Below are 72,089 nucleotides of genomic sequence, written 5' to 3'. Positions count from 1 at the left end.
CTTTATGTCAATGGCCAATAGCCGAGCCAGCTTTGTCTAAGGGATAGAAGAGGGACAAGGTAAAGAGCATTAGCATTTGTCCAGAAAGGACTCTGCATGTGTGATTTCACACCATCCTTATACAAGTCTCATGAGTTATGTACAACTATGATTGAGTCACCTAAATTTATTGCTCTGTAGGTCAAAAGCTGTATAATACTGGCATTTTCATGTGATTCAAACTAAAAGTATTCTTGCCTTAACAATAAGGAAACTGAGGCTCATAGAGGTTAAATTATTTACTCAAGACCAAACAACTGGCATAATGTACGAAGTCAAACTGGTTCCTTTCCTCTACCAATCACTTCCTTAGGAAAGTAAGATTCTCAAAATCAGACTTACAGAAAATTTGGAGTTTCAAAAGTCTCAAAACCCATTGCTAGATTGTATTTTTATTTTATGCTTAGGAGTAGCCCAATCAGGTTTCTCAAGGGCACAGAGAAGATAAAAGTTAAATCTCTCAAAGCCTAAAGCTGGGACAATTTGAGCAAGTAAATAAACAAAGCAGCACTGGACTGCAAACCACAGTATCAAATTTATACCCAACAGTCCACGTTGATATAAACAAATGGTGGAATAGATAGATGATGGAAGAGACATATCTCCCCTGTGATGTTCCAAATACTGTATATGGGTCCACTCACATCAAAGAAGTGGAGCTAGGTCCCTAGGCCTTTAGGAAGAACCATACATAGAGACTTTCCTTCAAAGTGGACAGTGTGGGAAGAGAAAAAAGAAAGCAACTTTACAGCTGAGAAGCCTGACAAACACTAATGATCAAGGTTAACATCAGTGGTGATAAGTCACTCTGATAATATATACCCTTGATATGATGTGATGAGAAGGGCACTTTATCTCTGGGATCTTTCTCACAAAAGCTTATAACCCCAGTCTAATCATGAGAAATAATCAGACAAATCCCAACTGAAGGACATTCTACAGAATACTGACTAGTAATCTTCAAAACTGTGAAGGTCATCAAAAACAAGGCAAGTCTGAGAAACTGTCAGAGCCAAGCAGAGCCTCAAAGGAAATGACAACAAAAAGCAATGTGGTGTCCAGGATGGGATCCTGGAATAGAAAAAGAGATAGTTCATAAAAACTAAGAAATTTGGAATGAAGTATGGATTATAGTTAATTACAGATGGTGCTAATGCTCAGTCATGCTCAACTCTTTGTGACCCCATGGTCTGTAACCCTCCAGGCTTCTCTGTCCATGGGATTTTCCAGGCAAGAATTCTGGAGTGGGTTGCCATTTCTTCCTCCAGGGAATCTTCCCAACCCAGGGATCGAACTTGCATCTTCTGCATTGGCAGGCAGATTCTTTACCACTGAGCCACCTGGGAAGCCCAATGTATCAATAGCAGACAATGATTGCAAATATACCATTCTAATAGCAGGAAGTGGGTATGGGTAGACTGAGGATTATGTCCTTTTAATACTAATAGAAAAAAGTTGTAAGAACTAAAACCAAATGGGAAAAGGTTATTTGGAACAAAATATGATTTCAAGCATCTCACACATATTGTTAGTTTATATATTTGCTATAAAACTTAGATTTTATAATCAAAGTGATGTGAGTTTGTTAAAAAGAAATTAACTGGTGAAAGCTATAGATACAAGGAGGTGTTTCCAAAAAACAATAAAGGTTGACTAAGCCATTAGCAAGGCTTCCCAGGTGGCTCAGTGGTAAAGAATCCCCCTGCCAATGCAGGGGATGTGGGTTCGATCCCTGGGTTGGGAAGATCCCCTGGGGAAGGAAATGTCAACCCACCCCAGTATTCTTGCCTGGGAAATCCCAAGAACTGAGGAGCCCAGCAGGCTGCAGTTTATGGGGTCACAAGAGTCGGACATGACTTAGGGACCAAACCAGACTAAACCATTAGCAGTATACAAGTGCTTTATCACATCATAAAGTCCTGAGAAAAAGTAAAAATATGTTCATGACATGAATTCCTCAGTGAGTTTTTCCTAGTTCTCTGCTGGGTCTACTGGCAAATCCATAGGCTACTCAGAGAACTCAATACCCAACACTGGGAGAAAAGGAAGTTCACTGAGAAGTGACTTTCAAGTGTTGTTTTAGTGCAATTAGCTTAAAACATGGCTTGTTACTTAAAGAACTGGAATATCTTCTAATAAAAATCAATGTAATACATGCACCTCACTGTTGCATTACTAATAGCCAGGACATGGAACCAACCTAAATGTTCATTGGCAGACGAGTGGATAAAGAAGTGGTACAGCTTTACAATGGAATATTACTCAGCCATAAAAAAATGAATGAAATCATGCCATTTGCTGCAACATGGATGGATTTAGAGATTACCATACTAAGTGACATAAGCCAGAAAGAGAAAGACAAATATATCACTTGCATGTGACATTAAAAAAAAAAAAAAAAAACCACTACAAATGATCTTATTTACAAAATAGAAATAGACCCACAGGCACAGAAAATAAACATATGGTTACCAAAGAGAAAAAGGATGGGAGGGATCAATTGGGAGTCTGGGATTAACATAAATACACTAGTGTATGTAAAACAGATAACCAACCAGGACCAATAATGTAGCATAGGGAATTATACTCAATAGTTCATCATAACCTATAAGGGAAAAGAATCTGAAAAATAATATACAAATATATATGTACCTGAGTTATATATATATAACTGAGTCATTTTGCTTTATATCTGAAACATTATAAATCTACTATACTTAAAAGAATTTTAGACATCTAAGAATTGATTATTTTTTTAAAAAATCAAACATTTCAGTATATTTGTAGATTTAAAGTGTATGGATTGTACGATTTCAGTTCAAAAAAAGAGCAACAGTCCCTTTCAGTCTGGTTCCTACTAAAATCTGAGGGAAGTTTCCAGAACTCCAGGAGGGGCAAGGGCAGGGCTAAGACTCAAGTCTGACTTTGGGCCTCCGTCCCTCTCATCATCATCATGGCTCCGGCTGGCTGATTGCCTAGAGATCTAAGTGCATAGGGTGGGCTGTACTTGCATCTTACGTCTACACAGCCACCCTTGCAGAGACTATATTCAGTCATGAAAGGCACACTGCTTAATCTGGCAACACACAAAATCCCCACTAAATTCCATGTTAGGAAAAACAATCTCTAGACCTGTTATCTGCAAGGTCATCTAACTCAAGTCCCTTTTATACAGATGAAGAGACAAAGGTATTGATAATAAAGCTACTTGTCCAAAGCCACAGACCTCAGGCAGCCTCCCTGTGGGATCCAGGCTTCCTATCAGGGAACCCACACTTTGCCCGGTGATTTTAACGCTCCTCAGTTGGCATTATCACCACCTTCTCCAGTGGATCTGGCTATGCACCGTACTTCGAGCATGCATCCTTCCTTCTGCTCAGACCCTGTTTAAGGTACTGAATTAGCTACCCAACCCTCCAATCAATTGGGTCAGGATGCAAGAATCTTGAGCAGCCCCTGAGGTCCACAGGCTCAGGTAAGACTATGATAAACATAGTAGGACATACCGCTGAATTAAACACTTCTTATGTGAGTCCTCTGTTGAACCCTGGACATGCATTTTCATTTATCTAGGAAGACCCTCTAGGGATAAAGCTAGTCAAGGTCATGCAAACCCAGCTTGGAACCTAGACCCTATGTTCTGTCTATGTCACTGCTTGTTAATAATGGCCTGTCCACTGGGTCAGGTCTGTGGAGCCGTCTTCTCCTTTGGGGCCTATAGCCCTATCCTGGGTGTAGGCAGTCTGAGGCTCCGACACTCTATGTGTATCTTATTGGCCCCTCTCTGCAGTGGTTGGACTTGACCTGTGGACTTAGTCACTGGCCACAGCCCTGCCCCGTCAGGGACGGTTTCTGGCAGCAAGACCACTCCTCACTGGTCACTGTCCAGAGCAGCACTGCTGGCCCACCCACCTCAGACGCTCCGGGGTGGAGGCAACACCCAGCCTGAAGCACCTGCAGCTCCTTCTCGATCATAAATGCTGACGAGAGTTGTTCGGAGTCACCTCCTGTCAGCCAGCAGTGCACCGAGCACCTCAAATTTATTCTTGAACTTAAGTGGTTCTCATCCAACCTGCACCCTCAGGTTGCCTGTCATCCAAGCCCACATCAGATCACAGCCAAAAGCATGAGGAAATTCTCCTCTGGTGTGTTAACACAGTGGAAAAGGCCTCGTGCAAGAGATATTCCAAGAAACAACCAATGTGAGATGTCCACAGAGAGACTCTGGGTCTTATTGATTCGTGGACTGTTGGTCAGAGTTCACTCTGTCAGCGGGAAGCTCATCCAACGGTTTTGTAAAATTAAAATAGTGGCGATAAAGGAGTAGGGGCAATAAAGATCCATGAGATGAGAAGTCACGATTAGTCTCAGCTGGGGGCAGTTCCTCCTAGGGGAGCTACATCGCACATCAGTTCTCTACAACGTGCATGAGAATCAGCTGGACTCACGTTACAATGTGGATTCTAATTCCATCCATCTGAGGTGGGGCCTGAGGTTCTGCATTTCTAACCAGCGCCCCTAACATGCTGAAAGCCCCAGGTTTTCAGGCAGCACTTTGCAAAGCCAGCCCACAGACCTACTAACACAGGTTTAAACAGGAAAATATATAGTTGACATACTTGGATCTAAGTCATACATGTAGGCGGCATTAGAATCTTCCAGCCAAGGGGTGATCTTGGAAGCTTGGTAAATAAAATATTTATAGAGGAAAAACACCAAGCCAGAACCGACTGTCACAGCACAAGGGAGATGCAACTGGGGTTGATCAGGTCTGAAGACATGTTTAGAAAGTGAGAGAGGGAAAGAATGGGCAGCGGTCATAAAAAATGAAAAAATGCTGTTCAGCTGAATAAGTAACTCGTGTTTGAAAAGCAGAGAAGAAGGCAACCTGAGGTATTTGAAGCCAGACCTGAGATGCTAGACTCACTGGCATGGAAAAGGCAAACTACAAAGTCTTAACCACAAGCAACGGAAAGAAATCAGTGCAGGCAAACCGAAAATACCAGAATGTTTGTGACAGGGTCACAAATGTCCAGAAGGCAACCAGGCAGATTCCCAGATGTGGGAAGTGAACTTACCTGTTTGTGTTCAGCCTCCGGAAAGCATTGAGCAAGGGAATCCAAGTGTCCTAGTCCCAGAGAAATAAGCGTGTCCCAGGAAAGGATGCGGAGAAGGCAATGGCACCCCACTCCAGTACTCTTGCCTGGAAGATCCCATGGATGGAGGAGCCTGGTAGGCTGCGGTCCATGGGGTCGCTAAGAGTGGGACACGACTGAGCAACTTCACTTTCACTTTTCACTTTCATGCACTGGAGAAGGAAATGGCAACCCACTCCAGTGTTCTTGCCTGGAGATTCCCAGGGACGGGGGAGCCTGGTGGGCTGCCGTCTATGGGGTGACACAGAGTCGGACACGACTGAAGTGACCTAGCAGCAGCAGGAAAGGATGAAGTATAGAAGCTGGAAAACACAGCAAAGGCTCAGCTCTGCAACCCTTGTAAAACCTGTCGTAAAGTTACGTCACTCTGAACCAATGCAAAAGCTCTATCCCTTTCTACCTGCATGGGGGCAGGACCTACCTGCGTGAGTTAATGTCTCTAGCTGAGAAAACTGAGCAACAGGATGAGGAGGCCTGAGGCACGCAGGCAAAGGCCCCAGTCTCAAAGTGAGGTCACAGATCAGCAGTATCAGCATCACCTGGGAGCCTGTTAAGAGATGTAAATTTCTCAGCTGCTCCAAACCTACCAATGAGAATCTGTGGGGGTGGGGCCTGCAGTCTGTGGTCCTAGGATCTCTCCCTGTGATTCTGATGAGTGCCCAGAGGAGCCTATTGAAAGCAGGGTGGGGAGACAAGGCCAATTGGGGTACAGCACAGTCATCATAAGTGGCCTTGATCATGGTGATTTTACTATAAACCCGTTAGAGGAAAACATCAGCAGAAAACTCTTTGACATCAGTCACAGCAAGATTTTTTAGATCCACACTCTACATTAATGAAAATAAAAACAAAATTAAATAATTAAACTTAAGAGCTTTTGCACAGCAAACCATAAATAAAAAGACAGCTCTCAGAATGGGAACACGTATTTGCAAATGAAGCAACCAAAAAGGGATTAATCTACAAAATATACAAACAACTCATGCAGTTCTATATAAAAAACAAAAAAGTAACCCAATGGAAAAAAACATGGGCAGAAGAGCTAAATAGCCCAATGAAAAAAAATGGGCAGACAATCTAAACAGACACTTATAAATAGACATTTAAGAAGACATACAGATGGCTAAAAAGTACATGAAAAAAATGCTCAACAGTGCTAATTATTAGAGAAATGCAAATCAATACTACAATGAGGTATCACCTTAACTGGTCAGAATAGCCATCATCAAAAAATCCATTATACAAACAGTAAATGATGGAGAGAGTTTGGAGAAAAGGGAACCCTCCTACCCTGTTGGTGGGAATGTAAATTGGTACAACCCTTATGGAGAAGAGCATGGATATTCCTTAATAAACTAAAAATAGAGCTACCATATGATCCAGCAATCCTACTCCCTGGCATATATCTAGAGAAAACTATAATTTGAAAAAGATACATGCACCCCAGTGTTCATTGCAGCACTATTTACAATAGCCAGGACATGGAAGCAACCTAAATGTCCATCAACAGAGGAATAAAGAAGAAAGAAGATGGATTATTACTCAGCCATAGAAAAGAAGAAAAGAATGTCATTTGCAGCAGTACAGATGGACTTTGAGACTGTCATGCTGAGTGAAGTAACTCAGAAAGAGAAAGACAAATGTAAAGGATACCACGTATACGTGGTTTCTGAAAAAGGTACAAATGAACTTATTGCAAAACAGAAATAGAGCTAGAGATGTAGAACACAAACTTCGGGTTAGGAGAAATTGAGGGGAATAGATAAATAGGAGGATTGAGACTGACATATACACTACTATTATATATATAAAACAGATAACTAGTAAGGACCTACTGTATAGCGCAGGGAACTCTATTCAATACTCTGTAATGGCCAAATGGGAAACAATCTAAAAAAGAGTGGATATATATACGTGTATAACTGATTCACTTTGTTGTGTAGCAAAAACTAATAACACTGTATGTCAACTGTACTCCAATATAAATTAATTTTTTTAAATTAATCACTTCAGATATGGAAATAACTCAGTGGTATTCTTGCCACAACCATTTGCAAAGACCATAGCTCTTGGGGTTTATGTTAATATTTTCAAAGCCAAGGTTTATACTTTTTCCTTGGTGACCATACTGATACCCTCCCAGTCCAGAGCATAAATCAAAGCATCTCTCATCCCATGCTTATTTTATCAGGGTTCCCGTTTCATACACTGTATCTGAAATATTTTTCAGACTGGTTAATCAATTCAGACTTAGTAAAGAACTTGAATACTTTCAACAGCTATACAGGGCACACTTGAGAACATGAGACATCTTCAAAAGATTCCAAAACAATTAGAGTGCCCCAGAAGACTTCCTGAAAACTCAGATGAAACTTGATTATATATAGAGCCCTTTAATACACAAATGCTTAAGATTTATCAAATGATATCGCTGAAGTATGCCATGTATTACATTGCTAATAGCCTTTTGGTTTAAAAAAAAAAAAAAAAAAACCCAGGAGGAACTTATCTCAAATGTAACACATTCTCTTTTATATAACATCTTCAGAATGTAGTCATTTCATATCATCTATCACCTCTGTCACAATTTTCTTAAGATTTCTAACCCCTCAAACTTACTTCTCTTATTACGGACCACATGATTTATGAGTACTGATAGCTCTAGAGACAGCAGTGAGATTAGCAACGTAACTCAGTGCAGATCAACTCAGAAACAGTTTCTTCTGAGTATACTGTCACATGGAAATGGAATTACAACACATTTTGGGGCAATTCTGACATGTACTTTTAAACCTACTTGCTCATTGTAGAGGAAAAAAGAGGGAGGGGGATAAAAATGGGAAAAAAAATGGACTACATTTATTCCCTTTTACTTCCTGTAAAAATCCTTTATAGACAATCAAAAGTTTACCATAATGAGATATAGTTTCGTTGATCTGACATCTTACATATTTTCTATCAGTATGTACATAAATGAGTACACAAGTCATTAAGAAATCTTCAAATGAGAGGACTGATTTTAATATTGGGAACATACTGAAATCTATCCTTTTGTGAATTATTTTGTGCCACAAGAATGTTTTAAGCTCCAAGGAAAGGAAAATTTCAAGTATAACAGTATTCTCTGATTTGACATTTGTGTTAAGGACCTGAGGAGAAAAATGTGAGAATGTGTTGCTTAAAAAAATATAAAGGCTGATATTTTGAGACTAGAAATGTAATGGATTTATGGCAACTTCTTACCAGATTTTTCTCTTTTACCTCCATGTTCATGACAACCAACATCAACTAAAGATGTCCAAATTTCATACTGTTATTAGACTTTTCCACTGGAAACCCAAAATAAAATGACTAGCTCCATCAGGAATGGAATATCATCTATCACCTCTAGAAGAGACAGATGATGGAGTGCAAGTGAGAAGTTCTTTACTGAAAATGAAGAGGAGCTCAACTCAGTAGTTTTCCCCAACAAATGTTGGCTACCCTCTAAGCTGTAACCTGTATCTTTGCTACTCAAAACACGGTCCACAGGGAAGCAAGCAGCTTTAGCATCACTTGGGAGCACGTTAAAAAAAAATCTCAGGCATCATCCCAGATAGATTCCCAAGTACTTGACATTCACATGGAAATCTGAGAAGGACTAACTAGTACTAATCGTGGTTATTATCCTTGCCTGCTATTAGGATTAACTGGGGGCATTTAAAAAATATTGGTGCCTAGGCTTTATCCCCGGAGAAGGCAATGGAAACCCATTCCAGTACTCTTGCCTGGGAAATCCCATGGACAGAGCAGCCTGGTGGGCTGCAGTCCATGGGGTCACTAAGAGTCAGACACGACTGAGCCACTTCACTTTCACTTTTCACTTTCATGCATTGGAGAAGGAAATGGCAATCCACTCCAGTGTTCTTGCCTGGAGAATCCCAGGGATGGGGGAGCCTGGTGGGCTGCCATCTATGGGGTCGTTCAGAGTTGGACACGACTGAAGCAACTTAGCAGCAGCAGCAGCAGCAGTCTTTATCCTAGACCAATTAAATCAGCATCCCTTGGTGTGCAGCTGGCCATAGATATTTCATAAAGGGTGGTTATTAGTTAAAGTTGTCCGAGGACAAGGATCAGGTTGATTTTATCTACCCATTCCTGTAACATCTTTAATACTTTCTTCCTAAGGAAGTCCTCAAAAAGCATTTTTAAAAAATACATGTGTACTTAATCTTATTCCTTGTATTATTTATTTCAGTTGCAGGACTTGTGGGATTTTATTTCCCCAGTCAGGAATGGAGCCGGGACCCCTGAAGTGGAAGCATAGAGTCCTAACCACTGGATTATCAGGGAATTCTCAAAAAGCATTAAAAAAAAAATTACACAATGCTCTGAATTTGTTTTACTCAAATCAAACTTCAGAATTTATTCTCTCCTTCCTCTTTCCCTACCTAGCTTTCCAATTTCCATCGCAAGTTCCTTCTGGTTTATATGTGTGTGTGTGTGTGTGTGTGTGTGTGTGTGTGTGTGTGTTAATCGCTCAGTCGTGTCCAACTCTTTGCAATCCCGTGGACTGTAGCCCAACAGGCTCCTCCGTTCATGGATTTCTCCAGGCAAGAATGCTGGAGTGGGTTCCCATTTCCTCCTCCAGGGGATCTTCCCAACCCAGGGATCACACCCACGTCTCCTGCATTGCAGGCAGATTCTTTACCATCTGAGCCAAGAGGGAAGTTCATATATATGTATATATACATATATATATATGTTATACACAGACACATAAGCATCCTTTCCCTCTTTGAATTTTTAGATGAAAGAATTTGGGGCCAATATCCTGAACTCACCAGACACCCTCCATCTCTGACCCTAGTGATTTTGTTTTTCTTCACGGCCAATTCAAAATCATGTAGCTTTATGCTCATTCATTTGATCTGGTGATGGTAATGGGGATGGTTGATTGGTTCTTATATCTGGCAGTAGGGTTCCTCTGCCTGGAACCCTGAGTGCCCCTACCAAGGGTAGCGACAGAGCAGACTCTCAGGTCCTACAGTGGACATTTGCATTAAATATACCACATTCATCCATATTGTTTACTCTTTCCAGCACTTCCACGTCTGGGAGAATTCACATCAATTGCAGTGTATCATGTCTTGAGTGACAATAGGGGGAGATCAGCTATGTTACCTCATCAGCTATTGACTGTCCTGAGCCCAAACCTTCTTCACTGCCACCCACCCTCCCCAAGAGTGAATCTATTCAGAAGAAAAACCCAAGTTGGCAGGACTGAGGATCAGACACTGCTTCCTCTTTCTCGTCATTTGGGTCTGAACCAGCTAGTGTCCTTTTGATATCATTGTAATCCATCTTTCTTAAGGTGGAGCATTTGATTTCTTCACCAGCAGGTCTCCCTTCCACTTTCAGAAATAATCCTCTTTCAATCTCCTACTCATTCAAATAAAAATACCATCTCATATTAATAACATCTTTCCCAAAGAAGCTCAAACTATTTTTTCAAATATTTCTTTAATCCTCACAGCATTCCTATGAGGTAGGTAACGTCCATACAACAACTCTTCTCAACCAAGTCAGAATGATTATGCAAGGGTATTAGGTGCCCATAGGTATTACTGGACTGACTTTCATTTCCTCCAGAAATATATTTACTGGGGATTGAAGCAGTGCATTTATTTGAAATATATATATATGTGGGTTTAAGGATAAAAATGTGACTTGGAATAATGACTGTGTTGTCCGTAGTATTTTGACACTGATATAGACACATAGCTTCTGGCAAGATGCAATATAGCTCATCAGGATACTGTGAGTATAAATTTCTAAGTTGGCAGGTATTATTTATCAGGTTGAAAATATTAAAGGTACAGTTTATGGATGACATAAAAATATTTTGGGTATAATAATTACATGTTTTTAAAAAAATCATTTTTTTTCAAACGTGATTATTATAAGGGAAAACAAAAATTTTAAAGTTTATTTAGAGAAAATATTGCCATGTGCTGGCCTAACAATTTGATCTTTGAGCATAAAGCATGTATTTACAAAGACTAAAGAAAAAGTTGTGATTTAACATTACATTACAAAAGATTTGAATTGGCTAAAGAAAAGTTAGTTATTAAGAACATTTAAAGTATGTTGAAATACATTGTTAAGTTCAACCCGAAAGTTAAACTAAAGACAGCTTTTCTCCACTCATCGAGGATAAAGAAAATGACAGGCTACACGTACAATGCTGACCTTGGATTACTGTGGTTCTTAGCACATTAGCTCATCTCTTTGCCCAAGTAATAATTATCATCCTCGTTTCCTGATTAGAAAACCCAAGGCTCAGTTCCCATGACATCAATCATCTAAGGTAGTAAATAAGGATTTGAAATCATGCTCCCTAGCCAGCAGATTCTCATTCCACAGATACATATATACCTAAGTGGTCAGCACAGGTCTAAGAAGGTTTTGTGGTGGTTTTTAATTAAGAAATGTGAAGAGACTGGTATAAGGTGGGAACAATTGCTAAAGTGGATTACAGGATATTCATCCTTCTTTCCTGCTTAGGGAAGAAAGCTAGATAAATCCAGTGTACATCGCATGCATAATTCAGAGTTGGTGGCACTTTCTTCAGAAGTGGTTAGAGACAGGAAATCCACTCCCACACAGTTAATACTGCTGTACATACCCTGATACCTCCCACCCTTGACCTTGGCAGTGATACAACTGTGTTCTCTAAGGGGAAACTGGAGGTTTGGATAGGCGAAAGGACGGGGTTAAAAAACAACCTAACATACAAAAATCCAAATTGTTTCCTGTGCCATAGCCTGGCAGATGAAAATTTCCAGGAACTTCAATTTTGAATAGAAGGATTCATACTCTAAATGTCTTTTTTAAACTAATAGATCACTTCACTTAAGACTTAGGAAAAGCATAATTTATCAAATTTAATTTAAAAAAATATATATATGTGCTGACTCACTTATGATTAAAATATAATTACTTCCATGAAGTCAAAATAATAGAAGTAGCTAACACTTTTTTTTTTTTTTTAAAGTATTAGCTATATGCTAGTTTTTTAGTATTAGCTATATGGGCTTCCTGGTGGCTTAGACAGTAAAGCATCTGCCTGCAATGCGGAAGACCCAGGTTCCATCCCTGGGTCGGGAAGATCCCCTGGAGAAGGCAATGGCAACCCACTCTAGTACTCTTGCCTGGAAAATCCCATGGACGGAGGAGCCTGGTAGGCTACAGTCCATGAGGTCGCAGAGTCAGACATGACTGAGCAACTTCACTTTCCTTTCCTTTATATGACAGTTACTGTGTTAGGTCTTCCTTCATATACATGATTTAATTTTAAGATATTCCTATAAAGTAAGCACAGCAATTATATCCATATTTCAGGTAAGGTGACTGAGGCTGTGATAAAGGAACTAAATATATCACAGACATAGAAACAGTGTGTAATGGAGCCAGAATTCAAAATAAGTTTGCCTGATTCTCAACTTACCACAACTATATAATTAAATAAATCTTATACATTTCTGAACTTAATGAATATTCAGTGTAAAGATACTTGAAATTAGCACTTCAAAAAAATAGGTACTTATTTTCTAATCATGGCTAATATTTCCTTCATTCTGGGAATGAACTTCCCCTCCCTACTACTCCTTGATATAAAAAGACTTCAGAACTCAATTCAGGTATCACTCTTCATTGACTATCATAGTCCAATCTCTCCCATGAATATACATGTAAACATTTCAAACAAAGTATTTCTAAAACTACTATAACAATTCAAAAAATAAATCCCACCCAAGAGGGTTTTCTCTTAGAAAGTAAGAAATACAGAAATATATTAAAATAATGACATACAGACAAAATATGGTTGTATCCTACATAAATAAATTAAAGTGTGGAAAATATATTCTTAAGTTGATAAATGCAGAAAGGCATTCAATAAAATTCAATATATATTCATGACTAAATCTATTTAAAAAAAACAAAGTATAAATAGAAGAATATGTACTTAAGCTGATGAAGAATATTTACAAAAATCCTGTAGCAGTTTTATATTTAATTGCAAAACATTTAAAAGCATTCTTATTAGAGTTGGGATGGAGACAAACGCTGATAAAACGAGTATAAGTCACTGATGTCTACTGCCTTCATTACCAAAGACTGCCTTACTTGACCTGCCAGCACAAAGTATTGTCCCCATTTTAGGTCCTGGGGAGAATTTCTGGTTCACTGAAAAATTCTTTCACTTCAACTAACCAAGAGTGCTTCTCTGTTAATTAGCGCAACACAGGAAATTATCCATTCTGGATTTAAAATTTAACGCTACATAGGTTAATTTTGCTTATCTGTTGAGGACTCTAGGAAACTTGGACTTTGAACTTACTCCAGCCCAGTCTTCATAAAAAGTAGATACAACTTCCATTGCTCCATGGAGAGCTGATTTCAACCACTAGTTAGGAAAATAAAAATGCTAATCACAGTCAGCAAAATTATGTTTTAAATTCTGTCCTTTATTCTTGGGGAAAAAAATGCAGGGATCACTTTGGTGGTAAAGTAAAGTAGCATTTCCTCTGTACTTGAAACTGAATACATAAAAATTTGTGTCATTATAGAGTGTACACTGAATTCCAGAATTCAATATTAATACTCTAGAGCTTATTTTTCAGAAGAAAACTTATGTAATTTAAGAAAAAATTAAGTAAAATATTTTAACATTTTTTAATAGCATAAGCCAGATAGGTATATCATCTAACAATGTAAGCAATTCTTAGACATAATATTGAGGGTTATAAATATTCATGTAATTATCCATGGTAAAAAAAACATGTTGCTATATTATTACTATTTCAACATATCAGCTCACAAGTAAAATCCATTTTTTAACAATTTATAATATTCATCTTCAAACTAATAAAAAATACCAGTCATACTAAGTAAAAAATCGAGTTGAAAATGCACGGGAAAACACCAGATAATTGAAACTGTGCTATTCTACCACCTTTTTCTCTCAATCACATGAAGGGATAGCATCTTAAATAACAGATGCCCAGGCTGCTGGTGTGTTTAAATAATACCAACCTAACATATTTGTCATAATAAACAAGGGAAGGTAAAGGACTTCAAACCAGCCCTGCTTGCTTTATAGGCATGCAGAGGAGGCACTAGAGGGCTCATTTGCAAATATTTAGTCTATCAGAAGTGTAGTTATGTTACCCTCCCGGCAGCATGCAGAGGAAACTAACTAATGCGCACCCAGACTGCAGGTGTTGATTAGACATTTGTGCTCAAAATGAGAATCACCAAACACGGCTACAGTTAAATTGGCCCTTTTTTAGTCTAGATATAGATTTAATGAATTCTGTAGGGACTGAGAGACTCACAAAATTCAAATTGGAGTGAAAACACACACACACACACACACACACACACACACACACATACACACTTGCAAGTAAGGGGAAAAAAAGTGAAATAATTAAAATAACTAAAAAATACTGAAAAATCAGGGACCAGATATACATTCACTGTTAGGCAAGCTATCATTAGCTGTATAGTGAAGTTAAAATATTAAATAAAAAAAAAATTAAAACTCTCCATTCTTGCTGGTGATGGTGTTGTTATAAATTAGTACACCATAATAATGTTTTTATCTTCTTTATGTTCTATGGGATGTGAATCTGCTCTTAAAGAACCATGAGGTATAACAGATCTCCATTGCGGAATATCTGTGAAACATATGCTCAAAATTGCTTTGTTTTTCTATAACCATTCTCACTGCTCAAAGGTCTTAGCATCCTCATTTTGATAGGGAGAGTAGATCATATTTTAATTAACACATATGCTTGCCTGTGAGAAATAATGTAGGCAATGACATAGTGGTTAGGGGGTGTGGTTAAGCCTACATGTCAAACATTCACAAGGGTAAAGAGGCTGAGATGAGAAGAGCAGGTCCTTCTTTTGCATCTCCCACTCTGAATGTTCTAGATCTGTCCCAGGCTGAAAAGAATGGAAAACATTATCATAGACTGGTTACCAAAAATGGGATAAATGGGAAATATTCAATGATAGCATCCTTCTTTATTGCTTCCTTATTTGCCTCCACATCACCTCCAGCTTCCTCTCCAGGTAGCGTCTCTGTGTCAAGACCAAACACACAGACTCATGTGTATCAATGACAGAGGACTTCTCACAGGGAATAGATTCTCCCAATGTAACTGAAATAAATGAAGAATATTTAACTTCCCTTTTTTAGAGTATTTCAAATGCTTCCCTCCTCTTCTGCCTAAACCTGACTCTTCTCCACTTAGATCCATCCCTCTCTGCATGACTTTAGCGTCTCCACGAGCCTATGTTAAAGGCAGATCTTCCAAAACATGAGGAAAAAACTATTAGGTTTAGAATGGATAGACAATAAGGTCCTACTGTACAGCACAGGGAACTATGGTCAATATCCTGTGATAAGTCAAAATGGAAAACAATATTTTAAAAAAGAATGTCTATGTGTGTATAACAGTCATGTTGCTATATAGCAGAGACTGAAACAACATTGTAAAACAACTATACTTCAATTAAAAAAAATAAAGACGAAACAAAAAAAATTAAAATAAAATAAATAAATACAAAAATAAAGACAAAACAAAACTTGAGGAACAAATACAATTTTGTTGAGGATTCATATCCTTTGATCTTTGGTGGAGCGTCTTGAACCCACCAGAAAGGCATTTCCACAACTCTTACAGTGGCATTACTATTTGCTTATCTGCAGTGTAACAGTTCCCTCCACTTTCATAGATTCTTTTCTCATCCCCTTTCACCTGAATGAAGAGCAATGGCAGGTGAAGTTTGGCAGCTCCCAACATAATGCACACAGAGTGACTGAATGTGTTTAAAACAAATGAAAGCAACATAACAAAGATGGAGGTAGAGATCGGACTATATATCAATAAGAAACAAATGCAAAGAGATGTTAGCACTGATTCTTCTGGGCACAAAGAAACACAGTGGGTTTCAATTTTCTTCTGAATGCCTTGTGTATTTTCTATGCAATGAATCTCTTTCTTCTATAGGCAGGTGTAAATGTATGTTACAGTTTACACATGGGAGTAAAGGCTGAGGGGTACAGATGTTGTGGATATTCCAGAGAAGTGATTTCTAGATGAAAAAATAAATATATATATGTATTTCTATAGACAGGCACAGAACCAAGAGTCAAATAAGAAATTAAGTTAAAAGGCAATCTCATTTTTGGACTCCTGCTCTTTCCATTTAGTTTGTTTTGGAAATCTGCTCAAGAGTAAGAAGCATTTTTACACTGAGAGTTCTAAGATCCAGGTCTGATTTCAATGTAGTATGTGCATGCAGTGCCTGTGAGTAATAATATACATACCCTAACCTCATGGGCATGGAAAGAAAATCAGTTGTATGCGTTTGTGCAGTATTTCAGTGCTTGTAGAAAGGTGTAGGTAAACAAGGCATTACCGTTATAATTATGTGCTGTAATCGCCGAGGCAGCCTACCACAATGAAGAATGAAGAGTTTGGGCCTTTGATAAAATTAGGTTCAAATACACACTTTTCTGCTTAGTGTCTGGGTGTTTTGGGGGACAATTTGTGATTCTGTTTAATGTGATTTTTTTGGTTTGTTTTTTCAAATCTGAAATGGGACTAGATATAGGATTAAGTAGGAGATATGTATATGAAGTATCTGCTTTACAAACCCTCAAAATGGGCCTAATGTTCATTACAGTCATTAGTTATTCTAGATATGAAATATCAGTGAATAATTAAGATCTTTTTTTCTTCTATCAAGATGACATTTTTGTAGAATAATTGGTGGGTAGCAGACTCTGTGTACAGTACAAAGTAGTATAGTCAGAAGTCACACTGGCAGCGCGGATGTCTGGAGACATAATTTTTCCTACTTTTGTCTGTTTGACATTTTACCATTCTTCAGGGAGGAAACGCTTCACAAGGGATTCCATTGTTCCTGAGAATGCAATTGCTAGTGGTATTTTTAGTAACTCAAAGATTGGGCATGTGTACAAAACCCACCATCAATAACAAAGCTGGTACCACACACAAAGTCCTTAACACTAAGATTTACAGTCTTCAGCGCCAGCAGTGTTCTAATCATGTGGCTCAATTTATACTTCACGATTTGACTTCTCTTAATAAGCATGAAAAAGTAAAAGCATAGAACAAAGTTAGGTATTTTCCACTTGTGATTAAACCAAAATCTCTTCTGGAGCAAGCCAAAATTTCTGGGCAAGGAATAACCTAACTTAACTTGTGCGCGCAGAAGCTTCCAGGCAGCTCCTGGAGCAGAAGGATTGAAAGTTCACGGGGCTATGAACCTTAGGTGATATGGGTGGTATACCTATACTTTTAGGAGTATTTGCATACCATGAAAACAAGTTCCCCTACTTCATCATATGTAAAGGTCTGATCTACCATGTGAGAATAACAGGAATGCCATCACAGAAAATTAAGGTGTATTATATACGTATTATACTTAGCATATGTCTAACAACAAGTAGGTGTTCATTTTTACTCCTTTTCTCATTTCTCAATCACTGCAATATTGGGTATCCAATTATTCAGGTTCAGAGAATTTCAAGAGTTCTCATGCTGGGTAATATGTTTCTCATCAAGGACAAATTGTGATCTTTTAAAGGAGAATCCAATTTTCTTTTGAACCTCTAATCATCTTTCACCTTTTGTCTTACTGTAATATATTGATAATGATTATTTTAATACTCTTGCTTGTTAACTCCAGTATCTGGGTAATCTGTGGGTCTGCTTTTTTTTTTTTAATATTGATTATTGATACAGATGATGTTATTTTATTCCAGAGGAGGGTAAGTTTTCTCTAGACATATAGAACATGGACACATCAAATACCCAGGACTATCTGGTTCATGCTGAGTTGAAGATTTAGTTTCATTCAGTCCATAACTGTTTCATTCCCATCCCTTAGATGTGGCCCCCTGGGCTTTTAGATTGAGATTCTGGCATAACTTTGTCCACTGACCCCTGAAAGGCTATAGGAGATAAAGTTATGCCCTTCAGGGGTTTGATTTTATCAATTTAGCTTCCTACCTAACATACCTTGGAATTTTGGCGACATCTTGGCAGGGAACCTGGTGTATGTTGGTGGCAGGTCACCTCCAGTGGGATTTTATTTTCTAATCACTGCAAAACTTCATGTCAGCCTCTTAACCTCCCATCCTACCTCAGAACACTGAAAATATCTCCTGGAGGAAAACTGTCTTTGTGTTTGCAGGTTCTTTAGATTCCTACTCATCAAGCCAACCCATTCAGCCACCAAACCTCTATTGTTTTGTCTTGCCCCAAGAGGATCCTGTGTGCCTAGGGCTAAGCCCTATCCTTGAATCCACACATGCCCTTAGGAGGGAAAACTGATATCAACTTCAGCTCACCAAATAAAGTCTCTGCCTTTTGGGGAGTTCATTTCCTCTAGTCTCTGTTATTTCCGCAGTTTTCCACTGTCTTTAAAATATGATTTCATTATAAGACATTCACTTATTTTTTAGTTGTTGTCATGGCTTAATATATCATACCCAGAAAAGAAAATCTCAAAGGTAAATAATTTTAAATTTTAGTTAAGGTGCCATTTTTGGAAACTATATAGCTGAAGCACATGACTACAGTATGGCTTGCTCGTCTACCAGCTCTTCATAAAAGGACAAGCTCTGAAACCTGTTGTGCTCTTCCTACAAAAACGGCAGTAGCAGATCTAGAAAATAAATAGAAGTAATTGAAGTAAATAGAATTAATTTAGCGTTAAATGTAGAGGACTGTTCTTATCAGGATGAGTGTGTTAAGAATGACCAGGAAGGACTTCAGAACCTTGAACCCATGAGATATTGAGTCAGAATTAGACCACAGCACAGCAGATTACTCAATTGATATTCACATTGAATTGGTAATGAGCTGTGGTTAGCCAACAAGCCCCTTTACATGTTAGGCTTCCCTGGTGTCTCAGAGAGTAAAGAATACGCCTGCAATGTGGGAGACCTGGGTTTGATCCCTGGGTCAGGAAGATCCCCTGGAGAAGGGAATGGCAGGCAACTCATCCCAGTATTCTTACCTGGAGAATTCCATGGATAGAGGGGCCCAGTGGGCTATGGCCCAGGGGATTGCAAAGAATCTGACACAACTGAATGGCTAACACACAACTTTAGATGTTAGATATATTCCAAGTCTCGGTCTTACTATCCATGGGCATCATATCTAAGCACTGCACTTTGAATTACATTAAGTCAAAAAGTAGACTGATTTTAGGGTGGGGGAGCTCAGAAAGATCTGGGCGTGAGAGCTCATTCTCCCAGAACCTCACTGCTGCTCGTGGATTAATTTGTGCTCTCCTGCTTTCTTATAAAACAGGAACAATAATGGTACCTGCCTCACTGAGTTGTCTTGATAACTAAATAAGGCACATTGTTATGTGTGCTTCTTGTCATGATTGTCATCAATATTATCATCATCAACAATTCGGGTGAAATAATCACCAGAATTTGACTCACCAGATTCAACAGACTTGTATGACGACCAGCACTTTTCCATTCTCTAATTTTAACAAATTCTTAAACTATATATTTTATATTCCCACCAGAGATATTCATATGATCATTTATTCTTATGTATACAATAAAATAATGGTCCCTTTCACAATGGATAATGCTATGAAGCACACTTATCTTTCAATGGGGTGATTTTTCTCTACTTACCCCAATGAAATCACTTCCTTTACAGTGATGAGGGCACTAAAACTATTGGTGGTACAAGTTATATGCATGGGACATGGCAAAAAGGCCACACAGATTTCTTTAGTATTGAAAAATATCACCACCTCTAGAGTGTGTCCCACTTTTAGGAAAACAAGCACTGTTGAAATGAAAATTTCTGTTGCTGTCTCACTGGCAATGTGGACCTAGATTACCCAATTTTCTTTTCTTTTTTTTTTTCTTTTTTTGCTATTTAAAAAAAAATTTTGTTGCTGGAGTTATATGTATGAATATTTAGTTTCAGTTTTCTTAAAGGCACATACTTTACTGAGCTGTTGAATGAGTAACTATATGTTCAATGTCCTTGAGTTCTCTAAATTCTAACAGAATATAAATATAGAACAGTGAAAAGCCTATGTCTGGTAGTGTGAATAGTTTATTCTAGTAATAGTAATGTAAATGGATAGCCAAAAACAGGGACAAGTCATCTGTTGCCTTGGCAAGCAACATAGACATCTTCCAAGGACAAGTCTATGTAATTGATCTGTAGATGGACTATGACAGATAATAGAATGTTTTTATCTTTGCTTTAATATACTGAGAGCACATCAAAGAATCGTGTAAATGAGCTAGTATATATGTTATCTGAATCGCAGGTGATTTTATTGGGCTGTTAGGAATGCAGTTGCATAGCTGAGTAAAAACTAAAATATACTGAGTGGACAACTACTCCCATTGGGGTGAAGCATTCATGCTCAACTATTCTGAATTCAACTCATTCCAAGCATAGTACCGAGAACTAAGTCATCTTCAGTTACAAGCCTCAACATCTACATTAATATGAATTTACTTCCCAGGAATAACTTGCTTTGGATGATGATAGTCTGTTTCAGGAATTTACTAAAATTAGATTGAATTCTTATGTCCACAGACTTAAGATTGTGGTAATAAAACAGAGGGGTTTCCCACGTGGTGCTAGTGGTAAAGAACCCGCCTGCCAATGCAGGAGACATAAGAGACACCGGTTCAACCCCTGGGTTGGGAAGATCCCCTGGAGGAGGACATGGCAACCCACCCCAGTATTCTTGCCTGGAGAATCCCATGGACAGAGGAACCTGGCAGACTATCATCCATGGGGTCATAAAGAGTCGGACACAACGGAAACTATTTAGCATGTCAGAAACAAAGTAGAATGGAGGGATTTAGTGCACAAAGTTTTAAAATATATAAAAAAAAGTAATCATTATAATGCAAACAAAAATAGAAGCTTACCTTCACTTTATAGCTACTTAAAAATAAGCTAAAGAAATGGATTTTAACCCTGGTCCACATGAATGAAAAGTATATATAATTAAATGACTGCAAGTGAGGAACCTGTGTCAAAACATGAGAGTTACACCTAGAATCACAACACATGTTCCCATTGTTCTCATTAAAAGTCACTTTCCTTAAGGAAATTGAAGATGTATATTTTTTCACTCCTTTCCATTAGGGGTAATGGTATCTATCTAATAATTTTAAAAGTTTCCAAAAAGTTTAGGTTATTTAAAATAGACTTTTCTTTTTTATGCAGAAGAACTTTAAAGTTATATGTCAAATAAAATTATTTCAACAAAGGTCTGAAATATAAAAGTGATGATATTTTAAAGGTAGTTAAAAATTTAACAGGGAAGCCTGATGTGCTGCAGTCCATGGGACTGCAGAGTCGGACATGACTTAGAGACTAAACAACAACAAAAATTGAAGACTCTTAGTCTGAGGGGAGTCTACACATTGAATGATCCACTCACCCAAATGCCCTACCCTCTACAAAAAGTCATGATCTCTGCTGTTTGTCCCAGTGTAGAGAGATGGTGAGCCTGTAAGTCAGCAATGGAGAATCAACAAGAAAACTTTGTCCCCCAGGAGGCCAGGAAAGTGACATGCTATTATGTAAATTCTCACACTTTTCCACATGGGGTGGTGAAAAACAAGTAAGCCATGGGGTTTTAAATAAAAAAAAACAAGGAAGCAAACAAAACAGAACAAAAAAACTAAGTGAGGGAGGAAGATATTCATAATTCCCATTTGGAATGATTCTCTGAAATAATCTAAAACTATAGGAATATATAAACATCCTTGATAATATACTTTGTCACTCATAAATTATTTCAGCTTCACTTATGACTGTCCCTTCCACAATAACAAAAAATCATTCACGTCTAAATGTGTTCATACATTTAACTCCAGCGACAAACACAGATAAATGAGACCCATAATTAACAACAAAGCTTTACGTCACACAACACAACTCTCTAACTGTTGTAAGAGATAAAACTGATTGAATTGGGCTCCCTGTGTTCTCCATAACCCTGTTCCTTTTTTCATTTGCAGGGATAAAGAAATGGCAAAAGAAGAGAGAGAGAAAGAGGGAGGGAAAGACAGAAAAAAAGAGAGAAAAAGAGAGCTCAGTCTTGACTGTTTAGAACCTCCCCCCACCATACACCAGAATAATTTTACAGGCAAAATTATAATAGGCCAAAATTAAGTACTGATGCAAAATAAACTATATGCTTAGCAGAGAAAATCCCTTAGCCCATGTGTTTTTGAGCCTCAGTAAGCCATACCAACAGATAATTAGATATAATTTTGAAAATTAATGGGTCAGAATCACATCCTTTGTAATTAGGTCACCTAAGATGAAAATCTGACTCCGTTCTTGTTCACTGTAACAGTAACCTTTCACTCTCCTGGATCCCAGAAGGCCACAAAATGATTCAACCTTACGAAAATTGCACCTCCAGTAATCCATTATATCTTAACTTACACATTAAGATTTTTAAAACCTCCATCTGGTGGACAGAACTTGACCCCTTTTGATTTATAAGCAACCTGTTTTCACAGGTAAGCACATTTCTTGTTTCTTGGACCACCTGGCTGAGGTGGGAACAGATGAGGCAAGCCTGTTCTCTAGTGGGCTAATCCTGCTCACCAACACGCCATGCAGACGCAGGGATGGGGGGCATCTAAAGTCTATGGAATCGGAGCTTAAGTTCCTTCTGGAACCTGGAGGCTTATGAGATCACCCCGTAGCCCTAATCCATGGGAACAGCTGAAACACAGGCTCCACCAGCAAATGGGGGTTCAATCCCTTTGCCTGAGTGAGAGGGATGAGGGGTGCTCTTGGTGGTTAAGCGAGGGGCAGAAGGAGAAATTCCAACTGTACCCAGGGGTTAATAGGGTTAATAGGTTAACAGGGTTGCTTCTGTGGTTCAAGGTTTCTCAGAGTGGAATCTGCTATTTGCTGGCATGAGCATCATCCAGAGCTGGGATAGAAAATACGTCTGTTGAATAATACGGTTCTGTTTTTCCTGTCGTTCTGAAAGAGTGGCTCAATTGGTAAAGAATCTGCCTGCAATGCAGGAGACCTGGGTTGGATTCCTGGGTTGGGAAGAGCTCTTGGAGAAGGAAATGGCAACCCTCTCCAGGATTCTTGCCTGAGAAATCCCATGGATAGAGGAGCCTGGCGGGCTCTAGTCCATGGGGTCGCAAGAGGTAGATATAACTTATCGAAAGTGATGTGACTTAATGTGACTTAGAGATACAGAGTATGGTCAATTAAAATTTACAGAGTAAAATGCGTAGCAAATTACAATTTGAGGAACACAATTATGGAAAAAATGGCACAGAACCTTGATAAACAAGATGCACACTTCAGATCCTATACATTTGTCACACAAATGAGTTTTCTGGCCGTCAGTGCAAGGAAGGGAACAAGATCAGCTTGTGAGACCAATTTGTCTTCTCAAGAGAAGGATAATTACTTGGGAAACTAAGTATTGAATGACAGAGAGGTTTCTTTCAAACATGTTGAGTGTGAAGCTCTGAAGCAATTTAGACAGAATATTAGTTTTAAAAAACAGAATTTTTGTTTCAATTTAATAGTTTAACAGGCTGACAACTTATAATTGCCAGGAGGATTGGATAAATGGAAGCCAGAATTCCGGTGTTATGACAAAAAGAGGAGGCTGGGAAAGGAATATATTTGAGTGCTGAGCTTATTTTTAAATTTGGTTTTACCAATTTACAGTTGAAGCAGATGATTTTTGACACTTGAAAAATATCTAAGTTTCTGATCATGTTTTTTAATTTTAGCTTCAGGAAATTGCTGAATAAACTATTTAATATGTAAATAAATAATATTAGAGAATCAGGATGTTGGATTTTTCTCTTTATTGGATCCATATTACTTTCAAAGTTTGCATAAAAGTGTAAAATGTGGATTTAATCAATTTTTTTGACAAGAAGCATATGTCGGAGGTCATTTTAGTAGGTACATTAATTATGTGAAAGCTGGAAGTTTTATGAACCTTAAATAGCATATTTTACTACAAGGCTTAAATATGTCTTTATGAGAAAAAGGAAACCTGTTGACAAATTATAGTCTAATGGAAGAACAGAGTGAAGGCAAATTATTTTAACTTTTTTGATAGATCGTTATGAAAAATCATTTTCCCATTTATAAAATCCAAAGATTTTTAAAAATTAGAATGATCTTTCTCTTAATTGCTTAAAAACTATTCAAGATAGAGGGAGGGGAAGAGTAAGAAAGAAAACTGTTCCATATTGTACCCATGCTGGGTGCCAGGCCGGGTGCGGGTGATCCCGTGGTTACTGGGACTTTAAAGGAAGAAATACAAGTTGTAAGGGTTCCACCTTGCAGATGAGAAAACACAAACTCAACTTCCATGTCTGCTTTAGGTTCAACTGCAAACAACTTTAAGAAGTGGAACTGCAGCTCACTTATCCTCATCCCAAATCATGCTCTTGGTTCTACTATGTTAGAAAAAAAAAAATCAAAATGACTTGTTTTTATTTTCATCCCCCAATAACAAGATTGAGGATTTTATAGGAAAGAAAAAAAAGTTTACCAACACGTGATAATTTAAAAATATAATCTCATCTTAAATATGACAAATGAAAAGAAAACCAAAGGAGGAGGCGAAGCTGATTATTTATTTGACAAAGTTTTATTGAGTGCTCGTCACCTTTTTCAGACAAGAAGAGGATGGAGCCATAAAGAGATGACACTATCCATGCCCTCATTTTTAAGTTTGAAATTCAAATCATCCTAGGTATAAACAAATTAAGGCAGTATGTTCTTTTCTATCATGGTTATCTACACTTAACTTATGTGTATGAAATGGATATACGGTTTTGTTTTTTTTTTTGTTTTTGTTTTTTTTTTTTACGGATATACAGTATTTTACAAACAGGTATTTCACTTTCTGTAAAATGTTTTTAACCTGAGAAGTGAGGGCTGTGCAGAGATTAAGAGCATGGACTCTGGGGCTGGCATGGTCTGAATCTGTATCTCTTTTCCACTCTTTCCTGGTTGTCTTCTTCCAGCTTTAAGAGGTTTGCCTGGAACAGAGAGGTAAGACGAGCACCTGCCTGTTAGTGTCCTTACAAGCCTCAAATGAGATGGGATGGGGCAACAGCCAGCTATGTGCCCAGCACACACCATTCATTTTCAAATAAGCTACTCTTGATAGCTTACACTGCTATCAGCAGCCGTCTGCCAAGTCCAAATGGAAAAGTTGCAACCAGCTCCTGTTTGCAATTGGAATAAACTGAGGAGTCTGGGATGCAAACTGGGTTTCTTCAATTAATATTCCCAGCCGTTCTTTACATACCCATTGCTCTCCTTCTATCTTTGCCCACATCTTCACATATTTTTATAGAACATAAAAATGAATAAATTATAAGTATATATGTAATATATAACATTTAATATATGATAAGGAAAATATATATAGAACACACACACACACACACACATGTATATATATTTGGCTGCACAGAACTTCCCCAACCAGAGCTCAAACCCTGTCCTCAGCAGTGAGCACTGTCTTAACCACTGGCCCACTAAAGAAGTCTTACATATATATTTTGAAAATTTTAATTAAAATCTCATATTGCAATTAATCTCCTAATCTACTTTGTCTCATCTTTCTGATTTTTTAAATACACTCTTCAAGGACAGGTATTGAAATCATCCTTTTTGGGGGCAAAACATTATGGTTCTACTTGGTACATCAGCTACTTGAACAATTAATTTTTTTGGCTATATGTACATTCAAGTTGATTTTATTATTAGCTTTTAAGATAGCATGTGCAGACAAAGCAGATCAATGGCAATGCTTAAACAGCAAAATTTTGAAAAGAAAATGACAGATTGCCAGAATGGCTTAAGCATCACCTTCCTCCCACTTTTCCCCTCTTTATTTTTTCTTCAACCTTCTGTCTTTTCCATTCTAAGGACCAGAACATTTCAATTGCACATGTGAAGTATTTTCAGCTTTTGAGAAAATGTTTCTTTGTTTGGACCCCACAATGGAGAAGAGATATTAAAAAAAAAAAGGCTCAGAAATTAAATGATCAATTACTCAGCTATCAAGTCGTGAAGGAGCAATTAAATCCCCTAATAACTGAAAAACAATTTCATTCTTTATGCATTACTTTCTCTAAACACTAATGATTCATGTTGAAGAGTTCTATCTGCATTTTGAAAACAATTGAGTGTCTTAGATTAAAAACGTGATTTGTCTGTGTTTTCTCCATTATTCAAAAGAAGGGTGAGTTAGGTACCAGCTTGGCTGCCCCACCCATGGCTTGTGTCACTAACTTCTGAGAGAGAGGTGTTCAAAGGCCGGATGTAAATGAGCTAGAATTCAATTAGACCAACAGAGAACAGGACAGCCCTTGAGATGATATTGCAATCGTAGCTGTAACTTCTTGAAACTCTATTTTTTCCATATGTCTTAGAACAGGCTGAAATAATTTTCCAATTCAGGGTCAAAATAAGTAAAAATGAAAAAGAAACAAGGAAAAATACAAAAATAGAAAAACAAAAGCAGGAAAAAGTCTTTTCACGCCTTCACCTTTAACCTTCTAGAACACATTTACTTAATGAACTCCTGCTAGGTTAAGTGCCAGGAACAGCTTCTAAAATCCTAGTAGAATAAATGTCATTCAAAATTAGATGCAATCCATTGTCAGTTTATGCAGAGAAACTGACCATCTAGAGGCTTTCTATCTGAAATGATTCCTTCATCAGTCTGTACACTATGGTGGAGAATAATTCAAAAATAAACATTTGATTGGGCTAACAATCTAGATTACTTACTGTTTTCTGCATGTTCATCTGAAAATGTCTCTTTTTAAAAAAAATTCTTTTTAATTGGAGGATAATTGCTTTAAAATATTGTGTTGGTTTCTTCCCTATATCAACATAAATCAGCCATAGATACATGGAAGACTGGCATGCCGCTGCCCATGGGGTCACAAAGAGTCAGACATGACTTAGCGACTGGACAACATACATATGTCCTCTCTCTGGAAACTCTCTCCTTCCTCCCAGCCCACCCCACCCCTCTAGGCCGTCATAGAATACTGTGTTGAGATCCCTGTGGCGGACAGCAAATTCCCACTGGCTATCTATTTGACATAGAGTAATATGTATGCTTCAACGCTACTCTCTCAATCCCCCCCACCCTCTCCTCCCTCCACTCTATCCACAAGTCTGTTCTCTTACCTCTGTGTCTCCATCACCGCCAAGGATATAGGTTCATTAGTACCATCTTTCTAGATTCCATACATCTGCATTAATATGAAAATGTCTTTTTAACTTTCAAACAGAATATAACCATTTTACATACAAGTTGGGAAAGGAAGAAAAGAAAGAAAAATGCCCATAATCATATCACTCTAAACTTACACAAATATGAATATGTCTATATATCACTAGTTTTGTTTTGTTTGGTAGTCAAAATCACAGTGCACATTTAAATATTTGACAGTTGAAATAAATGTATATAGCTTTAATTCCTTCCTTTTCCCCCTTGTAATAAGGACACGACTTCTTATTACTACATGGTCTTTAATAGTATCAGTGGCTGATTATAGATAGAGGACATACAATAATAAATCCAACCAGTCCATCCTAAAGGAGATCAGTCCTGAGTGTTCATTGGAAGGACTGATATTGAAGCTGAAACTCCAATACTTTGGCCACCTGATGCGAAGAGCTGACTCATTCGAAAAGACCCTGATGCTGGGAAAGGTTGAAGGCAGGAGGAGAAGGGGATGACAGAGGATGATATGGTTGGATGGCATCACCAACTCAACGGACATAGGTTTGGGTGGACTCCAGGAGTTGGTGATAGACAGGGAGGCCTGGCGTGCTGCGGTCCATGGGGTCGCAAAGAGTCGGACATGACTGAGCAACTGAACTGATCTGAATAATATATGGTTTCTCCTGCCATTGGATATGTGTTTTCAAATATCCCTACAGATACTGAGCAGCCCCATAATACATTTATCATGCCACTGTGATTATGAAAACAAAAACATTAGAAATCAACATATTTTTAAATTTTTCTTTATGAGAACAGCTTTTTATGTAAGTCCATTTTATTTCTAAATTTTAAAAAATTGAGAATGGGATGACATGTAGACACTGCTATATTTAAAACAGCCAACAAGGACCTACTGTGTAGCATAAGTAATTTTGCTCAACATTCTGTAATAACTTATATGTGCAAAAGATCTGATATATATAACTGAATCACTTTGCTGTGCATCTGAAACTAATACAACATTGTTAATCAACTATCGAAAATAAAACTTTAAAAGACAGAATTCCACATATTACTATCACATATCTGATATCTTTTTAGATTTAGCCTCAAAGCCACACAGATTGGACAGAGACTGGTGGAATAAATATCAACTCATCCTTTCCAAAGAGTTTCTTTCCGCTGATTAAGTTTGCTAATTTCCACTTAGCAGATTAAGATATCTGGGAACAACGAACCAGGTCACCCCAAGTTACCTTCATTCCATGGCACACTCCTTGAATTCCCTCCTTCTTAGAAACATTTTGTAGGTGGGGCTATTTTTCAGAGGAAAAGCAAAGTAACTCAGACATTGCAGAAGTTATCCAGTTACCTAATTGGCCTCCTACAGCTGTGTCCACAAGGAAAAACCCCAACACTAACTCTCTCCCTTAAAGTGTGATTAGGGTAAGAACTTCCTGTGGTTCCACCCAGGAATCTGAATGTGAATCTGGCATCTGAGTCTCAGGGGAGAAAGAAAATGAACAAGGAGGAGATCAGCATCCAGGTACCAAACCCTGATTGTTAGTAACGTGTACTTTTCAGATATAGGTGCTTCGAGAAGTTGTCTTTTTTTTCCTCTGTAAAAGATTATTTCTAATAGGATAAAATAAGTTTTCAACAGTTTCCCCTGTAAGGAATGACCTGGGGGGAGAAAGATTACATACATGTAGAATATAGAAATGGAATAAATACACAATTTAGCCCAGATTTGATGAGGCCTCGGGCTTCTTGGGGTGGGTAGTTCCTGAATCTGGGACAAGAAGATCGTGTCTAATGGAAATTCTATAAGGTATTCCGCCTTGCAGAGTGCAGTGCGAAGGCCGGCTTTAGGCTACATCTTTTCTTGGGTGAGTGTCGTCAGGGAGGAGACTCTATTCTGGGAAGATGTTCTCTCCCCACTCAGGCACCAGTGCCCTCCTTCTGTAATCCCCAGGTCAAAACTAAAATGTGAATGGCTGATGACAGTTTAAAGTGTTACACCTCCCATGGGGAAGGGGATGCTAACAGGCATCAGAGCTTGAAACTAAGCAGTGAGGTTCAGAGGGAGAAATCCCAAGTACCAGGAGATGCACGCTTTATCATCTGGCTGGAACAGGAGGATGGGGCAGTGCCAAGCCTTCTGAGCATCCTCATACACCCCGACACACAGTCTTCCACCCTGTTTATATTCAAGGTCTGAATCCTGTAAGTACATACGGTATGGCAACTTTTTTTTTTTTTGAGGTGGTGGGTAAGGGAGGGAGTCTTGCTGATGATTTAAAATTCATCATTGACTTGTGGAAGAATCCACTCAACTCACTTTTATTGGTTCAGTTGTTTAGGTCTCAGATCTCCGTATGGATGCTACTTACTAGTCATACTTTAGGCAAGTTGGTTCATTTTTCTAGCCTGATATATTCAGTATGGGGAGTAAAATATAAATAGTAGTCCCTACCTTCCCACATTTGTTGCATGGATTAGATGCAACATACATACATTTCTTTGCATATTGCCTGGCAAGAAGCAGGCACTCCATCAATAGTATCTCTTCTGTTTCCTTAGTTACACACTTTTAAGCTATTCATGGTTTGGGGTCAGAGGACTTTGAAAGTCATGGCCATTAATATTTTTAGCTAGTGAGTCTTAGCATCAAGCTGCATTTAATGCATCTTCTTTTCTTAGATTCCACATACAAGTATTATCATACTATATTTGTCTTTCTCTGACTTACTTCACTTAGTATGATCATTTCTAGGTCCACCCCTATTGCTGCAAAAGGTATTATTTAATTCTTTTGGATGGCTGAGTACATATACACATCACTATATATAAAAATAGATCACTGACAGGAACTTAGAGTATGGTGCAGGGAACGCAACTCAATATTCTCTAATAACCTATATGGGAAAAGAATTTGAAAAAGAATGGATATAAGTATAACTCAGTCACTTGGCTGTACACCGAAAATTAATACAACATTATAAGTCAACTACACTCCAAAAAAGATAAAAATTACATTAAAAAAGATGCATTTAATGATGACATTCTGGAAAATCAAACACAAAGACTGCTTTAAATGACTACTGCACCATTTTCTTTATTAACCCTCATCTTTGTGTCCATCCATTTGAATAATATGAGCTGTCTGTGTCCACATTAATGATGATAACCCTCCTGTGGTGCTTGAAAGAGATAACAGTCCACAGTAGCAAAAATTCATATGAAGGATAGGATCAGGATTTGTCTGAGCAGATTTTATCTTAAATATTTAAAGACAAGCAGTAACCATTAATTTTAGTGTGAATCAAGAGACTGCATTTTAGCATGCAACTTCAAAAAATTATCTCTATGTTCCCTATGACTCTGAAGGGAAATGAAGACACTATAAATCATGATTTTTCCCAACCTCACTAAACTATTCCGGAAAGTATTGTATATACAGCACTTTTTAATGGTTTTCTGAACTTGTGGTCTTGCTTTAAAACTCTTTTGTTTCCCTAAATAGATGTCACGTATTAAAACCATCTTTGGAGTGAAAATTGGTACTATTTAGTATTGTTGCTCTCAAGTGGCTCAGTCATTTCTGACTCTTTGGCAATCACATGGACTGTAGCCCACCAGGCTCCTCTGTCCATGAGATTTACAAGGCAAGAATACTGGAGTGTGTTGCCATTTCCTCCTCCAGGGGATCTTCCGGACCCAGAGATCAAACCTGCGTTTCCTGCAGTGGCAAGTGGATTCTTGACCACTGATCCACCTGGGAAGCCCATAATATCCAGTATTACTAGAGTAGTAATTCTGGATCCTAAGTGTGTATCACAATCAACTGATCAGGAAATCATTTAAAAAAAAATACAGATTTGTGACTACCACTCCAGATTATGAATTGAAATCTCTAAGGTAGGAAACATGTATCTTTATTTTAAAAAAGTTCTTCACAGGTAATTCTTATTAGTAGCCAGCTGTGAACCTGTTGTAGAACATGTGATTACAACGCACTTGGCAGTTCCCTGTCGGTTCCTGTGCAGATGAATAATGAAGAGGAACAGAGGATGAGGGTTGATACTTACAGCACTTGTACATTTGGCATCTGTCACGTGTGGCAATTAACATTTTTTTTTCCCGTTTAAACAGGATGACTGGAGAGAAGCACCATGATATCTATTCTGCAATCAGAAAATGTGGCTTTGAGAGATTATTGATTCTGCCTAGTTGGACATATACACATTGCAATGGTCCAGCCTGTGATGAACTCAGATGTATCTAAAGAGGCTGGTCTTGCTATAGGACCATACTGCCAAATATAAGTGATATGAATTCTGTGGGTGAGACCTTGTTGAACCTCTTTTTCAACCTTTCCTTGGTTAACTGCACTTCTCTTAATGCAAAATGCATAGCCATACATCAATGATTCCTTTTTTAACATGTGAAAGATTCTTATGATGTGGAAGACACTAGGAAAGTGGCAGAGAGATGCACAGGATAATGAGAAAGGGGTCCGGCTTCAGGTAGCCTACACACTATCTGATTGTGACTGTGACAAATCCACAAGGAAAAAGATAGAAAACAAAGAAAGAAGTCAACGAAAAGCACTAAGCATGTAGCAAAGAAAATACTACATCTCATCAAATTTATCATTAATCATAAGACTTGCTGTTATTAGGGATACATATTTTATAGTCCATTAAGAAAAAATATACAATTTACGTTTACCAGTATTTTAGTCTTGCAGGTACAAAAATGGGTCCTACCAGCTTCCTGCTGCTTTACAATGTCTTTCATCCATTCTCAGAGACTTGGTCCTCTTCCCATATGGCTTAGAGCGTGATAGTAATCCTTGTGCAAACATCTCAATAATATAACGGCCTGGCTTCATCTACCTGTGAGTATTTTCCTTTCTTAGGTCCCATAAAACACTTGATGGTTGCTTTAATGCTTGCTTCCCTAATATCACATTCATAGCCCTCTGCTCTGCTTCTATGCTTTCTGCATATACAATAACTTATGTTTTAGAAGTCCAGTGTAGTGCAGTCTTTTAAAGGCATTTTAAATGGCAATTAACCTTAACATGTTTAGCATTAGCTAGGTCCATAATTCAACTGAAGAAACGAAAGGACTAACAGTTATGGCCAAGCCAGCACACACCCAGGCAGAGACTACGACCTTACAACTTCTGCTTCGTCAATGTGAAGGTGAGTCTGGATTTCCAATACATTAAAAGGTGAAAAATCATACATCAAAAATCAATTTAAGACAGCAATTAAAGGGCAATAAGGACTTCTGAATGGGATATGGAGGGAAAGCATTGTAGAGGGGTTACTTCTGAGATCATCAGGGACAGTGAGGTTAAATGGATACTGTGAGAAGAGCAAGAATTCCAGGGGGAGAGTTGCTGAGACTGGGGGTATAGTGGGGAGAAAACGGGAGGGCTATAAAGCAGGCGATCCCCAGACACAGAAAGCGTGATGCTTAAGCATGCCTGTATCTCAGCGTCAGATGCTCTCACTACTCTGCACACAGAATATCTGATGCATTCTGTGGCCTGTTTAATAAACTACAGTCTTCGGAAGAAAATCCAAGACCTTAGGAACTGGCCTCAAACTCCAATTTCTGTTTTTCTCTCCCACTTAGCCCAGTGGTCCTTCAAGCTCTGCTATCTCGGGGAGCAAACCTTGCCACCCCCAAAACCTCTCTTGGGCATGTGGATTACTTCCAGCTGGACACAATCAAGGCCCAAAAGACTGAGGCTGACACTTTGACCTTCCCACTAACCGCCCAAAGAATGTAGACAGAGGACCTGTTCAGTAAGGGAGCTATCACTACAGGTCACTCACTACCATAGGAACGAGGTGTGTGAAAGGGAGGAAACTCACAAAGTCTGTTTGTTAAAATTCCTCTGTGGGTCCCACTCTCTCTGCCTGGCCCAGCAAACACTTGTTTGATACATGTTCGCTTTCCATCTCCGTATCAATTGCCTTCCACCTCTTCGATGTCCATTACTACTACCCCCAACATCCTCTTTGGCTTTAGCTGAAGATGGTATTATTCCAGGTGAGTGTTTTGGCCATTTTGGTGAGTTACTTAGTTTTCTTGGGTCTCTCCCATGTATACATGCTATTAACCTTCTGTTGGGTTTTCATGTCAATTTATTCTGAGACCAACCAAAAGAACCCAGCAGTGCAGAGAAAAATTTCTTCTTCCTCCATGCATTGCTTGGCATATGCTTCTATCTGGACATATGAGTCCTTTGACTTGAATACACTGGCCTCTTCCAATGCACAGTGATGGCAGGGATGGAAATTTCTCAACTGAAAAGCTTTCTTGGTGGTTCAGATGGTAAAGAATGTGCCTGCCAATGCAGGAGACTTAAGAGATTGGGTTTGATCCCTGAGTCAGGGAGATCCCCTGGAGAAGGGAATGGCAACCCACTCCAGTACTCTCACCTGGAGAATCCCATGAACAGAGGAGCCTGGCAGGCTACAGTCCGTGGGGTCGCAAAGAGTCTGACATGATTGGGTGACAGACACTTTCACTCTTAAACCTTTCTGTAAGATAACTACACAAAAATCACCTGAGATTTATGCTTTGTCAGAGTCCTAGGTGGGAGCAGGTGCCATTCAGCTGTTGTGATTGCCTGTTAGACTGTGGTCAGCCTAAAGAAGAGCCACCCTATTACTGAACGCTTCATGCAAAAACAGGGTGCGGAGCCATTAAAGGCTCCCAGTGTGACACAGACACGGAATCAGTTTTCTGAGTGTGTGATTTGTCCTGCTTCTCCTCCACTGGGAAAGACAACAAGGTGGTTAGCTGGAACGTGCACTGTGCATGTTTATGTGTGTTATTCATGAGGTTAGACACGATCTTCAGCCAAGTCGTGGTTTGTCTCACTTTCGTGAAGCATTTCTTTGAAAAAGTTCGGGTACCGTAATTGCATTTTAAAGATACATAATAAATTAGGCTCTGGTTAGAAGGTTTGCTGAGGTGTGAACTAACCATTTTGTTCCTTTCTCTTTTATCAACGGTTGCTTCAAACCCCATGGTCTTGGGAAGACAAAAAGATGCAGCAGAATATCAAAGGCTATAGGTTTATTACTATACATTATGAATAATTTAATGCCATAACAAAATAACACACTGATAAAAGCCAACAAGTAATACTCTATTCATAGCTGACTGGATAATCAAAGCTATTGAAGGTGCTTTTTCTAATACTAATTTAAAATTTGCATTATGAATTCTTGCCTTTCCAAACTGATAACCTCTTTTTTGATGAGGAATACTGTACACCCTTTACAGACCTCTACAAATGGGTTCAAAAGTACACTTTCAGTATATGCAGCAGAAGGAAAATACTTCACAGATAAAGAATAATTTCACCTTAACTATTTTACCTTTTCCTTATTCTATTCGCCTAGTATGTGAATTTCTATGGTCTATGGGTTTCTTGTAAAGTTCTCCAAAGATCATACTGACCACAGGAAAACAAACAAACTATAACTAGCCTATTTTTTTTTTAAAGTAGTTGGTCATCTATGGAAAAACTCAAACAGATTTTTGGCCAGTCCAACAATGCCATAATTTTATTAAAAGGTTAAAACTTGGTCAGTGAGCATTGGCAATATTCAAATAGCCACAGGTTGCAATAGTTAGCCACACTATGTAGACTGCCAATTATCCCTGATTATAGTTTCCACTGATTAACAGGTTATAATGCAAATGTTTTGTCCTTCTCCATAGAGTCTGTCTACTAGATTGTTAGTAGATGGTTCTCCTAGTTGTTCTTAGGTGTTTTACTTTGTCTTTATAACCAGAGAAACCCACTATTTACAACCTTTGGTAACAGAATATAACCTACGGGAGAAAACTGCACCAAGGTCTTTGGTCATCTTTGAGTGACTTCTTTAATCACTGGGTTGTCTTCTGTTTAGCTTTGTTTTGTTTTCTAATCCCCATTGTCCATTATAGACAAAGGAGGGAAGTTCGAAGTCACTTTCAGTTCTCAGAGTGACTCAGATCCTTAGGAAGACATGATGCTTTTTTCTTAAGGACTTTGATAATATTCAGCACATTAACTAATCATAATGGACTGATTTAAGTATTATTAAAATAAGATATACCACATTCTTTTCTCTTACAGAGCATGTGTTTTATCAAGAACAGAATCACTGAGGTCTTATCATCAATCACACAAAACAAGTCAGAAAGGCTGAGACATTTTCTGAGAGAAATCTCATGGGACTACTTCGCAGGTAGAGGGATAAAGAAGATTATAGAGACAATCGGTCTCCTAAGGACTGGGTGTGGGTGCAAACTGCCCCTTCCTATCTCTGCCCATTTGCAAGCCTCACTCCCAGCTGGAAAATGACTAGTACTTTCTAGTAGAGACTGGGCCTTTTTATCTACTCTCCATATACTCTTATCTGAGGATTTAAATCTGTATGTCAGTCAGTTGCAGCTTCATAGAACTATGCCATCTTTTAAGTAATCAAAGCAGAGACTCTCTGAAATCAAATGATAAAACAGACAAGTAATGAGATTGATTTCAGCCTGTTTCTCTCAGAGAAGCTGAATCATAAAAGACTAAAGGAAGAAAACCTAAGCCTTTTCTGAAATGGCTCGAGTTGGGAAGTATGCATTTTCATTTATAATTAGACATCAGCTCAAAAATATTTGAAGATAGCTAATATTAAAATACACTTGTTTAGAAGAAGGTATTTCGGGTGTTATTCAATATGTTCTCCACCAGACCAACAGCAAAGTTACTACAATTGTTCTTTTTCATTTTCCTTTTTCTTAAGACAAGTTTCAAGTTAAATTTTATACTTAAATACAGGTATTTGAACTATTTGGACCAATTTTCTATGACAATGAAATTTGAAGCTTCTTTGTAGACCTATCATAGTCTTGTCAAATGACAATAGATGATAAAATATTTTTACCTCCTTTTAACTTTCCAAAGTAAGAGTTTACAAATAGTTTATGTATTCAATAAGTCCTCTTTGAACATCTGCTTCATACAAGGCTCCAAATTATTCCCAAAGGATAAACAAACACAAAGAGGACCATTTCCTTCAAGTCTAGGAATTTATGATCTAATAAGGCTCTTAATGTCTTCATGTTATCCTTTTTTGTTGTTGTTCTTAAAAAAAAAAAAACAGACATTAAAGTAGCGGAATTTGCATTTAGTAAGTCTAACAAGAAGTTGTCTGCTGTATCATGGGAATGAAGAAGTGAGATTCATGAACACTTACTACATGTCAGTCATACGGTAGTGCTTTACAAGTGTCATCTCATTTTCAAAAATAGTTCTCTTTGAAACCATTTCAAATTTACCACAAAATTGAAATACTAGTACAAGTACACTGAGAGACTTTGTTCATATTTCACCCACTTTCCAGACGATGCCCTTTCAGGCAAAAGGCCCTGATCCAGGATCACACACTGCGCTCACTTGTCCTGACCGTTTAATCCCCATGGAATCTGGACTTGTCCCTCAATCTTTTCTTAACTTTCACGACTTGAACAGCTTTGGAGGTAACCAACCAGACACTTTATGGAATGTCCATCAGTGTAGATTTGCCTACTGTTTACTCATGTTGCCATTGTTTGGTCACTAAGTCATGTCCCACTGTTTGCGACTCCATGGACTGTAACCCACCCATCAGGCTCCTCTGTTCATGGGATCTCATGACTGGATTCAAATGATGCACTTTGAGTTGACACAGCGAAGAAGTCAGACTGTACACTCTTTACCATGTCCTACTGGTGACACATCATGTTTATTTGTCCCTTTATTGAGAAACTTGTTTTCAATAAACTTTATTTTCTGATTACCACAGTAATATATATTTCATCCTAAAGTTCAAATATTACAAATGTTACTAAAGTGCCAAAGGAAAATTAATTAGGTCTTCCCTGCCCCATAACTGCCCTAATTCAGTTCAGTTCAGTTCAGTCGCTCAGTCACGTCCGACTCTTTGCGAACCCATGAATCGCAGCATGCCAGGCCTCCCTGTCCATCACCAACTCCCGAGTTTACTCAAACCCATGTCCATCGAGTCGGTGATACCATCCAGCCATCTCATCCTCTGTCGTCCCCTTCTCCTCCTGCCCCCAATCCCTTCCAGCATCACGGTCTTTTCCAACAAGTCAACTCTTCACATGAGGTGGCCAAAGTATTGGAGTTTCAGCTTCAACATCAGTCCTTCCAATGAACACCCAGGACTGATCTCCTTTAGGATGGACTGGTTGGATCTCCTTGCAGTCCAAGGGACTCTCAAGAGTCTTCTCCAACACCATAGTTCAAAAGCATCAATTTTTCGGTGCTCAGGTTTCTTCACAGTCCAACTCTCACATCCATACATGACCACTGGAAAAACCATAGCCTTGACCAGACAGACCTTTGTTGGCAAAGTAATGTCTCTATTTTTAATATGCTGTCTAGGTTGGTCATCACTTTCCTTCAAAGGAGTAAGCGTCTTTTAATTTCATGGCTGCAGTCACCATCTGCAGTGATTTTGGAGCCCAAAAAAATAAAGTTTGACACTGTTTCCACTGTTTCCCCATCGATTTCCCATGAGGTGATGGGACCAGATGCCATGATCTTAGTTTTCTGAATGTTGAGCTTTAAGCCAACTTTTTCACTCTCCTCTTTCACTGTCATCAAGAGGTCTTTTAGTTCCTCTTCACCTTCTGCCATAAGGGTGGTGTCATCTGCATAGCTGAGGTTATTGATATTTCTCCTGGCAATCTTGATTCCAACTTGTGCTTCTTCCAGCCCAGCATTTCTCATGATGTACTCTGCATATAAGTTAAATAAGCAGGGTGACAATATACAGCCTTGATGTACTCATTTTCCTATTTGGAACCAGTCTGTTGTTCCATGTCCAGTTCTAACTGTTGCTTCCTGACCTGCATACAGGTTTCTCAAGAGGCAGGTCAGGTGGTCTGGTATTTCCATGTCTTTCAGAATTTTCCACAGTTTATTGTGATCCACACAGTCAAAGGTTTTGGCGTAGTCAATAAAGCAGAAACAGATGTTTTTCTGCCCTAGTAGGTGGGCATAAAACCATGATCCTGTATGTTTGCATATCTTAATATGCAGTGATCCTCTTTGTATGTTTCAGATTATTTCTCTTAATTCCCACAATGACAATACAAGGACATTTTTTTAGTCACCATTTGCTAAAAAGGACACATGTATAGGGAACTAAGATGTGAAAAGAGGTCTTTTGACAACAAATCCCATGTTTTACTACTTATTGAGTTATAAAGTCTAGTGGCATGTGTAGGCTTTCTATGTCAGCTTTCAAACTGAAATCTTTAATATCTGTGAATGATTTTTTTTTTTTTTGAGTTAACAGATATTGTTAACTATGGAAATAGTATGGTCCAGTTTAGGTGAAGGAAAAGTTTCTCATCATCTTCACAGTATTGATCAGAGTATTTTCAAATGTATGACTGTTGGCTGAACTCTCTGGATGACTTTTTAACTGTGTCTTTACTTTTACTTTGCTTATATTATTTGAAGTCAAATATTTTAAAATAGTATAACCAGTATGTTCTGTTGAAAATAGCCCTGAGGTTAATGTTAAAGAAACTGGATTCTATTTCTGGCCTGTCACTGACCGGCTGTGAGACCTTAGGTAATTTTCTTAATTTCTAGGTTCTTCCATTCTCTTTTCTATAAAATCAAGAAAATATCTCTCTTTCGTTTCCCACATATTCTGAAACTTAGTACAATGGAGAGATCAGTATGTGAACAGATGGGAAGCACTGGATTTCTCCTCCTTCTCCTTTTCTCCTTTCTTGTCTTCCTCTTCCACTTCCACCCCCAGTGAACTATGACAAATTGTGCCTTGCTACTCAGGATGCAGAGACCACAACTTGCCGTGATGAGAAGATAACCCACTTCCTTCCTTGAAGGTTCTGGAGATTCATACCAATGACCCCAAACTTTAAACCAAAGTCCATTACTCTGTCTTTCTCTTTCTCACAAAATGATATTTAAATGCCTTGAGGACCCTGATCTTAAAAAATGAAAGGCCTGGAATTGGATGAAGGCTGCTAGCTGGTAGGGAGAACAAAGTACCTTTCAGTCTCTCCAGAATCTGTTTTTCCCCAATATTGAGATACAAGCTTAATATAAACCTCAGTAGGTGACTTTGCTGAGTTAAACTTAGCATTTACAAACCCCCTTTTATTTATTCTCATCTTCACACTCATGTCTCCCTCTCCACTTCCCTTCACCATGCTCCTTCTCTCAGAATGTCTCAAGGTTTTTCTGGGAAAGCTCTGTCGCCTTTTTCCCTCCAACATCTGTCCCTCTTTTGGCAGAAGATAAAAATGAGTTATCATATATCCTCAGTCAATGCAAATTTGCATGAAGTTTATACTTGGATTTATTCTAAAGATGTTGCTTATGTTTTTGAGAGGGCATTCTTGAAAAAGGAGGGTGAATGAAAGAAAGCCCTGTATGCTTGAACGGCATGGAGAAGCAGGGAGCAGATGGGACACTCCTGATAAAAAATACAAGAAGTTCTTAAAGGGGTGGCCTTGATGATGTATCCATCCATCCTGATCATAATACTTACCATCTAGCTAGATAAGTAGTGAAAGCATTTTTGTTGTTGTTTAGCTGCTCAGTCATGTCCAGCTCTTTAGTGATCCCATGGACTGTAGCCCACTAGACCCTTCTGTCAATGGGATTTCCCAGGCAAGAATAGTATCTCTCTTTCTCTCTCTCCATTCGTTTTTTGAATCATTTATCCATTCATCAACTATGGCATTACAGTGTGAGGTACTGTGGCAGGAGTTGGGGACAGAAAATTAGAGATAAATAAGACTCAGTCTCTGCTGTCAAAATGCTTACAGTATGGTAGGGGGATCAGATTATATAGCAAAAATCACTTGATAAAATGTTTTGACTTATTCTCTTCCATGAGGCCAGAATTGGAAATATGCATTTATTCTGAAGATACAGTGTCTCAACATTTGTTGTTCTAGATCTTGTACAAGAACAATCTTCTATGCATCTGTCAACCACTGAGAAAAAGTTTTGCTCACTGCACACTCTACTGATCTCTACTGATATCTTACATGATCAACTCAACAAATAAAATTAGAAACCATATCTCACAAAGAAAGTAAAGAAAGAAGAGAGAAATTATTAATTTGTAAATGAATTAAATTTCAATTTACCTCAGTGACATTGAAATACCTTAAAAAAATGTTACAAACTATACTGAAACTTCACTGTTTAAACTTCTCACTAAGTCAAAACAGAAAAAAAAAATAATGAGTCTTATTGTTATGCGACTATAGTATAATCTAAAGGAAGCCAAGAATATTGCTTTTTTTTCCCCGCGCTACGTTTTAAGATTACCTAAAACTCACTTCTCTTATTAACCTCATCTTAGGAGAATAGATATTATTGCTTAAAATAAATATAAATTTTCTTCTTGCTGTATTTACTCTTCTTTGTATTAGAAAAAATATTAACTAGTTATTAGTTCAAATCAATAGCTGGTCATCATCAATTTTTCCATGTTCAAGTCAACGTGCTATTTGTGATTCTTTTATTTGGCAAATGTTGCTTATTTTGTAACCTTTGTAATGAGTAGTTAAGTCAGTGTAATGTGGTATCAGAAGGTCTCAATTTAATCCTCTTTGTAGTTCTGTAAATTTGGGCAAATCCTGTGTGTCCTTTTAGCACCATTATGAAGCTTAAATGACTGTAAACAAATTATTTGACCCCAGAATTAAGCGATAAATGAAGACACATGGAATAATATTACAAGCAGTTTTATGTTTTTTTAACATCCATTGAGAATCTTAGATCATTACAGCAATATTTCTTAGTAAGTAAACCATTAAGATTTAGGTCAACAATTTGATAATTTAAAAATATGGCATATTAGTCTCAGTGTGTGTGTGTGTGTGTGAGTGAGTGAGTGTGTGTGTGTGTGTGTGTGTGTTGATGATCTGAGAGGAAGGGTATATCCAGCTAGATTCATCCTGTTCAAATCATGGCCTTATTACCTGGCTGGGAGAGTGTAATAGGACATGCATTTTGGTCTTGGCCTTGATTTCAAGTGTCTGCTTCAATTCTGGGGTAATTTCCAGACAATGTTTTTAGCTGCTCTGCAGTAAAGAGGCCTTTCATTGTACCATCAGCGTGCGTCCTGCTTGGGAACGTGCCGTGGACAGAAGCATGCCACTATGTCCGTTCACGTCCGAATCTGCTTCTCTTTTCAAGTGCTGGGGTTTTTTCAAAGGTCCACTGAAATACACTCTGCCTGCACTTTACAAATCTCTTCGACCAACAAGCCCCTCACTGGCCTGTGCTCACAGACAGAAGATGGATTCTGATGTCTGTGAGGGCACCGGGAGGGCCCTGAGAGGTGACAAATGAAAATTGGCCTGTCTGGTAAATTTCCAGGAAACCTGCCAATCTTCATCTTGTGCTCTTTATGCATCCAGCCGAGGTCATAAATTAGAGGTTTACTGCCAGAGCTAGCCAGCAGACGCTTTCTGTTGGACCCACATTGTTTTAAAGTATTTGTCACTAGTTGCTAGCATTTAAAGATTATGAATTTCCTATAAAAGTTGTCTATTTGCAAGTTGCTAAGAGAGCAAATCTTAAAAGTTCTCATAAGAAAAAAAGTCTGTAACTGTGTACGGTTGATGGATGTTAACTAGACCTTGGGATCGTTTTACAACATAAACAAATATTGAATTAGTATGCTGCACACGTAAAACTAGCACAGGCAGACCTCAGAAGGTGGTGTGGGTTCAGTTCTGGATCACCAAAAGAAAATGGATGTGGCAATAAAGTGAGACACATAAATTTTTTGGTTTCCCAGTGCATATAAAAGTTATGCTTACACTATGTGTACTGTATGCTAAGTCGCTCCAGTCATGTCTTACTCTTTGAGACCCCTGGACCGTATCCTGCCCTGCTCCTCTGTCAATGGGATTTTCCAAGCAAGAATACTGAAGTGGGTTGCCATTTCCCTCACCAGGGGATCTTCCAGACCCAGGGATCAAACCCTGGTCTCCTGCATTGCAGGCAGATTCTTTGCCATCTGAGACACCAGGACAGCATACTAAGTGTGTAACAGCTAATGGCTAAAAAAAAAAAAAAAACAACACAGTGTACAGTCCTTAATTAAAAGAATACTTTACAGCTAAAAAAAAAGTGAGAACCATTATCTAGTAATGCAGGGTTGCCACAGACTGTCAATTTGTAAAACAAAGAAAAGAAAAGAATATGCAAACTGCAATAAAGTGAAATATGCTTATCTATGTAATGTTGCATGTCAATTGTATTTTAACTAAAAAGAAAAAAAAAAAATATCTGGATTTCTGGCTTTTATTAAAAACACAAAAGTGACAAATTGGTTCCATACCCCACGCTGGGGGTTGAGCAGAGGTCCTTCTGTACGGTTGTGAAGAGGACAAACAGGGGTTTATCTCTGGTTCCACCCTTAGCTGTGTTCCTCAGGCAAGTTGCTTCCCTTCTCTCTACCTCTGCGTTCTTGACCTTGAAATGGGGAATGATAATTAGACCACTCATTCAGGTTGTTGTGGAGATAGAGTAAATTAATACCTATAAAACACACAGAAGAGTGCCCGATCCACAGTATGATTAGTGTAAGCACCAGCAATTCCATCAGCTTTCTACTTTGCCCCCAAACCGACCCACTCCATTTCTTGGACTGTTTTCTAACTTGTAGATGTTGGAATTTTTAACCCTTTGAATCATCATTCTTTTCCCTGAAATGAAATTGTAGATACAGACTCACTAGTCTCCAAAGACTCTAATAAATGGTGCTCTGTCCTGTTTGTGCTCAATTGCATGTTACTCTTGGAGACACTAAGGACTGTAGCCCGCCAGGCTCCTCTGTCCATGGGATTTCCCGGGTAAGAATCCTGGAGTGGGTTGTCATTTCCTACTCCCAGAGATTTTCCCAACCCAGGGATTGAACCCATGTCTCCTGCATTGGGAAGTGGGTTCTTTTACCACTAGAGCAACCTGGGAAGCCCCACTCTAATAAATAAGTGATTCACAAGTTTAAAAAAAATCTATTTTTTTTAATTAAAAAAAAAAAAAGCTAGCATTCTACAAATTGTTAAAAAAAATCTAAATTACCATTTGGAAATACTGATACAGATTTTATAAATAAGTTATCTGTGAAAGACAGCCAGATTAAAGAATCTAAGACTCATGTTTTACCATCAGTTAAAATAGCTTATGAGTAACAAGGCAAGCTTTTGTTTACCATTTCAGCTATTTTTAGATTTAGTTGTGGAACTCTGGAAGTGGAATGTAGATATTTATCTTTTTTTAAAAAATGGATTTGATAGTAATAATGTTTCATGTCGAAAAGGACATAAAATTGATTTTCTGATAAGAGTTCAAGTGCTCCAATTAAAAAGCCATTACAAGTGATTATGATAAGTAACCATGATAGGTTTTCCAGCAGTGTGGTTGTACAGTCTCTTTCTCCCCAGAAGCAGTGGGTAAGACGAAGCACTGGAAGATGAGACGGAGCTCCAGGTTCTCCTGGTTAGAGCTACCATTAGATGCTTGAGCAGCTTCCTTAGCCTTTCAAGAAACCTAAGGATTCATCTACACAACAGAATATTCCTTTGTTATGGCAGTTGGGGGTGGGGTGGGGGTGTGGGTAGGACAATTGTTAGATGAATTAAGAGAAAACACTGTACATTTTAATAAAATGCATCAGGCTACTGGTTGTGGTTTTTTTTTTTTTTTAGCATTTTATACATAGAATCCAATAAAAGAAAATAATTGAATTAATCATCCAAGGAGTTTCACATTTTTCAGTTTTTAATGATTCTTCAAGTCTATGGCGGAGAAGGCAATGGCAACCTACTCCAGTACTCTTGCCAGGAAAATCCTATGGACAGAGGAGCCTGGTAGGCAGCAGTCCATGGGGTCGCTAAGAGTCGGACATGACTGGGCGACTTCACTTTCACTTTCATGCATTGGAGAAGGAAATGGCAACCCACTCCAGTGTTCTTGCCTGGAGAATCCCAGGGACGGGGGAGCCTGGTGGGCTGCCGTCTATGGGGTCGCACAGAGTCGGACGCGACTGAAGTGACTTAGCAGCAGCAGCAGCAAGTCTATGGACCTCCTCCTTAATACACAGCACTCAGGTTAAGTATATTTCATCTTCTATAAAAAAAAAAATTGTGCTAAACAAAAGAGAGAGAAATCTTGTGAACTTTTCTTTCCAACAGTCCAGACTCTATTTTGTACCTATGAACACACAAAACTATTTAAAAAGGATGCTAGACTTCGCCATGGTCTCCAAACCAGTAAAAACCAGTGTCAGTGAAAAGCTATACTTTCTAGTGGTGAGATGCTGGGGGAAAAAAATCATCCCATTCATTATTCTGGACAGGTAAGAAATCTCTCCTGGGAAGCCTGTAAAAATCTACTGCAAAGAGTAAAGCTGCAATACACTGTCAGCAACAATTTGCCTTGGTAGGCGATGGACAACATGATCTAATAGCCCCTTTTATTTCTAATTTCTCTGATTCTCCTTTTTCAAGCCTTACACAGTTCTCTTAACCCCATTCTGTTACATACTGAGTCAGAATCGCCCTGTGTTCAAGTTACTCTTCAGGTACATCTGGAAAATTCATTTAACACTTTGTTCAGTGGGTTAACTCTTTCAGGACTTACATGTTCTGAACGAAACCTCTGTGTTTACATGCAAGATATGATAATTCTTACAAGTTGATACAAACAGTGTTTCTCTACAGAGTCAAAATTAGCAAAGAGCTGGAACAGGAGCTAAATATCTCTCCTCATTTGTAGCTCTTAATAGTCCCTGCCTCCAAAATCCTACTCCTCTGCACTGATTGTCTCTGCTACTGATTGTCTCCCTACTACACCGATCTTGTTTAAAAACACTTAGGATCTCTCTCTTTGTCTACAGGAGAAAGACCAAATTCATTCAGATGATAATTCCCACAATTCCTACATGCTTGGAACAAACTGTTTATAGAGCACCTGTTTGCATCAGCTACTGCTCCAGAAGCTGAGGATACAACAGTGAAACACCGTAGCCAGGAAACCTGACCTCACGTGGCTTACCTCTCACAGGAATTCAAGCAAGAAACATATAAATACATGAAATACAGAATACATGGAGAGTGATGAGTGCAAAAGTGAAAAATAAAGAAGGAAGCCAGGACAGGTAAGGCACTAAATGGACAAAAGTTCACTTTAGCTTGGGTAACCAAAGAAGACTTCTTGCATTATTGTACTTATATATTGCACTATTTTTATTTCTACCTGTGTCTTCTCCACTCAGAGGAAGAACCACTGCCTTATACATCTTTGTATTTCAAACGATAGGTATTGTTACTAAAATAAACATTAATTAATTAAATGATATATTGTGATCTATGGATCTTCTGTTCTTAAAACAGGTTTTGAATCTGCTGTTGAAATTAATCAAAGATGAAACCAGAGGCTCATTCCTGGGTGTTTGATTTTTAGGAAAACCACAAAATACAAGTTCTATGAAGGCAGGGATACCTGCCTGTTATGTTCACAACAGAATCCCAAGTGCATAGAACCAGGTCACAGTAGGGACTCAATCATTTTTTGAATGAAAGAATGAAACATTTGGACAATGCACATCCATACGTGCCAGTCATCAGAAAAGGAGCTTAGAGTAAGCTTCCCCTTTATAGTTATGTGCTGTGCTACCACTGTACAGAATCAGAAAACAGGAGAGAATATGTTATTTTGTCTCCTGCATCTGATAAGGCAGGAATTTCTTGATTCCAATGAGAAAACGGAACAGAAACTGCCACTCTAAAAGTCCAGCGTGTATGGAATACATGTCTCATCACAGATGTGCTAGAAAATGATAAACCTCTTGGCTTAAATTAAAAACAAAAGACAAAAAACCCACAGGCTCTCATTGACAATTAAAACAGTATTCCTCTACCTAATTACTTGGAATACAAAAATCCCAGTGGAAGGGAGAAGGGTCAGAACTTAATACTTTTAGTGGTCATTATTGCTTTTAAAAATTAATATCAATGAATTTCAGATGGTTTCCTCCGGAGGAAATTTTCCGTGGGATGATAATAGGAGGCAATGAAGAGAGAAAGGAGACAGAGTACTTACTGAGGATGAGGGAAGAGGGGGGATTTTTCCTGTCTTTTCACATGCTTACCTAGTTCTGATTCTGTTTAAATTACCTGCTGGCAACAAATTATTTCATATTAGAAAAATCCACTAGTACCTTATACAGAACTTTCTGAATTGCACTTCTTAAAAACCAAAACAGTAAGTGAAGTCTGAGAAAATAATGGTTAATAAATTGCTTAGTGAAAAAGAAGCATCCAGGTCAGAAGATCTAGGTTCAAGACTCAGATCTACCTTTATTAGTTTTCCTTTGCCAGACCCATATCCTCTTTGAAAAATAATTCTGGTATCTACTTAATGGAGATAAAAAAACAGTTATCAAAAAAAAAAAATACAGTTGTCAGGCATACATTATAAGACCTTGTGAAAATCAAGAAAGTGAGATGTTAATGAAACAAAAGTGGGAAAATATTTATGGAAATATTAAGTGTGGGCCAAAGAATAAAACAGGCATCTGTCTCTGATATGCTGATTATCCAGAAAGTAAAAAAGGAAGAACAAAAATTATAATATATTTCTCTTTATTCTCTCTATATAATTTCCATTAGAAAATGTGTTTTATTATAATTTAAAAATTATGCACACTACAGGTTAAATTGAATTTCTGCCCTCTTATAGTGCAGTATTTCTAGTCTTCCTGGCATTATGTAGGGCTGATTTTTTTTTTTTTTCTTTACTGTTCCAATATTTTGGCCACCTGATGTGAACAGCCAACTCATTGGAAAAGACCCTGATGCTGGGCAAGATTGAAGGCAGAAGGAGAAGAGGACAACAGAGGATGAGATGGTTGGATGGCCTCACCAACTCTATGGACATGAATGTGGGCAAACTTCAGGAGATGGTGAGAAACAGGGAAACCTGGCATGCTGCTGTCCTGGGGCTGTGAAGAGTCAGACATGACCTGTGTCCAAACAACAACAACCATGGTTTTAGATACTGGATACAATTTCAAAATAATTTTGATTTTTTATGGATGATAATTTTAAAAGGACTATACAATCAAATGCTTGATAAAAAATATCAAATTATTTATAGTGACTTCAGCTCTTAAATTTAAAACTATGATTTTGCCTATAATTCCTTGCAATAATACATGTGTGTGTGTGTGTGTGTGTGTGTGTCATGGCCCTGTTCTCTGGTTGGTGATATGGTCACTATTTTCAAAGTGCAGCCAAAACCATATACACCTCCACAGCTTACTGGATAAATTAACATCTCTTAACTATTTCAGATAACTCTTAACCTAGAGAAGTAAAAGTGAAAATAACTTTATTTTTTGTTTCCTGCAAGTATAGGACCAGGAACACAGAACAGCTCAATATGCTCATCAAGTCTCTACAAAATACACTTTGGAAGCCTTGCCTTGTCATGTCCACCAACCTCCAACCATTAGGTCACCAACTTGCCAAGCTCACAAATTTCCAAAATCTCATTTTTCTTTTCCCTTCCCTCTCCAAGATTCTACTAAGATTCTGTAAACACAGTGATCACTTACTGCAACAAATAATAACCATGACTTTCTTCACCAATAGATTATTTTTGTGACCTGTATTCAGGGGGAATCTGAAAAACTTCCAGAGATTTGAAAGGATTAGCAGCAGGCTTTCTTTTTCAGTTTGAGGAATTATTCTAATAAATTCAAACATCTGTCAAACTGAATTATGAGGGCAAGAAATTAAATTATTATCTACAGAAAGTGGGACTTTTAATGCTTGACTTAGACTTCTCAACACAAATGAATCAAAGTTCATTTTCAAATAAAAAAGGAAATACTTGACAAAATAAAAATTTTGCAGTAAATTAGATAATTTTTTTTTTTTTGCAAACCACAAGACGATAGTCTTTGAACCATACTATGTTTACAAATATGACCAGTTTAAGTTTTCTAAATTTTGCACTTATTATAATATGTTAGACATTTTTCCCTTGGTGATAATTTAATCCCAAGAAACTTGGACTAAAACAAGAGTGTTTTTCTGACTTTGTTGCACAAGTTTAACTCTCCTCACCTGAAATGGGTGTTACACATGTAACAAATAGTGAACAGATTTTCATTAGCTATCTATCAATCACTCACGCTTATAAAGAATCCTTCATCTGTGTATTTTAAAATGATGTACTAAAAAATGGAAATTATGCTTTCAGATAAAAGCAGTTCTAAAAATATATTAAATGTAGGTTTAAATTTAGATAATGTGGCAGTAGATTTCACTTAAAAGAGAGAGGATTTCAAAGTGAAGGACAGCAAAAGGAGGCCTGCAGTCATACCAAATTTGTGTCTGACAAGTAGTAAGACTCGTCAAGTCTGCGTGCAGAGGTGCTAAGAACTATATCTTGCTGAAAATGTGGACACAAAGACTGTGGCTCTAAGATCATCCAGTCTAGACCCTGGTGTCAGGCATCTCATAGACAGTGTGACTGGCGACTAAAAACTTTATGAGAAGCCTTTTAAAATTGAAGCATAGTTGACTTAAAATGTTGTGTTAGTTTCTGCTGTATAGTCAAGTGATTTGAAGCTACTGTAAACTCTCTTGTTTCTGTAGTTTAGAGAGAGTTAATGGAAAAATCAGTCTTCCTCTACCTTCCAATAAGGCTACAGGTAGTTTCTGTTTATTTAAGCAAACAAACATGCAAACAAAAAAGAACCAGAAGAATTCCCACCTGGGACTTCCAATTCTTAACCTATCTTGATTTGATGTGTGGTGACAGTTAAGAGGACAAAGGGTCTGAAGGATGGAGAAATGTCTGGGAGCACCTATGAGTATTTTAACAGCAAACAATAAAACTCCTAAGTAGATGTAGATGAAAATAATGTTTTACAGTCAGTAAATAGCTGACCACTGATTTTAAAAAGCAATGGCAGGCAGGTTTCTCCAAAAGCAGATGAGTAGATCCTAGAAGGTGTTGATAGGCATTTTCAATCTCACACAGAATAAGAAAAAACAAAAGAGTTTTAGTTCCAAATAACTCCAAAAAAGTGGTACTAAAAAAGTAATTTTAATTATCTAAATAGTATGTCAAGCAAAATGTTTACCTAGACCCCAAATCACTAACTTCATTAGCTGCATGATAGAGGTCAAAAAGAAAATCAAACAATTATTGAAATAAAATAAAAACTAAACTTATTGTTTCTGTCTCTCCCCAGTGTCTTGAGTCATTATTCTCGTGCTAAGTGAGAAGTTCCACCAAGCGTATTAACTATTTAGGACCATGAAAATGTTATTAATTATACTGATGCAATAACATACTTTTCATAAACTCTCATTTGCTATAGAACCATCCTGCCTTATAAGAGAAGAGACAACCATGATACCCCATGGGGTCAAATTCTCCAATAAGATGATATTTTGCAGTGCCTCAAGCTTTAGATCAAAAAAGGTCCTCTTTTAGTCAAAAGAGGAAAGATGGGAATGCACCAGAAAAAGTAGAAATAGGCCACTTTCCTGACTGCATTCAGGAAATTAAAAGATGCTTGCCCCTTGGAGGGAAAGCTATGACAAATCTAGACAGTGTATTAAAAAACAGAGACATCACTTTGCTGACAAAGGTCTGTATAGTCAAAGCTATGATTTTTCCAGTAGTCACATACAGATATGAGAGTTGGACCATAAATAAGGCTGAGCACTGAAGAATTAATGCTTTCAAATTCTGGTGCTGGAGAAGACTCTTGAGAGTCCCTCGGACAGCAGGAAGATCAAACCAGTCGACCCTAAAGGAAATTAACCCTGAATATTCATTGGAAGGACTGATGCTGAAACTGAAGCTCCAATACTTTGGCCACCTGATCATCAGAAGAGCCAATTCACTGGAAAAGACCCTGATGTTGGGAAAGATTGATGGAAGAAGAAGAAGGGGACAGCAGAGAATGAGATGGTTGATGGCATCACCAACTCAAAGGACATGAATTTGAGCAAGCTCCAGGAGATAGTGGAGGACAGAGGAGCCTGGCATGCTGCAGTCCATGGGGTTGCAAAGAATCAGACACAACTTAGCGACTGAACAACAACAGCAAGATGAGATATTGTGCTTTAGTCATCAAGCGAGTAGCACTGATGCTGCCTCTCACTCTCTGCATGTTAATAAAATTGTAAAGCCTGACAAGACGCTCTCCTGTTCGCAAGGCTGATGCAGGCAGCCATTGGATTGACAGTTGCAGACGCTCTTCTTGGGCCCAGTTCCAAGCCCACTCCAACCCTGGAGACTGCAGAACACTTTGCAAGAGCATCACACACCAGAATCTGGCCATGTTTTTGGGAAACTGTTCTGAAACTATTAGTGTTTATGTTTACTTCACATTTAGAGAGGTTAAAATTTCAGAAGTGTGTCTCTATTTACATACAGTTTAATAGGCTCCCCTATTTTGAAAAATTCATTTTAAATGTCAAACCTCTCATGGAACTTCCATTTTTAGTAGTTCTAACTTGTACTGCATGTTGAGTGAAACAAAAATATTGACTAAATAGACTATATGGCAGATATGTTTTAGGTGGATTTGTGTTTTATTTATCATAACACCTATATGCAATAAATGGTCTTACAGGAAGAAAAACTACTTACTTAGTTCCCAGAATATGCTTGTTGGGAGGGATCCATATGTGTACTAAATCTGATATTCCTCTAAATATCTACAACTCACAGGTTGAAAGCAACAGGCATAAAGAACAGTAAGTGCTGGAAATCAGATCCACTTGCCTTTCCAATCTCACTAGTGTGTTTGATAAACAGATAACCTATGCGTGTATATGTCACCTTGAGCAAGTGACTTGACTCTTTCAACTTGAATTTGGTACTTTTAAATAGTGTTTTGGTGAGAATTAAATAGTATAAACAATCAAAACATGCGGGTTACTGCTTCACACAATGTAAGTATTCAATATCTCTCAGCTCCTGTTCTTTCTTTTAAAACTTGAAAGTTTTAGATTCTCTATGTATCTGTGAAAACATGGATTAAACAAAAAGATTTGCAGTAGGATTACTTCTTACAGCAAATGGTGTATAAAGGGTATTTATATACTGTATATGGGCTTCCTAGGTGGTGCTAGCAGTAAAGATCTTGCTTGCCAATGGAGGAGACATTAAGAGACATGGGTTCAATCCCTGGGACAGGAAGATCTGCTGGAGGATGGCATGGCAACCCACTCCAGTATTCTTGCCTGGACCATCCCATGGACAGAAGAGCCTTGTGGGTTACAGTCTTTAGGGTCACAAAGAGTTGGACACAACGGAAGGGACTTAGCATACATGCACACGTGCACACACCACTTACAGCATGTTTGATAAATTGCCTAATTTACGAATGTCTCACATGTGTACATCTGGGTCAGAAGCCTGTCCTTTGAATAGGGATAAGTATCTCTCAATAACCTTGATAATGGATACTTAGCATCTGATAGGATCAGTCTCATTGAAAGCATGTTTTAAAATATACTGGTGCTTAATAGTGACCTGTAAAGGTAAATGGCTTTGTGAATGTGGGATCAATACTGTAATAATCTGTTGGGATTATTATAATATCTTTTCTTTGGTTTACAAGGTGAACACATACTGAGAATAACCCCATCATGCAGTTCATGAGGTTGCTCTGCTGGTCTTAAGCACGGCTTCACCTCCCTGATGTCCAGCGTGGGAGGAAAGATTTTTCTAGAAGCAGCAAATGGCTCAGCAGCAGACACTACAGGCAATTATGCTGGTTGTTCTGAAGCTTCTTGAATGTTAAGACACTGCTGACAGGCTTCACTGTCCAGGTATTGTAAGTGCCAAGATTTTATCTACTATTTTTCCTAAACACTTGATCTCTGGGGCAATCAACCTCTCTATCCCCCTCTCCCTCTCTTTCTCTTCTAGAATATAGTACCCTGGGCATGACCCACCACAATAAATACACAGTCTTTTAAATGAATAGTTCATATCTTGGCCCTGGTGTGTCCACATTTAATGCTTTGCCCTGTACTTACAGAGGAACAAATCTCAGAAAACAATTTCTAAAGGTGTTTTACATTATACACCCAGGAGAAGGGTAAAATTCTACAAAGTTCTTACACACAGACATTGGACAAAAATCATTTTGTTACATTTTCATTTAATTCATTGTACCACTTTGGTTTTGAGAATGCCTTATTTGGCTGCTTTGTTTTATTGCTCAGCTACTTTTTGGGTACCTGATATTTTGTCATGTTAAGAGTTGTCATTTATCAAGCACTTACTTTGTGATGAGTACTGGGACAAGCTTTTCTTATGTATTAAAATTTCAAAAAAGTGTATAAGCTTAAGTATTATTTTTATTCCCCTTTTTTTAGATGAAGACATTAAAACTTAGACAATTTCAGTGATATGCCTAAGACCACTTAGTGTTAAATCCATATTTGAACCCAGAGCTATGCATCTAAATCATTTCTTGATTTTTAACTATTTTAGATGTTTCCAACAGTACACATATGGCTAAAAAAAATGTTTTGGGATGCTACAACAAAGATTACTTTCTAAAGTATTTGCTTGACAGTTGAGAAGAAACTGAATCTGAAGTCAGGAGATAAAAATGTATGGCAGAAATTGATCAACATATGTTCTCTTTATTTTCTCAATTCAATAATTATAGAATTTTATTTCTTAAAGTAGAATGTGAAGATGTAGAAACCGGAAAGACAAAGATTCTACACAGCCATATATAACAGCCTAGCTTCTGGAGGAAGTGTGGCAGGTTGTATTTAAGTAAAAAAAAAAAATTGAAGTAACTGTTTCAAGGTGTTCTTTAAAGTGGAAGAATACAGTTTTCCATCTGAATCAAAAAATAAGTTAATAGATTAGCTAATTAATATAAAAATGAATCCACCCATGTATTTGACCTCTTACCTAATTTTTTATCCTAGAAGGTAATGGGGGTAATGCCAATACTATCTTAACTACTGTGGCATCAACAGGGCACCCTGCATGACAACCACGTTTTCTATGTTTTTTTTCCCCCCTCTTCTAAATTTAACCCAGGTGGACAGAGGTGGGTCTTTGATAGACTGTTGGGAACCACAGTTTGCAGAAAAAAATTAAGGCAAGATTTTTAAATTGACAATTTCATTCCAACTTTCCTTCTGCATTTCTGTGCTCCAGTTTTAATTATCACTTCGAGTAAGTGTACTGGATATATACTTATCAACTCCTCATTTCCCCTGTGGACCACACTGTGGGTTACAAAATACAATTTCCATTTTGTCTGCTGATGGCCTAAATAAAGTACACACAAAACAACAAGGATGGGCTTCTTAATTTAGCAGGATAAAATGCTCATATGACAGTGGCCCTGGGGTTTAGATTAGAGGAGAAAGAGAACTAGATTCCACCTCAGTGGAGTTGAATAATTTCTAAAAGATTTAGCACAAAAGAACTGGGCCATCCCACACTATGAACACTTCGAAAAATCTAACACTGATATATTAATTTTTTCACATTCTTTAATACAGGGATCCATGGCATACATGCAATTATATCTTATGATATTTTAAGCACAACTATCATAGGAACAAAACTGTAAAAGAAATGTTAAGGATATGCATATCATGGCAAGTTTGTATTAAATATATGTTGGACTGTAAAATACATGACATACGTATCATGCATCATTGAATTCCATTAGCCTCTTCAGTGTGTAAGTGTAATAAATACCAGAATAAAATATCGTAATGGAAAAATATATTAAAAATTAAAACTTTCAATAATCCATGCTTATTTTTTAAAATGAACTTTCCCACCAGTGAACTATATTTTTTAGTTTCTTCAACATAGTTCCTCCAAATATATGGCCACTTTTTATTCCAAACCAATACATATTCCAGGCCATAATCCTTATTAAAATCATTGCTGTCATTATCATCAGCAACATTTAACGAGTATTCATTATCACCTGAGTCTTAGGAATTCAGAAGGTTACACAATAGAGTCAGGAGTTAGCAAGTTAGTGGACTGAACATATATGAAAAAGATCATGAGTCGTGCCAAACAATGAAAGAAGCATGGTGGTCTGTGAATGTTACAGGCTTCACAGAGAAAATAGCACTTGATATGGACCCTGTATAGTTAGAATTTACATAATAACATCGGAATGAAAAACATACTTGACTCTGCAACACAGAAGGAACAAAGGCATACTCTACTTCAGCCCTTTAACTGAAAAGTTTTACACAATGAGAGATGAGGGGGAAGGAAACAAACATTTTATGAAGGTCACTGGACTCTGACCTACATATGCTATTTGTACTTGACATTGGAGGCAATGAAGCTTACTGAAGATTTCTGAGTAGACGGAATGATAATTGCAAGTTTATATTCAGAAAATCCTGACATTATAGAGGAAGCTGAAGAGACCAGCTGGGACAAAGGAGAACACGTCCTAAGTGGCTTCTGGCTTCATACACTTGGCATTTTTCTATTCATTTGTGTTACATTTTTTGTTTCCACACTTAGCATCAGATCAGATGCATTTGCCTATACTTTTGGAAAGTAGGGAGATGACAGTTTCATATAAGAACACAGATATTCCAAGCATGCCATAGATCCCACTGCCTAAAGAGAGGTAGACCTTGAGTGACAGAACATTACAGGTGGCAGAAGGTGTGAAAATGCTGGGAGAGCAACAGAGGAGAGAGGGTTTGAGCCAGTTCTATGCAGGTGTGTAGTCCTTAGTTCTCTACTACACAGCTTAAAGGGAAGTAGAAAACAACTAATTTACATTTGACTTCCATGCATTGGTTTTTGTCGTTTATCTTCCCAATAGACACAAATCAATTTGCGCTCTTGGAGCAGCGCTTGACAGGGCAGAGGATACACTCACTGGTTGGTAGAACCAGTTTAACAGTGGTGTACTGATGATAATTCAGAGCCATCTGCCTTTAGTGAGTAAGAAATTATTGTATAATTTCAATGGTACTTTCAATGTTTTCCATGGAAATGTGGACACTTGCAAAATTGTTAATATCTAACACCAAACAACTCTTCCATCACCATTAATTCTAAATACAGTGATTGAATATTAACTTAATCTGATAATAAATCAACAGCAAGGCAAAAACATGATATACAATGAAGATAATATCAGTATGATCACAAATGCACCAAAAGTTAGTAATTTAGAGTAGAATCCTCATGAATGAGATTAATGCCCTTATAAAAAGGCTCTAGCCCCTCCCTCATGCGAGGATACAAGGAGAAGTCTGCAACCCAGAAGAGGGGTCCCGTTCGACCATGTGGCTACTCTGGCCTCAGACTTCCAGATTCTAGAACCTTGAGAAATACATTTTAGTTGTTTCTAAGTTACCCAGTCTCTAGAATTTTATTACAGCATCACAAATGAACCAAGACAGATAGTACTTACTGAATAAAGTTCTTATAATTTTCTTTGAGTCCTACCAGTATGCACTAGTCTTCCTTGAACGACTCTTAAAATGATGATTTTTACCAAAGTTACCCCTCAGGCAGTTCATAAGTTTCTCCCTTTTCTGCTAATCGATAATTTTTCATCTACATTTGGAAGAGTAAGAAATATTCTTAAACAATATGTTTATAATGATGAGTGATGGTATTCAAACAAAGATCGGGCATTTAAAAAATAAGGAAAAATAAAAGAAAAGTAATTTTAGCAGAAAAATATGCTGTCTGTCAGTATGTTAAGATTATATACATGGCGGCGCTAGTGGTAAAGAACCCGCCTGTCAATGCAAGAGACATAAGAGACGCAGCTTCAATCCCTGGATTGGGAAGACACCCTGGAGGAAGAAATGACAACTTGTTCTACTCCTCTTTCCTGGAAAATCTCATGGTCAGAAAACCCTGGCAGGTTACAGTCCATAGGGTCACAAAGAGTCAGACACGGCTGAAGCAACTTAGCATGCACACACACGCACACATATATATGTGTATATATATATGAAGTGAGGTGAAGAGAAAGTCGCTCAGTCGTGTCTGACTCTTTGTGACCCCGAGGATCATACAGTCCTTGGAATTCTCCAGCCAGGAATACTGGAGTGGGTAGCCTTTCCCTCCTCCAGGGGATCTTCCCAACCCATGGATTGAACCCAGGTCTCCCGCACTGTAGGCAGATTCTTTACTAGCTGAGCCACGAGGGAAGCCTATGTGTGTGTATACACACACACACACACACACACACACACACACACACATATATAAATTCCTTTCCTTTGCATGTCTCATTCTCTCCATAATAAAATGATCTCAGCATTTCACTCTACTGTCTGATTGCACTGAGACTGCAAAACCATTGCAACCTTTCTGCTGCAGCATTATTCCTAACACCATACTGCTCCACAAGCATTTACCATCCCCTCGAGCACCTGCTGTAATTCCCAAATATGCTCCCCTCTCCCCTTTAAAGACTAGATCCAACCCAACAATCAGGCTAAAGTTAGGAAATACAAGGACCAAAGAAATGCAAAACTATAGCGTTGAGTCTATTAAATGGCAGGCAGTGCAGAAATCAGCGATGCCTCGCCTTTGGGTTCTGGTCAACCAACTCATAAGGTCTGTTTTTCATGAACTGGCTATATTAGCAAACTGGCCAGAACTCCTCTGATTTCTCACATATATTAGTTTTTTTAATCTCATGAAAATGTTTTCCAGTGACATTGCCATTTAGTTATCCACCTATGGTTTACAGACACACAACCGGCGGCAGGTAAAATCTCCTCCCCTGCATGCCTCCCACTCCACCGGGGTCGGCCTGGGAAGCAGCAAATGCAGAGACCTGGGCCCGGCCAGGGCTTGGGGAGCAGAGCCCAAGGTGCGGGGAGGTTCCTTGAGGGACAAGCCCATGTGCTTCTTTTGCTTCCAGGAGGGAAAGAGGGGCCAGAGCATTGGCGGGAACCCTCTTGCCGGCTGGGCGCTCAGCTAGGAATCCGAGAATATCAGGCCCAATTATATTCAAATGTAAGTACAAAAAAAGTCATTTTGACTGGAATATAAATGATTCTAGCTGCCATGTTGAATTACCCACTCCACTGCTTCTCTTCATTAGCAGTGATAATTGAGCGATGACTGCATGCACTTAAATGATAATATGATTAACGGTGTATTTACCAACCTTGCTGGTGAGTGCTCGCATAAAGGGAGTGTTTCCTATAAGCTATTGTCATCATCACCTGCAAACAAGCCACTCAAGCCACTATGTTAGTAAAGTCTGGAGACAAACTGTTACTGAATCTCAAGACTGGCCCATCACTTTGTCACTGTTGTCTTGTGGGTACCTCGAAAGCCTTTATTAACAAGAAATAAGAATGAATACTGCTGAGTGAGAGAGAGGAGATGTAAACAGCTGCTCTTTCTTTTCTGAAATTGCATATCATTTACATTTTTCTCACCTCTCTTAACATTAACACACAGGCTTCTTTTCTCTAGTCATGAGATTTAAAGAGTAGAGTTTATGGGGTTTTTTTTTTTTTTCTGTGAAGTTATTTTTCAAGTGCTATCATTAAAATGTGGAGCCAAAGTAATCAGCCAGAGATCAAGCTGAATTAGAGTAGAGAGAGTTATTTTTTTCTAAAACAAACAAAAAACCCATCCTTATATCTGACAGAGGTAACTATAAAAAGTACATGCCCAGCATTTGACCTTTCTTGCATTAAATTCACCCAAAAGTTATGAAATATATACCTAACGATGTGACTCTGTGTATAGCACCCTGACACCCTCCCTAACTTAAACCTATAACTTATAGCTGAAAGTAAACAGAACAATAAGTTATATGTATAACTATCATATGAGACCATTCTGAAGGAAAATATACAAAAATGCGAAATGGCACATTTTTGTTTCTCTCCTATTTTATATTTGGAGAGTTTTTTAAAAAAAAACAATAACTGCAATAATACTTGGAAAAATCCATGCCTGGTGGGACAGCTTCCTTTATGTTTGTGAAAAGAAAAAGAGCCTTTGTTAATGTGCTTCCCTTTTGACTTTAATTTCATGTTGGCGGATTCCTACTCTCAGACCCCTGTAGACTTCCCGGTCCGGGAAAAAAGCTTTTCGCTTGGGTCCCCTGAGTAGGTTTGTGACAACTTTAAACATGCAGGTAAAACTAACACAGAATAGTCATTTCAGAGCCAATTTTCTGCAGAGGCAACGACAGGCAAGCAGTTTCTTACCAACCACTGGTTCCAAGGAGACTTCGCTGAGCACCCACTCAACCCTCATGAAACACTAGAGACTGTTGGGGAATCCTCTGGGGGATAATTTCATTTTCATCTTGTTTCACTTCCCCTTAGTCTTTGGAAAGTAGCATTTACATTCCTCTGGAGGAGGGCGTGGCAACCCACTCCAGTGTTCTTGCCTGGAGAATCCCATGGACAGAGGAGCCTGGCGGGCTACAGTTCATAGGGTCCCAAAGAGTCAGACACAACTGAAATAGCTTAGCATGCGTGCACTGCTCAAATCTATAACATGGAAATAAAACCTACCTAATTCAGAGAGTAAGTAAATGATCATTGCTTTGGCATATCAATTAAATTCAGACCAAAATTAAAAGCACTCAAACATCCAGATAAATACCAGAGCACAGTGTTAGAAACTAGTTTAATGGAAAAGACAGAAAGAATAGTGGAGAAAGTGTGCCTGGCAACAGAAAAGCCCTTAAACATATTAGCTGCATTGAAGATATATTATGCTATTCAGTATATCCTTGTAAGTTCAGGCATCTCTCCATTTTATGGTTGAAGAAATCCAGAATTGGCAAGTACTTTACTCATGCTGCATAGCTGGTAAGAGAAAGAGAATTCACACTCAGATCCAAGGTCAAAGTGCATGTCCTTCCTTGCATATCTAGAGTATACTGAAAAATAATGAGCATGATGAACAGCATTTCTACCCAGTTACAGTATTTCTAGCTACTATAATGTAGGAGAAAAATCACAACTGTGTATTATAAAAGTTCACATTCGTATCTATAAAGAAAAATATCATCTTGCTGTTAGGAGAAAATTCAACTTTTTCTCTTTATGATAATTAATTTTGACTCAGTCAACAGACATCACCATTCTTGTAGTCTTAAGTAAACTAAGAAATCAAGAATTGTGAAGAGAATTTGAAGTTTAGGAAGAAGGCACAAATTTGTTACCACTCATAAATGAAAAGCAATCACAAAAGAATAAGAATGATGAAATTGTGGTGTTAAATAGTAGAAAGAGTTGCTTGATTATGCTTCTATTAATATTTCAGACAATGCAATGTAGATGACTCCAAACTCCACAAGGGTGCCCCAGAGTTTCAGGAGAAAGACTGGTAACACTTTGCATCCCTGGAGAGTCCTAATAAACATGAGGATGTTCCCAAGTGACTGCTACAGACCAAGGGGTTTTGCATCACTGCTCCCTGTTCCCAGGAGGAGGAAATGGCAACATACTTGACTATTCTTGCCTGGGAAATTCCATGGAATGAGGCATCTGGTGGGCTACAATCCATAGGCTCACAAAAGAGTCAGACATGACTTAGCGAATAACACAACCACAACAACACACACAGAGACCCCAAATAAAACAGCAAAGAACCCTCACTGCACGTGCCATACACAAGGTTAGGGATTAGAAGAATTAGATTATAAGCCAAACCCTCCCACTAACTAACAATGAGACCTCTATCAAATCCATCCCACCAAGCCTCACTGGTGAACTGAGTACATGATCACACCAATCTCACACACTCGGATGGTCATGAGAGGTTCAAAGAAGGTAAAGTTCATGGGGACATGCTTTCATTGTAAACACCATTTGAATGCAATTATTGTTATTGCCATGCTGTTGTGTATTTCTGCGATTCCTGCTATGATATTGTTTTTGAAACAGACGGCTACCTACCAGGAGGAGCAACTTCGTCCCTGAAGCAACCCCCATCCAGAACAGTTTTCCTCTGTATCACGTGGGTTTGCATGATGAAATGATTGCCCTGCATGGCTGACAACTTAACTCTATGACTGTATTTTGAGAAATCAGTCACAAATAGGAGGTTTCTTACAAAGAAATTACAAAATGAAATGAAATCATATACTACAAACTTGGGAATGCAATATCCTGATTTCTAATAAACCTTAAAAACATCCAGTGGAAGGGAGGACCTTTAGGTAAAGTATTTTAAACAGATGGAAAAATCTAAAATAACACCATTTTAATAATTCTATAAATAAAATAACCATCAACAACAATTCTGCTTACTTTTATCCTTTTCTAAACTATCGTCTTTTTTTTTTACCTCCCTCTTACAAGGTCAAAAATAGTAAGTTCACTATTCCAGAATCTTGGATTTTCAACCCCTTCTGATTGTCATGCACCAACAGTGTTTTAAAGGGCTTGAAGGGAGGGGTGTTTTCTGCACTAAATCTACACAGTACCTGTGTTTCCGACCCATCTCCGACTTCCCAGAGCTGTGCAATAATGATTAGTTTTTAAGCTGCTTAAAAGAGATTCTGAGATTTTAAGCCTTTTTTCCCTTTCTTTCCTCTGAGCGAGCCAGAAAAGAGGAGCATTCAGACTGAGCCATAGCTCCATCTCCTGGAAGTGTACAACACCACCAACAACGAAAGATCCAGAGGCACCTAAGACATTTCCTCCCTGAAGCACTGGTGCTGGGTCTGTGTGCAAAAGACCTTTCACGTCCCACTCACAAAGCGAGGCTATTCTTCACTCCATCAGAAGGGGAGAGACACACGCCTTAGAAAACCTTCAATTACTGAAGGCAGTGACTTTGCTGGAACACAACTCGAAGGAAGCCCCGCCTGACAATAAACCCCTCTTAGAAAGAAAGGTTCCTTATACCGGGAAGCTAGCCTACCGCCAGATAAAAGAGCCCTTTGTGCCATACCAGAACCACAGATTATCTGATGAAATTTCTACTTGGGAAAAAATTGAAACTTTGTTTGGTGCCACTTTCCATTTTAAACGTGACAGGACAAGTTGTACCTTATACCTGGCTTCTGGTGACTATTTTCCATATTGTATTTTCCTATCGAGCATCTGCTTTTCTATTTTCATGTTAGAAAAATAAGGCTTGGTTATGCAAACGTGATTTCTAATTTTATATATTTATGTTTCTATTTCAAGTTGAAATGCATCTGCTGGAGACCATACCTTATTTTAAAATTCTAATATAGTTGCTGTCCATACTGTCCATTTGTACTTAAAAAAAAAAAAAAACACAAGAGATTGGATTTTACTGCTTCCTGTCATATATTCCATGTTTCTCTCCCTTTGAGGTAACTTGAGGCTATCTAAAGTCTGAGAGGCTCAGGTTACGTTCAAATATATAATAGAATCCCCTAGTCTTCTCGGTTCTGTCTCGTCCATCATTAATACACTTTTGGTACATTGGAATTGGATGATACCATTCTAATGGCAGAAAGTGAAGAGAAACTAAAGAGCCTCTTGATGAGGGTGGAAAAAGGAGAGTGAAAAAGCTTGCTTAAAACTCAACATTTAAAAAACTAAGATAATGGCTTCTGGTCCTTTCACTTCATGGCAAATAGATAGGGAAAAAGTGGAAACAGCAACAGACTTTATTTTCTTGGGTTTTAAAATCATTGCAGATGGTGACTGCAGCCACAAAATTAAAAGATGCTTGCTCCTTGGAAGAAAAGCTATGACAAAACTAGACAGTGTTTTAAAAAGCAGAGACATCACTTGGTTGACAAAGGTCCATCAAGTCGAAGCTATGGCTTTTCCAGTAGTCATGTAAAGATGTGAGAATTGGACCGTAAAGAAGGCTGAGTGCCAAAGAACTGATGCTTTTGAATTGTGGTGCTGAAAAAGACTCTTCAGAGTCCCCTGGACAGCAAAGAGATCAAACCAGTATATCTTAAAGGAAATCAACTCTGAATATTCATTGGAAGGATAGATGCTGAAGCTGAAGCTCTAATATTTTGGCCACCTGATGTGAAGAACCAACTCTTTGGAAATGACCCTGATGTTGGGAAAGATTGAAGGCAGGAAGAGAAGAGGGTAACAGAGGATGAGACATTTGGATGGCATCACTGGCTCAATGGACAAAAGTTTGAATAAACTCCAGGCGATAGTGAAGGACAGGGAAGCCTGGCGTGTTTGTAGTCCATAGGGTCACAAAGAGTCAGACACAATTTAGCATCTGAACAAGAACATGCTATGTTATTCAATATGGATCAGCTGTTTATTTACAAAGATTTGAGTAATCAAGGTCAGTGAGCCATCTTTTTCTTTTTTTTTTAACTCTTCTTAAATGTTTCTCCGTTTTTACATACTGAGAACTCCAGGGAACTAAAAACTCACCTTCGCCTATTCTGTATTCTATAAAATTGTGTTAAATGGAGATTGATAAAATATTACATAATTGGTTTCCAATCTGGAAACAAAAAAAAACTATATAACTCTTAGAGGTGAACCCACTGTAGCCAACACTCTGATATTAATAAAATCATTATAATGCACAATAAAATACAAAGTCCAATTTGTTAAATAAGATTGGGAACATGGCCCTTTGGTAGGTTGAACATTAAAAGAAAATTAAAAATCACCTTATTTGGGTGAATAGGATAAAGACAGTCAAAAAGCACAAACTTCCAGTTAGAAGATAAATAAATATTAAGGAATATTTAACATGCAATATATAATATGTAATACTATATATAGATATATATATATAAATGTAATATATAACATGATTAACATAATTAACACCACTCTATGTCACATATAAAATTATGAGAGTAAATCCCAAGAACTCTCATTATAAGGAAAAATATTTTTTTCTTTTTATTTTATTTAGTATCTTTATGAGAAAATGGATGTTTATTAAACTTGTGGTAAATGATATATGTAAATCAAATCACTATGCAATAAACCATAAACTTATACAGTGCTGTATGTCAATTATACCAATAAAACTTGTAGAAAAAAACAAAATTACCATGTTCTTTTTTAATTTTCAAGGAATTCAATACACACACACACACACACACACACATATATATGTATATAGACAGAGGCTACACTTAACAAGAAAAATAGCTTGATTATGATATAATCTCATTTTGATGCTTCAGAAAGAGCACTTCGGGCCTCCAGATCATTATGATAAACACAGGTGCCAATATCAAGCACTAAAGAACTAGAAGCTAGAAGAGCTAACTCGAATGTGGTCCTGGAATCAGGATATATTCCTTTACAAGTATTTCTGGGTACCTGTTTCTGTGCTGACTATCCATCTCTTTTTCACAAAAGTGAAATATAGGATATATGTGTGCAAATCCACGGACTACATGCTTCAGAGCGAACGCGTGTACTTCAGTCTCCCCATCTCCATCTCATATATGGCTTTTCTTGATTAACATGCTTCATTCAATGGCCACAAAGGAGCTTGCATTTGAGATGAGAGTTTTCTGTGGGCTTTTTGATGATTGGCTGGCAGCCAAAGCACTTATTCTGCTAGTCAGGATATATTGTAGAAAACCATATAACTGCACCTAAGAGTCTTTAATTGCTAATTGTTCCTAATAACTGTTTAGTATATAATGCAAACAATAATACATGATGTCAGTTTGAATTTCAAGGTTGTTATTCAATCCCAAGTTTCTGCTGTGTTATGTCCTCTTCCTGTGGTTAATGATGTCTGAAAAACCCTCAGTGGAGTAACAATCCTGGCTTGGGTAAGGGGCAAGGTCTGTATTAAAAGAAGAACAATAAGGAAAAAAAAATAGAAAAGAGAGGTTTGAGTAATAGCCTACTCTATGTCTGAATACAATACCAAGTACTATACAGAATGAAATGAATGGCAACTTTTGTGCTTCCAATTACAATACACATCTTAGTAACCATTCAGAGATTAACCACACTGCGGATTATCAGTGGAATTTGGAATTCTCTTCTTCATTGTCACCTACATCCAAAGAGTTCCGTTATGCTCTGGGAATCACTTTCTCTAGGTCTTATTCTTCGAGAACGAAGACAAGCTTTCATTATTTGCGAGGAACTCTCGCACAGATAGATGTGCATTGATCCATCTCCTTTTGTCTCACACTGGCTTAAGCCAGAACATGGAAGCCTTCTTATAACAGGCACCAGAAAAAAATGTGATGGGGCCAAGCTCTGGCTAGCTAATAGTCTTTCAAGTACTCCTCCCTCTGTTCTGTCTGCAATTTCAGTAAGACTTCCAGCACTTGGGGTTAAAATGTCCTCAAGCCCTTTAGAAGCTGGTATCTAATTGCTTCTTCATGTTGCCAAATGACTGAGTGTTTTCTTCATTGACTTGGTTTCTGCCCGATTCTGGAAGAGACAGTAAGCAGGATGAGAGAGACTGGGGAAGTATAAAACTCACTCAGAGAAGGAAGAGCTGATCTGGGAGTCAGGGGAGAGTACAGAAAAGCCAAGTAAAACATTGAAAAATTGTAGATTGGGCAAAAAGATGGGGAATAAGGTCCGAGTGGAGTGTCCATTGGGGGGGGGGGGGAATCTGCTTGTGTTTGAAAAATATTAAATGGAAATGTCTACTGACATATGTGTGTGCTATCTATACACAGTGATCTATCCAAAACAGTGTTCTATTCTTTCCTGCCCTCTCTGGTCACAAAAGGCACAGTAAGGTATTTGGTTCATCACTCCCATTCCACATTGTTCCTCATCTGATTTTGATAGATCACAAAATGGCCACATCCTTGCCTTTTCTTGTTTGCTTTGGAATTTAGAAGCTCCTCCCAACACCATCCAGAAGTTCTTCCTCTTCCCCGCACATCTTACCTGCCTTGTGACTCACTTAAGCCCATACAATGTGACGGAAGTGATGTTAAGCCTTTCTGCCATGCTTCTACTAGCCTTTTTAGACTCCTTCTCACATAGTACGTGAAATACCTGGCTAACCTGAAGGAGGATGAGCTACAATGGGGAACACAGATGAGTCCTCCTAGCAAAGGTGATCCTAGATTTATCAGCTCCTAAACAACCTGGCTGTCCACACAAGATGGATGAATACATACAAGGAAAAGGACCACATCACTGAGCTCTACCCAAGTTTCTGCCCAGTAGAATCAAGGGTTCAATAAATGTGCATTAAGCCACTACATTTTGGGGTGATTCATTTTGCATCAAAGGCTAACTCTTGTAATAACCAACTTACATTTCTTGGATGGCTTAATTCTTGTGAAGTGACAGTATATTAAGTATTAAATTTCTATTCAGAATTCACATTTTTCTTATAATCTTCTTACATAAATCTCCCAAGAGTCCTACATGAACACCTGGCTATATTAATCATATTTGTGGTTCAAGATACAAGATGGTTTGAGAGATACTAAACCATAATTCAGGGACTTTCCTGATAGCTCAGTTGGTAAAGAATCTGCCTGCAATGCAGGAGACCCTGGTTTGATTCCTGGGTCAGGAAGATCCACTGGAGAAGAGATAGGCTACCCACTCCAGTATTCTTGGGCTTCCCTTATGGCTTAGCTGGTAAAGAATCTGCCTGCAATGCGGGAGACCTGGGTTCGATCCGTGGGTTGGGAAGATCCCCTGGAGAAGGGAAAGACTACCCGTGCCAGTATTCTGGCCTGGAGAATTCCATGGACATTGCAGAGTCAGACACAACTGAGTGACTATCACTTTCATTTTCCTTTCACTTTCAATCTGCAATTCTTGCACTTAAAAAGCTTTGGTTAAGACTATGCCTATGGAACATAATAAAGTCAGCTATCCATTTATTTGTTCAATACAGAGGCTCATTTCATAAGATGCAAGATATTTTGACCTTGAATCCTAGCAGGTATTCTAAGACTTGGATTTGTGGGAAATGATACATTTGGGGAGAAAGAGTTACTGACATGGGCCATCAAGATATATGAGTTCTAATTAGTGAATTTCTTTGTCCTCCAATTCATGAAAGAAGCAAAACTAAGAAAACTAGATTGTTCACCTACTATAATAGCATGCAGATCTATCTCTGCCTCCTCTGTGTTGTTCTTTAAAGCACCTGAATCACTTCAGGATTCAGTAACTTCTCAAAAAATTACTAGTTCTACCAATATCAGGCAGTCAAGCAGTTTACTCATCATCAGAAAGCCTCTTGACTTCAATGGCTCTGGTAATACAGAGATGGTAATGACATTGCCTAATTCTGTCATGCACAATTAATTTAATTTTTTCTCTATGATTAAAATGGAAATTACTCACGACTTAGAATTGCTGTTAAATAATGGGCGACAAATTCCACCTGAGTATCAGAAACTGCACAATATGCTTGCAAGCAGAAACTTGATAGAGGTCCTTTCAGTTGGAAAAATAAAGCAGGAAAATTGGTTTTGAATAGAATGAGTAACAGTAAATGGATGAAATTGTACTAAATTCCAAAGGTTTCTGTTTTCCATCAAGACTTGGGCGGGAAATAAATGGCTTTATCATATGGAGTAATTGAGGAGAGGAAAGACACTATTTGCCAACATGTGGGCAGGAGCTCTGTGGAAGGACTCAGAGTCGGAGTAGCAGGGAGCACGGATGATGCCCTAGGGAGGGGCAATTGTGCTGGACTGTGCTGTTCCGAGTCATTTCAGTCGTGTCTAACTCTGCAACGCTATGGACTGGTCCACCAGATTCCTCTGTTCATGGAATTCTCCAGGCAAGAATACTGGACTATGTTGCCATGCCCTCCTCCAGGTGAATCTTCCCAGTCCAGAGATGAAACCCAGGTCTCCTGCTTGACAGGTTGATTCTTTACCACTAACACCACCTGGGAAGCCCCCAAAGAGCTGATTGGAAAGGCCCACCGAAGAGGAGCCAAGGATTCCTTAGACAGCCACCAGGAGGTGATCAGTCAGGAGAGGAACCAGGGTACACCCCGGATTCACAGTCTTTCCAGCCATTCAGCTGTCAGTGCCATAAACTGGCTCAGCTCAGCAAGAAACCCAGGGTAAGGACACTCATCAATTCTATTCATTCAATTCAGCCCCTAAGACATCAATCAGAGTAGAGAATGGAGAGAGGTCCAGAGGGAAGACTGCTTCACAAAGAATAAGAGCTGAAAAGACATTTGAATGTTTTTAATTCTCTGAGAATAGTGGCATATCTTAAGGAACTACTATCATACATGTTTTCCTTTAGAATTGTGTAGGGATTAAAATTATTGAAGATTGAAAGGACCAGAAATATTAAAATCAGGGTGGGATGAAGATGCTTACTACATCTCTAGTCCATTTTCAATGCTCTTAGAATTGTATTTTCGAGTCCAAAGCCTTAACCACTCGGCCATCACAGCAGAATTGTATTTTCATTATCACCTTTTGAGTTCATTGTCATTTTCCCCAACATCATCGTTGCTTCTAAACTCATATTTATTGGGGCTTCCCTGGTGTCTCAGACAGTAAGGAATCCACCTGCAATGCAGGAGACATTTGTAATTATTATTTGTAATTATTAGAGTAAAACAATTTATCTTTTCTGCTGTAGAAATCTACAGAACTATCCCAATCCGTGAAAAAGAATGAGTCAAGCTCATTTCTTTTGTTGTAATTTTAGTTCTGCCTGAAACATGCTGCTAAACTCAGGCAAGTTGATAGACTTGCTTTTTGCCTACATTTCTTCATCCATATAGTAGAGATAATAATAGTCTCTAGTTTAGAGTTTTGTTTTGAAGATTAAGAAAATTCTTTCAACTAAACCATGGAAAACTGTGCCTGGCACATACTAAATACTCCAAAAACGTTACCTAATGATATCAGTAATGAGGGAACATTGATTTCAAATTTTACTATTTGATTAGTATTGATTCTTCTTTTCCTGTGAAGATTCAATGGAGTTTCAATGTATCTTGCTACTTTGTAAGACTATTAATTTGACTCAGAACTAGGCCTAAACCTAGTTTAGGCCTTCCCTAAACCCCCTCACCAGGCTCCAGACAGACAGGCAATAAGCATAAGAAAGAAATCTAGATCTGTTTGATCTGGGGCTTTACAAGATTTTTAAGAACAGATTTTACTACTTAGCATGGTTTGGCAAGAAGGACAGAGTGATCCAGTGCCATGTGGGCAAACTGACTTCCCCAGAGTTCACAGTGTGAATTCCTTTATTTAAAGTATCCACAATCAGTAAAACGACACAGCCATTTGAAAATCTCGGGATTAAAATATATTTCCAATCAGAAAGCAGGATTTATGGATTTTAAATTCAGCACTTTAACCATCCCTGGGTGCTCTGATAGCCCAGCAGACTTCATCTAATTCCTCTCCCTGGATCAGTCTCCAGTCCCAGCTCATCTGAGATGCTTTCTGATTCCTGCAGACACAGCACCTTCCTTGATAAAAATAGATTATTAGCTTTCTTTGTTTGGAGGCAATCAAACACTCTAAGAAGTGAAAGAAAGGTGCTAAAGACAGATAATCAGCTAATTGGAGCTTTCTGCACCAAATAACAGAAGAAACTCAAAGAACATTGACTGAGGGGGAGAAATGAGAGAAAGTACTGGAATAGAATTCTCCACTTGAAGACAATTGTTTTGGAACATTGGTAATTCTCTCCAAAGTCAGAGACAATTGAGAAATTCTCACTCAGACTTTGTACATTCTTTGAGAGTTTCCTTTTGAGATAGTCAACTGCTCCAAGATGGAAAATCACAAATCACCTTTGATCCCTGCTGATTTTTGTACTTTACCATCTGTCTGCATGCTCAGTCATATCCAACTCTTTTCGACCCTGTGGACTGTAGCCCACCAGCCTCCTCTATCCACAGGATTTTCCAGGCAAGAATACTGGAGTGGATTGCCATTTCCTACTCCAGGGGATCTTCCCGACTGAGGGATCAAACCTATATCTCTTGTGTCTCCTGCATTGACAGGTGGATTCTTTACCACTGTGCCACCTGGGAAGCCATCTATTCGATCATATACAAAAACTGGTGCCTTCCATCGACTGAATGAATTTAATAAAATCCATGCAAACTTTACTAGTTCCACTGTCATCGAATGGTCTTTTGAATTGTTTGAAATACTGAGAGCACAAAGTAAATAAACTCATTCTGATAGTTGTATGCGACTTGAGAGCAAGGATTTCATTTCATTCATTCTCTTAATTCCATAGGATGTAGCTCTGCGCCCTGTACACAATAGAGCCTGAAATGATCACTGATGAAACCGGTTAGCCTGTGAATAATCAAGCCTCCGTTTCTGTGCCTAGACCTAGAGGCTCCCAGAACTGCAGAAGAACAGAACAGAATACTTGGAGCAATCAGGCAGTTCACAAAGGGTTCTTGGGCATCCTCTGGCTTGAGCCTTCCAGATGCTCTAAACCAACAAGATTGCATTCCTCCAGCACTTGCATGTACGTGTTCTGGCACCCAGAGCACACCTGCTTGAGGGCGGTCACACTGCACCACGCTCACCTGTTTGCTCGTTCAATATCATTCAGTATCACTCAGTTCAGTTCAGTCACTCAGTCGTGTCCGACTCTTTGAGACCCCATGAATCGCAGCACGCCAGGCCTCCTTGTCCATCACCAACTCCCGGAGTTTACTCAAACTCATGTCCATCGAGTCAGTGATGCCATCCAGCCATCTCATCCTCTGTCGTCCCCTTCTCCTCCTGCCCCCAATCCCTCCCAGCTCAGGGTCTTTTCCAATGAGTCAACTCTTCGCATGAGGTGGCCAAAGTATTGGTGTTTCAGCTTCAGCATCAGTCCGTCTAATGAACACCCAGGACCGATTTCCTTCAGGATGGACTGGTTGGATCTCCTTGCAGGCCAAAGGACTCTCAAGAGTCTTCTCCAACACCACAGTTCAAAAGCATCAATTTTTCGGGGCTCAGCTTTCTTCACAGTCCACACTAGGCTCTGAGTATTTTGAGAGCAGGGACTGGACCTCAGTGTCGTTAATAATATTCTTGAAAATAACTATTATCTCCTCATCTAAGTCTCTCAACAGTATTACAGGTAATAAAACTATCCCCATTTTACACTTGAGGACACTAAGGCTTATAGAGAGGGTAAGTAACTTGTCTAAATTCATCTGATTTATACGTGGGGAAGTTTGCGTTCCAAATCAGGACTGTGTGACTTCAAATTTTGTGGTGTCACTTACCAGCCCTTCCTAATTTGTCTGTTTCCCCTTCCTCTCTTCCCCTCCTCCTCCCTTCTTTCATTTCTTCCTTCCTTCCCTCACTCCTTCCTTCCCTTCCTTTCCTCCTTCTTTCTTTTCCTTCCCTATTCAATAACTAGCGGCATGGTGTCTGGCTCAAAAGTAACAGGATGACATTTAATGCATATTTGTTCAAAGAAGGACTAGATGATGGATGTTCAAGACAGAATCCACACTGGCCATCATGAGGGTGTTATGTCATCTTCCACAGACAACACACACCAATGATCCAAGAATGTATCATTTTAAACACCTTAAGAAGCACATCAAACTACATTTCTTTCTACAATGACATGTATTTGGCATAAGATAGATCCTTTCAGGTAACACCCTAGGAATTGATTTTAAAGAGCTAGGTTTTATATTCCATGACATGAAAAGGATAAAGTAAAAACCACTAATACCAGCCTTTTTGGTATTCCTTCCACTAGTGATATTGATAGCAAACCCCAAGCACTTGGGGGTAGTAAGTCCTAATAATGGACTGCATCACTGACATTAAAAAAAAAAATAAAAACAACTTTTCTTAAAAACGAGAGATCGAGAGCAAGAGAGACTATGCAGGATTCGAACTTATCATAGCCTGCTTTTACAGTTTCTTTCACACTTCTTTCCTTTTAATTTATGAAGAGAAAAATCACAGCGATAGATATAAGTTGGCAGTTTTGATCATTAACAGCGAGCTATTGCCCATGGGTCTGCAGTAAAATGTAGTACATATTGATTCCTTTTAACATTAACTATTTTGAGGTTGTGATTGAAAATTACTGGTGAATTGCAGATAACACTAGCTGTGCTCCACAAACGATAAATATTATAAACCGGTTATAAAAGCAGTTAAGGTATTATTATGTTTGTGTCATTAGATTTACTTTACTGACATAAACAGTTCAAAACAACACACATTTATATGTAATTTAAGTACTATCTATTCAGCTTACTTTAACAAATAGCACCCTACACTGTGCTTTATGCAAATGAAAGAGGGCAGGCTTCTTTCAACTCCACTGAACAACCACTGTTCTTCTATTGAACGATTTTCATATCATTTCCATGGCACGCTTTCAAAATTAACTTCTTTGTCTGTTAGAGGAATTGCTTCTCCAAAGAGGGGAAGAAAAGAGAAAGAAATAAAGCACAAAGAAGGAATGAAAGAAAGATGGGTTTGCTGACTTTATAGTCTGTGAAACAGATCAAAT

The sequence above is a fragment of the Cervus elaphus genome, chromosome 32 (assembly GCF_910594005.1).
Source record: "Cervus elaphus chromosome 32, mCerEla1.1, whole genome shotgun sequence".
NCBI lineage: Eukaryota > Metazoa > Chordata > Mammalia > Artiodactyla > Cervidae > Cervus > Cervus elaphus.
This window is presented reverse-complemented; position numbering follows the sequence as displayed.